A 53,607-nucleotide genomic window follows, 5' to 3' on the forward strand; every position below is an offset into this window, starting at 1 on the left:
GAGAGAACAATCTGAGGTGCAAATTCATAACGTTTGCCATATGATCTGGTCCTTCGTCAATAGCAAACGCATGAAGGAACCGCGCAGCCGCTTTCTCGCCACCTTAGTGATCACGTGAGAAGGGCCAAGCGGAAATTGCCCCTCCAGCCAAATAAGGCAGCAGCGGTAGTCACGTGACCAGGCACGTTTCGCTGCTTCGACCGCGAAGCGCTTTGCTGTAGGAAGCGCTGATGACTAAGCTGAAAGTCAGAGTGGTTTATAAATATTTCTCTAGAAGACGATCAAAAAGCATACATGCGGTCTGATTATTAAATTCAAGTGTACGTCTTAAGTTTTATTTCAGTGTTCAGCCACGAAATTAAGGTGTGGAGGCTGGAGGACCATGCCCCATGGCCCGCTGCATGGTGCTGTTTCAATTCCTGTTTCAGGTGGTGGATCATCTGGTCCTGAGTTTTTGTGGAGTCAGGGAGTTAGACAGTGAAGGTGGAAGGCAACGTACTGTTCAGAGCTGCTGCTGCCGCCTTTGGACTCAAAGGTCATAGGTTTGAAACCCACCTCCAGCTGTAGTGTGGATTCTTACACTAATATTAACCAGCTAATGGCTGATGGCTTAACATCCCAAGTTGCTTTGGAACCACCATGAAGTCTTCAGGCAACATCCTATGAGTAGAGAAGAGTTAAATGTGTAGGAGATAAAGAAGGTTTTTGTTTCACCATTTCAACCAAGGTTGCTTTCAGGCAGTTCAGTGTCATCAGAGGTATGAAGGACGAAAACAGGTGTGAGGAGGAAGTGAAAAGTGGGGAATATTTTTTGGATGCTGGAGATGAAAGAGGAAGAAGGATGGAAAGTGATCAGTAGTGAGTGAGGAGGAGGGGGAGCTGGTGGTTGGTAGCAGAGGCTTCAGTAAGAAAGTAATATCTTCGTTTCACACGCTACAAAGACGCCATGGACTTAGATTTAGTTTCAATTTCCATTGCATTTACATTTCAGAAAAGTCCACTAGGGAGCAGTGCTATGCTGCTTATCAAGGTACATTCACTGTTGTTAATTTCTCCCCTGAGTTCAATCTTAGACTCTTGTTTTTTGTATTTTAACTGTAGGGGTAAGTGTTGTCTCATTAATTAGTCAGTGACTTGCATGTCAACATACATTGTTTTGTCAGGACCTAAATAACCTGATTTATTATAGGAAAGTAAAAGTAGTGTCTCACCAGCAACGGCAGCAGTATCACTCTGGAGTCACACTTTTCTGAGTGATGTGAATCCCTATGGTATAATGCAGTTTTCGCAAAAGGTTCATAATCCGATTAAAGGTATTTAGTTCAAAGAAATGTGCTATAAATAAAAGCTGAAATAAGTTACTGGATATGCTGGCTTTGGAACTTAAAAAAGGTGAAGACACGATACAACTTTTTCCCCCTAAAAATGTTATATACAGCATATTCTATATATATTCTGAAATGCTGGTTTATAGTGGGGGTGTGGTGGCGCAGTGGGTTGGACCACAGTCCTGCTGTCCGGTGGGTCTGAGGTTCGAGTCCCGCTTGGGGTACCTTGCGATGGACTGGCATCCCGTCCTGGGTGTGTCCCCTCCCCCTCCGGCCTTACGTCCTGTGTTGCCGGGTAGGCTCCGGTTCCCCGCGACCCTGTATGGGACAAGCGGTTCTGAAAATGTGTGTGTGTGTGTGTGTGGTTTATAGTGCAGTGAATGCCAGCTGTGTTTGCTTACTGAGCCCATAGCTGGCAATGAAGCACACTACAACAGAATTTATCTGTGCAACAGCCTGCATTTAACTCTCTTCCATTGTCGTATTTACAGCTGATATCTAGTGTTCCTGAGTGCTGGTCAGTCGAATGGTACCGGTAACAGAGAAAAAACTAGAGAAATAGAAAGTTTGAAGGTGAAGATGATGAAACAGAAAGTTAAATATATGCTCACTGCAAATAAGTGGGAAAAGGTGCTACAGTGGGTACCGAAGCATCCAGGAAAAAACAGACATAAAATATAAAAAGGCCAGCACTCGTGATAATGGCTATATTTGTTTATTTATCGGGAACACAAAGGTTTTTCGGCCATAAGCACATTAATAGAACAGACAAATAACAAACATACTGAGTCATGTGACAATAGTTGCATACAGCAATGAAGATGGTCGGAAAAATGGCCAGTAATTAAGACAATTGTTTTGGCAGTGGTGTCCATTACATGGCTGAACACTTGCTTCTTTTTGATTCGTCCAAATGGATGCTGAGGTAGCCTTTACAGTACATATGAGCTACACAAAACGGACAATTAGAAAAAATGGCATAGCATAAAATTAACAATGGAAGTGCATATGAAAGTAAGCTGTGAACTGTGGAATGACACATCTTAAAGAAAAGACAAGAAACCATAAACCATACATCCCAGGTAGTGGAAGCGCAATGTTTATTTCAAAACACAAGTGAAGGGCACCTCCTTGTCCTCATGGGTACTGTGTTTGTGCATCGAGGCTGTGGCCAAACACACGAGAGAGGATGACACGGACGGACATCCTGCAACAGGGTGCTTGGTATATCACAATGCTGAATACAGTATACCCTCAGGGAATGGATAGGGATCACAGTCTGCTATAAATAGTTTACTGTGTTTGTAAGCTGGGGAGCCCTTGTACTAGTAAATTCTAATTTGCCATCATGGCTCTGTAGATGGTGATAACCTTGGCTAAGTGACCAGAAAACCCAGTTTTCACAGAACAATGATTTCTTCCTGCTAAGTAACTCCAAGTGAATAACACACTAGTAGATACCAGAGCTCAATTTTGCAATTATTCATGCAGCTGAAGCTTTTCTCCAAAGCAACTTACAACTATTTACCCATTGATACACACACACACACACATTATCTGAAACCACTTGTCCCATGCAGGGTTGCAGGGAGCCGGAGCCTAACCCGACAGCACAGGGCATAAGGCTGGAGGGGGAGGGGACACACCCAGGACAGGATGCCAGTCCATTGCAAGGCACCCAAAGCAGGGCTTGAAACCCAGGCCCACCAGAGAGCAGGACCCAGTCAAACCCACTGTGCCACCACACCCCACTTCCCAGCTAGGTAATTTTACTGAAGCAATTTAAAGCAAATAACTCACTCAAGGGTACTATAGCTAGGATTCAAACCCAGGACCTTTGGGTCCACAGGCAGCCGCTCTAACCATTATGCTACCCCACCATAGTCACCCATCACAGTCCCAAAAACACACTATATTATCACAGTTGCATGGGTCTGTAGTAGCAGGTGGTTTGGCTGAAAGATAGAAGTGTGACAAACCATGGCGCTTCAGTAATGCTGAAGTGTGAAATTACAACAAAGCAAAAGTGCTACAATCAAAACAAACCTAGAGCAACTGAAAGCAGTACAGACTTACTTTTCAGTGCTTTCTTGACTCACTGCTAAAATGCTGGGGGCGTTATGCAATTATTTACAATAAGTACAGTCTCCCTTCTATCTGACTAATTGTTTCTATGATTTCAAAATTTACTTAATTGAAATTGTTTTTAATGTTTTGGGATATGTATCAAAAATTGTTTCCTGAGTTCAAGGATCCATAAACAATGGACAAATATTGCTCAGCTCTGTAAATCAGTACTTCATTTTCATTTTGTTTACACACTGTTCTGAAAAAGTTTGTGAACCCCATACAATTATCTGTTTTTCTGTATGAATAATTTATAAACAGTGACCTGATCCAGAGAGTGGCATGATGGCACATTGAGTAGTGTGGTCACCTCATAGTGCTTAGGTGGTGCAAAATACGGTTGGTTTGATCCCCGCTCAGTCTGTGTAAAGTTTGCATGATCTCACTGTGTCTGTGTGGGCTTGTTCCCACAGTCCAAAGACATGCAGTTCAGATTGGTGATGCTAAATTGGCTGTTATGAGTGAGGGTGTGGCTATCCTACAATGGATGTTTGTCCCATCCAGGATTTACCCCCCAGCCTTGCACCTGATGCTTCTGGGATAGGTTTTGCTGGATGTGACAACAGAGGAAACAATTTTTCTCCAGAAAAACATTGCTGCCCATCTTAAGTTTGCTAAAGACCACCTGGATATTCCACAGAACTACTAGTAAAATGTTTTGTGGACAGATAAGACAAAACGTCAACTTTCTCATAAATGTGCACATCCTTGTGTTTGGAGAAAACAAAGCACCGTATGCCAGTACCAAAACCTCATTCCATCTATGAAGTGTGGTGGAAGGAGTATAATGTTGTGGGGCTATATTGCTGCCCAGGGTCTGGAATGCTTGTAATTGCTGAGTGCCAATAACTGGCATCTGTCAGTGATTTAAACTTCAATTTGGGTCAGGTGACATGACAATGATCCAAAACACAGGAGTAAATTCTGTATTTTAGAATGACCAAGTCAGAGTCCTGACCTCAAACCCAACTGAAATGCTGCGGTGTGATCTGAAGCAGGCCATTCATGCAAGACCTCCCAAAAATATACATGAACGAAAACAGTTTTGTGTAGTGCAATGGGTCATACTATCTCTTAACTACTGCATGGATCTGATCAGCACCTACAGAAAGTATTTCGTTGATGTTAGTATCAATAAAGGAGGTTCACTAGTTACTAAATATAAATGTTCACATACTTTTTCCATCAATGACCTTCATTGTTTAATCCATTTTTTAATAAAGACAAGAGAATGTAAAATGTTGAGTGTTTGGTTAAACAAGACTGTCTTTATTTATTATTATGACTTAGATTAAAAGCAGCTTACCTTTTAAGAGCTATTTGTGCAAAAATCCATAAAATTTCAAAGTTTCTCAAACTTTCTCTCACAGCTGTACATTATATAAATACATTTTAATATACACACAGCTTGTGTAATGGGATCAGTAGCAGGCAGTTCAGCATTAAGTTGCAGAAAGGACTTTGAGCAGCTTAGACAAATACAACTACTCATATGAACTCACAACAACCACACTCCTACATATTCAAACAACTGCCTTGCATTACTGACACAAAGTCCATTTTGTTGCAGCTATGGAGAGAATCCAATCTAGAAGGATCTCCCTGCACAGATAAATTATTAACTGTGACCTGTATAATTGCTTCTTGACCAGCTTTTCTTGACCACAGGTCACCTCTAGGTTCTTGCAGCTGTGGACTGTCAGCATGGAATCTACAGCAAAGTTCTTCATAGCTCTGACTGCATTGTGTTTAGGTTTCTCCAGTGCTGGTAAGAACATATCCGTGTTTCATTGATTGTTTTTTCTACGAATCAGTGTTTTCTTTAATTTCTCCCAGTCAGTTGTAGAACTCTGCATTCTTTATACATTTCACATTGCTGTTGCGGAAGAGTGAGTTCAACAGATTTTCATTTCGTCTTAGTGTCAAATCATCACATTTAACTGCCAGAAAGGTTTAATCTCAGTTTCTGAGTTCTTCTGTCTATGTAGTACCACCTTTTGCAAAAGGTCATGAGGGCCAGAAATGAATAGTAATACTGTATGTGATGTAATGCTAGGGAAGTGTTTGAAAATCTCATACATGTCTTTAAACTGGTTTTAATAGGGCTACCCATGAATATGGAACAATTCATCAGGACTGTGGAGCAGATAGAAGGTTCAAACCCCAGTTTAACTGCCCTGTCTGTTGTCAGAAGTCTGCTGCAGGTGGGTGGTTATGATAACCCCTTTTTCAAGCACTTCCTGGAGGCGTCCAGTGTCAGGAGTGAACACAAGCCAACCATACCAGATCCTGAGTACTCCAAATTCATTCGCCTTGCTGTTCACCACAAGGTGACGGACCAGGGCAGGGAAGAGGGTGTGGTCCTCTGTGGTGATGGTACCACAGTGGCGCTTGGCCCTGTCCTCTTGGGAATTGAAGCCGGGCTGTCGGCAGGGACAGGAAACCCTCCCAAGGGCCTGTGCATCCTCACTCTGGCTAGGACACTGGGCTTGTCTTTCCTGCATTATCATAACTCTTCTCTTTCTCAAAGTCTGGGCCCAGATGGATGTTGGGACAATGTTACCACCCCAAAAAATTTCACCCTCTCAGGAGCACCATCCCTGGCTACTGATGCTCTGATCAATGGAGGGATGGACGGAATGCTCCTGGGTGTGCATCTGTCCAGCCTGCCCTCTCATTCCCTGCGGTTGAGTGCAGTGCTGAAGGGGTACTATCGACAAGGCCTTGAGGGCCCAGATGCACCTCCGCTTCTCATTAGCGCTTTCCGTAGGGACAACTTTGGACAGCTGGTCAACATTTCTCTCCTGGAGGAGGAGGTCTTGAGTTCCCTGGCTGTTCACAGGAAGTTACATGAGGAGGTGGATCCAAGGACCCCAGTTGTACTGGAGGATGTGGTGAAGACAGGGGTACAAGAGTTTATTCGCAGGTATATTGGTGAGTGTAACTACATCAAAAACACAAAGGTAAAAGCCTAATGTATGTTACCTTCAAACCTGGAAACAAATTATGTAGCTGAAAAAATATTAAAGAACAAAGGTAAACTCAATTACAGTAGTCATTGAAAGCTTGGGGAGGCAATATGGAAGTACAGGGAAGCATATGATTCTGGGTGGACTTTTTCTGTCAATTCATCCTGCTACTTAGTGAAATCAGCCAAAAGCTGGGAATGATCTTATTGTGTTCATGCAACTCATCCATGACCTTCTCCTCTCGACTACCTGGCAGAGTGTCCGGCCATCATCCCCCGATGCCAGTGGGGTGCAAGGCCTTACCACGGCACCCCCGTGCAACTTAAGCTTCCTCTGTCTTTCGTGTACATCCACCATACCCTCAGTCCTAGGCAGCCCTGCCACTCCTTTCAAAAGTGTGCCACCAACATGAGGGCCATGCAGCGCTTCCACCAGGATGACCGTGGCTGGGACGACATTGGCTACAGGTAAAGATATCAGCCTGCCAACATAGGGGTTCAGCACAACAGTTATCTGATGAATACCATTCTTGTTGTGTTGAGAGATCAGCAATGCAAGATATTAGTTCATACCTTCTAGCATGGTTGAAAACAGAGATGTAATCTGAAGGTTGCCAGTGCAATCCTCATAAGGGACCATATTGTTGTACTGTTATTTACAAAGGTACTTGACCATATGACATGTAGTGCAAAATGTGGTTTCAGATTAAAGAGTACAAACTATAATAATATTCCAGAATAAATAATGATATGAATTCAGTAATTACATAAAGTTAAAATTCCTTGATAAATATGTTCCGTTAGTTCATTGGTGTACCATAATAAGCCTCTCTGATAGTGGGTGACAGTCTGAAAGGGTTTTTCCCACATTTGCACTTTGCCCTCAGCTTTGTGGTGGGCTCTGATGGGTACCTGTATGAGGGACGTGGCTGGCAGCGGCGGGGGGCCCACACACGAGGCCAGAACTCGCGAGGTTATGGGATCTCCTTCATCGGTGACTACAATGACATGCTTCCCTCTTTGCATTCCCTGAGGCTGGTTCGGGAGCGCATGGCAACCTGTGGGGTGGGTGGAGGCTGGCTGGTTTCCAACTTCAGCTGGCATGGCCATCGGCAACTAGTCAACACAAAATGCCCAGGCGAAGCCCTCTATGCAGAGATCCAGGGCTGGAAGGGCTTCCAGCTAAGGAACAGCTCAGATGGAGGTGCTAGTCAGTTGTAATTCCCTAAATGGCCTGACATAGTCTCAATAAATTGAACCAAATGTATTATAATTAATCAATCTGATTTTGTTGTCGTAATTAATATGTATAAATTTACAGTTTGTATTTTTGTTTAGAGCAGGTTGTGGAGTTGTTTTGAACATTTGTTTTGCACTGGGGCTACTGATAGTGTGGAGAACAGAGTTACCATCTTTAGCCTCGAGCAAATCACTTCCCCTGAATTGCTCCAGCTGTATAAATCATTGCAAGTTGCTCTGGAGAAAAGTGTCAGCTCACTTAATAAATGTGTTTGGCCTGTACTGTTTTAATCTTGAACAAGGTACTTACCATGAGTTGTTCTGTTAACAGCAACATACATGTGTAGAATTGTAAGTCTCTTTGGATAAGCAAATTACATTAAATTTCAACAAATGTAACTGAACAAGTGTATTTAAAATATAAATAAAGTTACATTTATGTTGATAAATTCTTCATAATCAAACTGATGGAAGTAGTACAAGACTACAGTTTAAAAAAAATTATCTCAAATTTCTTGAGCTAAATTCTTTTGAGGAGGGGTATTACTTTAAGAATTTGTGGCAAACACCTTTTGAGATAATATATAGTTACAACTGAGATATTTATTAAAAATAATATTACAGTGATAACATAAAATAGCGAAGAAACAAAGGGTAGTTGAAACAACTTCAGTGTGAGAATCCACAATTACATGCAGTCAACGGTTTAAAAACAGGTCTAAGTGAAGCACTTTTTTACAGGAAGTGGTTTTCTAAGATGGCCTGGGAGTTGGTAGACCTGGTTCACAGGAAGTGAAGCCACTTTGACAGAAACTGACATTACCGGCATCTGAAACAGCGCCTCAGTTAACGATTGTCGGCCAAATACTGTTTTACATATTTTTCACGAGTCACCGGGCAAAATCTAGATGAGCTTGTGCGATGGTGATTACCGCCGCGTATTACTTCATTGCATATTTTTACTTATAAACTTCAGGGGATGTAAACAACTCTTTACTTGGGGGGTTGAGAAAAGAATGGGAGATGTGAATAGCTGAAGAATTTAACCTTAGAAGATATCAACCAAAAAGATGAAAACTTGGTTTCTTGTCACAGTCAAAGGTAGAAACAACAGGTACTTCATCACTATGCAATGTGTATGCTTTATTCAAAAGCACTGAAGTGTTATTAATGTTGACAGCAGGGTAAGAATTATGAAATGAGAGTATATGCCAATCAACAAAAAAGGCTGTTATGATTTAAAATACCCCGTCTATTGGTTGTTGATGTTACCAGGAGCCAACAGATGTAAAAAAAAAAAAAAAAAAATTGCGGTTATAGGGTGTTTTTGCACTCTTTCCCCTCCTTCTCTGTTGCTCTCAGCCTGTCAAAGTTTAAACTGATTGGCTGACATGTTAGTCGTTACACCGAAGGAAATTTCCTGTGTCGTAGACAAAGAGATGCAGTGACTAAAATCTGAGAATACTTACATATACATTTCCATTTAACTGTAATCTGAGAACAAGTTCAAAGGGAAGGAAGAAGAAAAATGCAGAGGTAACTTTTTAGCACAAAGGAGGGAGGCAAAATTGAGTGAAGAGAGGAAGGCGATTGTTCGATGCAAGGAGATTAAGAGGAAGGGGAAAACTTTATCCAACACAACAGCCCAGATGTCAAGGGCTGCGTCATAACGGCAAAAAGGTATGTTTGGAAGGAGATGTTGCTTGACCACGATGTGTGACTACAGTGCCTGAGCCAGGTGAGGGTGTGCAACAGAACAAGACCTGGATTGACTGAAGAACATTAAAGAAGGTATTCTTCTCGACCATAAAACCAAACAGGACAGAAGAAGAATCAAGAAAAGACTTCCTACGAGTCACCATAAGAAACGTTTGCCAGTCTTAAGTCAAGTGTCTTGGATTTCACTGCAAGGTGTGAGAGGATACAACAAGAGGAAAAATACAAATACACAAAAACGTGGTTTATGGTAATAAGCCTGTTCAGGCGCCTTTTTTGTATGGAAAAGTGTGAGACAGAAAAGTTATAAATGGGCACCAACAGGGAATCAGATTTTGAGCAAGCAGAGCCAAAGATGCAAGAGGAGATGGGGTCTCCTGAGAGAGACCCGCCAGCAGACGTCCAGCCGGAGCCCATAGAGGACCCTGCTCTTCTCAACACGTACAAGTGGCACACGGGCGGCAAGCAGCACCCTGACGGGGGCAAGGGTGATGGCGGTGCCACGGGGAGCTCCGAGAGGCCAGAGAAAAGCACCCCCAGCAAGTGGAGCAAAATGCAGAACTGGCGTAAGGCCCTGAGTGAGGACACACCAGAGAGGCGGGAAGCTGCCGGACACACAGAGAACCCCAAGCCCAGTAAGGGTCCCACTGCTCGGAAAAACCCCTTCCGCAGAGCCCTCTCTGAACCCCCGGGATCTCTCCTCGCCGTAGCCCCGACCTCCCCGGCGGCACCACCATCACCGGGCCCCTCCTCCACAGAGACCCCTACATCTTCCCCACAAGATGCGCAGCAGAAAGGAGGGGGCGCAATCTTCAGGAAGTACCTCCGCACCGTCTCCCAGAAGTTTAAGAAGCCTCGGCTGCAGAGCCGGAACAGCACCCCCTTGTGCCAAGATGGTGAGAGTTCAAATTTGTGCTTTCCAAACAGCTTCCTTCCGGCTGCATTAACCCACCTTTATTCTTCTATAATTCTAAAATACAAAACTAAGGTGTTATAACATTATAATGTGAGACGTGTAGTTTGAATGACAAGCGCTCTGTAAAACACAGATGTCCGTTGGTTTTTGATGTAGCACAATTTCGGTAAACTTAATATATTAAGTTTATAATATTTCCAGACATTGTGAAAGCTTGACAATGCTATCAATGGAGCTAGTCTTCAAGAGTAAATATAGAAATGCCACATGATGAACCATATCTCAGAGTGAAAAGAATATTCTATAAAAGCAGACCATTTCCGCATTTTTTATGATGTAATTGATTTATTGGAGCTGCCGAGTGATTTCATAGGATGTTGAAGGCAGGAGCATGGTCTACATACAATGGCAGACATAACCAGAAGGAGCCTCACGGGAAATGCTGCACCTCCGCCTTCCTGGTCACTATTCTGTGCTTGTGATACCATCTGACAGTAACAGAACAAAGTTAGTACTTCTCAAAAAAGGGTTAAAGAACAAGGTTATGAATTAATATCAGAAATACTAGCTTTTCCAACTTTTGTCTGGATTACATTGTTCTGGACTTCTACACTACTGGTGCAACATTTGACATCGAAGTAATCCATGGCAATGCATTAATGCTCCTTTTAAATACTGTACTTTAAGAGAGCCATGTTAATTTTTATGACTGATTACAGCATGAGCAACAAGGCTAGGCAGGGTAAACTGTGGATGGGACAGCAGTCTATGGTAGGGAAGTTACAAACATTCTGACACACATCTGTATTCTTTCCATCCCTGGTTTATCCATTCTGAACATTTTGAGATGCAACAGTTTTTGCAGGAGACCAGTTACAAGCAAGTGCTATGCGTTGATTTATAGCTGTCACTAGTCCGACATTGCAACTCCAAACTTCTAGGACCATGTATTGTGCTGATTTTTGCTGTACATCAACGATCAATTTTTTATGAAATCATTAATTTGAACAGGAAGCCAGATCATCTCGTACTTAAGGAGTAAACTGGGTGCTTTTAAGTAAAATAAATACATTTAAAAATGTGTTCTGAAATGTGCTGTACCGCGACTCTTGGAGTTGCACACTCCTGCGCTAATGCTTAAAAAATGAATGCTGATCATGAAAATTTATTTTCTGCTCAGAAACATGGCAGCCAAGCACTGCATACGTTCATGGTCCAGCAATTAGGTCTGTTTTCAGTCTCACTTTCTACAGTATCCATGAAAGCTTGTTTCAGAACTATAAATGCAGTTTTCCAAATGCAAACTAAGTGAAAGGGCAGTGTTTTATGTGTGTATATGAGAACCTGAAGGGATCAAAAACCAAACCTAACTGAATCTCACCTCGGTTTGCCAAGACCTGAGACACGGTGAGAAGTAAGGAGAATGGAGAGGATGGAAACTGAGGTGTACATTGGTAGTAATTCCAAAAGTGTGATGGAGCTGAACAAGACAAGGGATCATGAAACGTGTAACGGCACAGGAAAAAAAAAACTGAAACAAATATTATATGGTAGAAGACATATAGAGAGTGAAAGACAGCCATAGAAAGGAAGGAGGGGGGGGAGATAACATGCCCTGAAACCTCAGAAAGGTGCAACTGGCAATTTGCCTAACTACACCAACCCTCTAACAAACTGTAAACTTCCAGCTGCTTCTGTTCCAGCATCTGCTTCCCCGCCCAACAGTTACGTATACTTCCCAGCTGCGTGCATATTCATCCATCTGTACATTCAAATAATTTGTGCAGGCTGATTAAGACTGATGGCTGAAATAAATGTGTTTTCCACCATAGACAATTTTATCATAATTATATATTATTATTATATTGTGGATTATATGATTTGATGATGTATGTTTATTTAAATCATATGTCGTTATGATGTCAGCTGTCATACAGTTATGATTGTAATACAACAGGTGCCATAGTGTTTAGAGCTAGAGCTTTGCACTTGAAGGGTCTAGGTTCAAATCCCACCTCCTGCTGTAGTACCCTTGATTAAGGTACTTATGCTGAACTGAGATGGTGAAAATTACCCAGCTGTATAGACGGGTAAGTAATTGCAAATAGCTTAACATTCTAAATTTCTTTGGTGAAGTTGTTTAACATTAATATTTCTCCTTAGTGTTGCGCATTTGCTCTGTTCGGGTTAGTTTCTATGTAGTCCAAAGGGACATGGTGGACATGGTGGACAAGGTGTCATACTGATGGTGTGCTGTGTGCTGACAGACACAGGAGGGAATGAGGCCCTAGGCTCAGTCCCGGCCCCGATCCCAGCCCCAGCTACACTTGCGGAGCCAGTGAGGCTGTCCTGGTCCCCACCCCAAGATGTACCTGTGTGGGATATTAACAACTGCCAACTACAAGATGGACAGATTTTCATCTCTCGAGAGGATGAGGTAAGACCCATGATGACAAGAAACATCTCCACACACCTGCCTGCAGCTCTAGTAATCAAACATATTAGTAATAACACAACTCCCTTGTTAACTGCCTCTGTCTGATATCTTTTTCATTCCTTCCTGTCCTAACTGACAACAAAGTTGGCCCAATTTACAACTAATCTGTGTGCTTCTTCTATCAGCCAATGACGATATGTCGGAAGCGAGCCAGCAGCTGCCTATCGAACCTGAGCCTGCAGAACCTCACGGACAGCCATACCAATCTGCGTTAGTATCACACAAGTTTCATGGGTTTTCCCAGCTTCACTCCTTTGCACTGCGTGTCGGTTTGATTTCCTGTTCGTAGAAAAAAGGTGCTGATCAGTCAATATAGTGCAGGAGGAATGAATAATGAGGAGAATTTAGATCGAGGAATACAATCCCTGTGTTACTTATTTGAAGCCTTCCAAAAAACTGAACTTTCATTTAGATTGTCATGGAGTGATGAAAGTTCTTATTCTAAAGCAATTGCCTCTGTAGACTCTGTTACTCATTCTCACTTTAATAGAGCCTTCTGGTTCTCCCTGAGTAGTGCATAGGGAAATTACCATGTGCCCAACAGTGAGAACCAAAGACTGAATTTTCCCCATTCCACGCAAGTCATCCCTGGTAAGGAAGCCCAAGAAATACAAACTAACCCATGTTCCAATGGGTTGGTGAGTTTCCAAGGGTTTATCTCCCTTGTGGTCCACAAAAACTACTGCTATTACCCTCCCCTTTCACTGGCACTTAGTATGATCGGTGGGGCATCTTCAGGGATGCAGGTGAAATCAAGTGCATAGCTCTGTCCTCCAACTGTTATATAACAGAGTGAAGTCTCTAGAGTGTAAGGAAGCAGGAAGCTTTCACCATGCCCATCGCAGGTGAGTGGCTATGATCCCCACACCCAAGCTGGAATTTCAATTGCAGACATAAGTACTGGACAACTGGTCAGTACTAAATTAGGTAAAATAGGTAAATTAGGTCCAGTGTGGACAGGAGATATCTGCCATGTACGTTTCATCCAGCTATTTGTGGAATATCTTCAAAATGACTGACATTGTGATACAGAGTACATCATATACCCTGACTTGGACAATTGGTTAATAAGTGAGTAAGGAATCGAGTACATCATATGCAACATTAGAGGACTGCTTGTGTGCTCTTACCCTGCTAATGAAGACACTGTGTCTAAAGGTTCTGAAATGACAAACTGAAGCCTTGTTCAGGTGCCTGAGGAAATTACAGCCATCTTGAAGAAAACCTCTTCGTATTGTATGTCTGACATGGTGTTTCCTCTACCAAACATTGCTGTCCCAAAAGCAAAAGAAGGAGATTATCTGCAACTTGTCTGAAGTGATGAAGGGTACAAAGTTGAACAGTCACTGGAAAGGATTGTAAGGAGAGTGAGAAGCAGTGGTCCTATGATTTTCACAGTTACCGATAGCCTGACTTAGCTGAAGTCTTACACACAGGAAGCTGCTGACGTGATTATGTGAGCGAGTAGCTTTTGAATTGCTTCCTCTCAATTTTTGGGAGAGATAGCATCGCACCCGGGTGTTCCAGTGCACTAGCCCAGCGGGCCAGAAGACTGCATTTTGTCTGAGCACTTGCTGATCTTACCTTCACCTTGCTTTCTAGCACACAACCACCCACAGTAAAAAGAAAAACAAGCAAAGAAACAAAGAGGAAAACATGAGAAGAAAATAGTCTAGCTTCTTTAACAAAAGGAGCAAAAAACAGTATTTATCTGTCTTTTCTGCTGAGGTGATATTGGAATTATGGGATTTAGACGATGGATTGTTTGTGGAGGCGGTCTGGGTAAGCAAGCGTTAAAGCACTACATGTTCTTTTTATGTCTAAATCTATGACTATGCATAGGATATCATGGAACTTGCATGCAGAAATATGTATTTTTCCTCATGTAAAACAAACGTAAGAGAACATATGTGAAACTGGAGACTAAAGCGATATTTTAATTGTGAATTTTAGTTTTGGTTGTTATACAAAGAGCAGTTCTCTTATGATCCCTTCATTTAAAGTGACATAATCCTTTGTCTTCATGAAAATCAAGCAATGAATGTAACATTGAAATTTGGATGGATGGGTCATCAGATGAAAGCCAAGCCTCTTAAAACATTTCTGCATGAGGCTTGCAATGGCTTGTCTGTCCCCATGCGACAGCGCTGTAGTTCAATACCACATCCTCTTCAATGGCAGTAAAAGGCTCAGCTTTGCTATATGACTGGTGGCATCACTTTCAGAAATGCTGGCTATGGTTGCTCTATGCACTTTGGGAAAGTACCATTATCAAACCAATGGCCAAAGAGGTGTGAAAAGGTGCTTCTGTTACAAGCGTCATTGGCTTTTGTAGGCCTGATAGCTCCTTGAAGCACTTTAAATGATGAAACTGTGCTGGGAAGACACCTAGAAATGCAACACTGCAACCTTTAAAAATGGAAAGCTTATCTGTAGTAAACTTCAGATCTAAGGCTCCATGGTTAAAACTGATTTGGCAAACAGCTTATCTTTGCTGTCTTGAAAATACAGCACTTGAGACTTAGTCTCGAGTGAAAACCATTGACATGTCCCTCCTACACTGAAATACTTTTAATGGGGTAAATTTAGTGGGTTCACAGCCAAATAACTAACTTTAACTGCTGCCATCCACCTCTTTAAATGTATTCTGGAAGTTGCTTTTAATGAAAGCACCCACTGAGCATGTTAAATATAATCAGTTTACCAATGTCAGCAGCACTTCTTTTTGTGCAACAAATTGCTGTTTGTTTTTTGTCTATCTGTGGCGGAAATTGCAGGGAGGAAATGACTCTACTTCCCGTGGTGGTTCAGAGGAGTGTGCAGTTGCACCCTTTGAGGAAAGATCAGTCCCCAGATAGAGACCAGACACACAAATACATATTCAAGTGCGTTTAAGCAAAGACCTGTATGCAACATGGGATACCTTCTATAAAAACGGCAGACAGTCACGCTGTATATGTGATATGATCCTGACTATAGTTCTCCATTGAATCACAAAAACACACTGTTAGCATCACACCCTTATATGACAATGTACTCCCTGCTGATTTCCAGAATTCAACCCAGACCTGGCTCCAAGATCAAAGGGGACGGACAGTGGGGTCAGGGTGAGTATGGGCCAACAGTCCTTGTGTTGCACCATGGTCCCGGAGAAACAACATCTCGTCCCACTGTATACAAGCTATATAGAGGAATGACAATAAATACTCGCTTGGTCCTACTTGGGACAGCTTGTCACAGTTTATAACAAAAACTTCTTAAGGTGTTCTCAAGCAGAGGCACGTGCCACAGACCATGGCTCATTAAGTGTGTGCTGGAGCTTGGATGTTCTCTCTCTCTCTCTCTCTGTCCTCCACTCTTAACTCAGGCCCTGATAAAGAGGCGCTTCCAAGGAGCAGCCCTGAGGAAAAGCAACACACAGATAAATGTCATTGGAAACAATGGGGGGAGGTACATTATGCCCTGCTGTTTGGCATCGATGCCCCTATGCCATATGGGTCCTGGTGACTAAGTACAACTTTATACACCCCTGCACTCCTTGACAGGCTACATGACTCCCGTGAATCACTGTCCATCCCAGTCAGTGCTGTGGAGAGCCTGGACCTGAGCTCAGACCAGACTACTGTCATCAGACCTGTGCACAGTTCCATTCTGGGGGAAAAGTACTGCTTTGAGGTATGCCCTGTATCACCAACCTGCACTGTTCCATGAAAATCTTCTGTGAGACATGTGGCCATTGGAACATGCCTCACAGAAGATTTTCACTTCCACTGCTCACATACCCCAGTCCTGGATAGATTGCTGAAGATAAGGGTGTGTGCTCAGAAAATAGGTGGTTACAAAGAATGATAACAACTATAATAACACTGTGCCTCTGTGATTGCTGTCCTCCAGGTGATTAACTCAGAGCACAATCACTGTTTCGGGTGCAGCTCTGCTGCAGAGAGAGACCGCTGGATTGAGAACTTGCGCCGTGCTGCTCAGCCCAATAAGGTACAGTTAGGATGCTCATGAAACGTTTCTGGTGAACCATGTGCAAGACCTTTGTAACATTAATGGTACATCGAGACTTAATGCATTCTAGAGTTATGAGGCTCTTAAGTAGGGCTCTTTATCGGCCAGTTTTCTGACTCTGAGAGCTTTATTTACTCTTTGAGAAGGATCTGTGCGTGCTTTGTTAAACCGTGGCTTTTGAAACTGCCCACTTTCCTTCCAGGACAACTGTGAGCGCACAGAGAACTCCCTTAGCGTGTGGGTAAATGAGGCCAAGGACCTCCCTCCCAAACGACGTTACTACTGCGAGCTGCACCTGGACAATACGCTGTTCGCACGTACCACCAGTCGTGCCGTTGAGAAGTCCACCAACCGTTCCAGCACGGCTACTGATGGGGGGGCAGCAGCTTCAGGCGGGGCACTGGGAGGGGCTGGCAGCTCATCTGGAGGGGGCTGTCAACTGTTCTGGGGGGAGTTTTTTGAGCTGGACAACTTGCCACCTGTTTCCCAGCTCACTCTGCACTTGTTCCGTGATGATGAACCCAAGAAGAAGCGTCATTCCAAAGATGACTCATCGCTGTACCCACTGGGCAGCGTGGCCATCTCCCTGGCAGACATCCGGGGAAGGGCCTTCCAGGAGAAGTGGTACCAAATTGTCCCCTACAAGTTACCAGGTTCGGGAGGGACCAAGGATCAGTTGGGATCCCAGGCCTTTCTTCGCGTGAAGGCCCGCTTTCAGAACCTGAAGGTGTTGCCTATTGAGCGGTACAAAGAGTTTGCTGAGTTTGTGACGATGAACTACGAAGTGATGTGCGTCAACTTGGAGCCCCTGCTGCCTGTCCGGGAGAAAGAGGAACTGGCCGGTGCACTGGTGCACGTCCTTCAGAGCATCGGGAAGGCCAAGGTGGGCACAGGAGAGAATGTACAGTAGGAGTAAGAAGGAGATAGACATGTTTTGAATTGAATTTAAGGGAATTAAAAACAATTTTAAGAGGTTTTTGTGGATTACAAAATGAAAAAATGAAAAGGGAGGTGGTTTGTACAACCTTTGTGTGCCTCTGTCTCTTTGTGTGTCTAGGAGTTCTTAATTACCCTGGGCAGTAGAGAGGTGCAGAGATGTGGGGAGAAGGAAGCCCTGATATTCAGGGAGAATACCCTGGCCACAAAAGCGATTGATGAGTACATGAAGCTCGTGGGCCAGAAATATCTCATTGACACCCTAGGTATGGTATTAATGGGGGGTCTGGCTGTTGGGGTGGTGAGTGGGCAATTCTCAGCTTGTTAAATCACCTTCATATCTCTCCTTTGGCCTCAGCTTTCACTGCTGTTAGGCTGTTATTCTGTCTTTCTTTCATTTCCATGAAGCGTTGCTGTAGTTCACATCATGACAGGCCATACTGTCCATTTTCCTTCTGCAGGAGATTTCATCACACGCCTGTATGCCTCAACAGAGAGCTGTGAAGTGGACCCTCGCAAGTGCACTGCCTCTGATCTCCAAAACAACCAGAGGCACCTCAGAGAGGGCTGTGAGGATGTGGCGAAAAGAATCACAGAGATGAATGAGTAATGATGTCACGTGGCTTATCAGCTGTTACACTATATATAATGACCATGGTGATCCTGACTCTAACGGCTTTTTGGGGACTGATTTTAGTTTACATGCTTGATGCAGCTACTGTAGTTTTTCATCTCTAGAATATTCTCTCCCTTTGTGGTCTAACCTCTCCTGAACCCCCTCTTCCTCCTGACTGCTTCTCTAATTCCAACCAGGTCCTTCCCAGTGGAGCTGAATGAAATTTTCTCCAGCTGGATGGAGGAATGCGAGGGGCGCGGCCGTGTGGAGATTGGCCAGCGCCTCATATCTGCCTCGCTCTTCCTGCGCTTCCTGTGTCCTGCCATCCTCAGCCCCTCTTTGTTTGGGCTGACACAGCCCTATCCTGACCCACCAACCCTCCGCGCCCTCACCCTCACTGCAAAGGTCATCCAGAACCTGGCCAACTTCACACTGTGAGTCAACCTTTCTTTCTCCCACTTCTCTCACAAAGAGGAGAAGAGCAGCACCAGAAAGCCTCAGAATGGAGTGGTACATCATTGGACTTCCCATTTTGGAGACAAGGACTCTTTATTTTAATGGAATGAAACACTTCTAGGGTAGTGTAATGCATTTTACAGCTGAGGTAATTCAGCTAAAGTGCCTTGCTCAAGGGCACAACAGCACAGCACAGTTCTGGACCCAGCCTCATGAGTGTCTCTTACCTCTCTAGGTTTGGTGAGAAGGAGGAGTACATGCTCTTCATGAATGACTTCCTGCAGCAGCACTGGGAGAACATGCGAGGCTTCCTGCAGAGGGTGTCCAACCCTGACAGTGAGCTGGCCATGTCGCGCTTTGATGGCTATGTGGATCTGCCGCTGCGGCTGGCTGTACTACACGGGCTACTTGTCGACATCATCTCCCCCATGGAGCAGGTACTGTGTCCCGATGCTCTCAGGATGCTGATCAATGTAGTTGACAATGATGGCTTGAGGGAACAATGACAGATGATGTTTTTTCTCCTGCAGGAGACCATAGACAAGTTGCATCCCTTGCCCTCTATCCTGAACCAGATCACAGACTCGCTAGGCCCCAATGCCCCCCGCATCACAGTCCGCAGGTATCACATGAAGAGGTGTATGTATGTATGTATGTATGTATGTATGTTACATTTACACTTAATCATTTAGCTGAGACTTTTCTCCAAAGCAACTGACAATGTTAAGCTGCTTACAATTATTTACCTTGGTAATTTTACTGGAGCAATTTTTGAGTAAGTATCTTGCTCATGGGCACTATAGCTGGAGGTGGGATTCGAATCTGTGATCTTTGGACCCAAAGGCAGCTGCTCTAACTACTTCTCTACCAGGTGCCAAAAGTGCAGGTCACCCCAGCCTTGTTTTAAAAAAAAACTCTGGAAAAAATATACTTAAAACACTGCCACTTGGCTTGCTCTTCTCTGTAGGACCGAACAGTCCAAGCCGGACTACGTACCCCCACGGGGGCTGGCCGAGTACAGTCCCCTGCACAACTCCGTGCAGCAGCTGACCACAGAGCCTGGAAGCAAAAGGAAGCGGGTGATGAGGACCCAGAGCGTGCCGGACCGTGTCAAGCCACACAAGCGCACACCCAAGCGACAGGCCAGCAGTGAGAACCTGACACTCCAGGACACGGAGCAGGACATACACATCACTTCCCCTCATCCTGTAAGTCCTGTTTTGCTTTGGTAGCTGCTGACAATTAAAACCAAAGTTCACTTTGCTGTTTCCTCTGTTTACTAGTAATCAGTATTTCTTATTCTGTCTCAGAGGACCAGTGCAAAACTTGCTGCTGTACCATGGTATAAAGACATTAACAACAGGGAATCTTATCAGATAAAGACTGAACAGGAGGAAATTAACATTCTGGAAAAGGTGAGTTTTGTCCAAAGTGCTTGTTCTTTGCAATCTGCATTTACCTGTCTGCTTCACTGGACTGAAAAATGTACAACCAATGTCACAAATATTAATAAGACCACAATGTTAATGCAAACAATACAGTGACATAAACTACCTGTCACATGCAGCATGAGCAAGAGCTATTGGAACTACGGACAGGTGTGGATCAGGTGACGGAGCGTGAACTGGAGATGGCCAAGAGGCTGGAGGACTTCATTGTCCAGAGCCAGGACCAGAATGCAATGCTAGAGGCAAAGGTGCAAGAATTACAAAACATGCTGGCCATGCGGGATGAACAACTTGCCAGTGCCATGTTTAGGTGAGGTGTTGGAGCAAGCTTTACGAGGGGCATCAGATGGGGACCCGACATGTCTGCAGGAAAGCCATGTACATTTGTGCGGTATGCTCAGACAGCATAATCCTCAACTCTACTTCTCTGCTTCCTTCAGACTGGGGGTAATAGAAGAGGAAAGAGAGGAAGATGAGAGGAAGCTAAATGTGGCCATGGCAGCAGCTGAGCGTATGAATGTTCTGGTAAGTCATGAGATCACAGGCATAGCTTGGAAAAGAACTTAATAACTCAGTGGTTACATATCCACCTGTCAAAATCCTACTGTACTGGCGTCTAAGATGTTCTCTTTTTTGGCCTCTGAAAACCAAATGGATCAGTTGTTCTGTTCAGTTCAACTGACAACATAATCCAGTGTTTCATTATTTATACACTTAAAATAAATCTGTTGGTGTAACGTACTTCCTGGAACAGATCTGCCATCCAGTATCTTAGAATTACTCCTTCATTTAATGGTGTACATGCAGGATATCCAGGTATCTATAAATTTAATTACTGCTTCAGTTTTGACATTTAAGTACATTGACAGTGCTATAATGATTTTTGGGCACTAGGGAGTGCATTGGTTAAATACTTATGTTGCGACTTGAAATGTGCTGGTTCGAGTCCCAGGAAAGTCCCTACGTTTATACCACTGATTTACCTGAAATTACTCCAGTATGCTGTACATACCCAAATGCATAAATGTTCATTCATGTGTTGCTTGGCTAATGCTTTTATCCAAAGTGACCAATTCATACAACTGCCTATTCCTATTCTTACCTGAGCAATTCAGGGTAAATATCTTGCTTATGAATAAGTGCATCAGTGCCATCAAGGAACTGGGGTTGAGCTGACAACCACTGGGTTACCAGTCAATGTCCTTTGCTTGTAAAAAATGAATGTCACTTCAAATAAAGGCAATAAAAAACAGGGAATAATAACTAATAATGGCTAAATTCTCAGGAGAAGCAGTTTGCGGACCTACTCAAGGACAAGTGCAGCGGTGGGAACCTGACTGACGGCGGGCAGAGAAACACACAGATCTCAGATACAGACACCTGTCTTCTGGGCAACAGCCAGTGAACATAGACAAACCTGTTCGTTTCCATAGTCATTCTACATCAACTTGATGTAGAGTCAATCCAAGGTTAAACTGTGATCACAGGAAACATACATCCCTTTTAAAACTATTCATTGTCTTTATATAACATATCAGTCTCCAACAAAATATTTACAGAAGGCAATTTTAATAGGTTCTCCGTTTTTTTACTTTGCATTTAAATGTATACACTCAGATCCTCTGGACCTGAAGATTTGTCATCTGTTTTCTAATTTTGTATCATAACTCTAATAAAAGATATCAAAACAATGATTTATACTTTTTTCATGTGGCAATAGCTAGAAAAATACCTGTATTACTACAGTATATTACCATTAAAACTGCATAAACAGGAAAAAGTTTAGGGTAAATATCATTGATGTCTTCTTGCTGAATTTCCAAATTTTGACATATAGGGGGTAGCCCTTGATCTGTAACTGCTTATCCTATCCAATGAAGCATATTTACATAAGCCTATATTTCATGTGGGGGTGCGGTGGTGCGGCGGGTATGACCGGGTCCTGCTCTCTGGTGGGTCTGGGGTTCAAGTCCTGCTTGGTGGGCCTTGTGATGGACTGGCATCCCATCCTGGGTGTGTCCTCTCTCCCTCTAGCCTCACGCCCTGTGTTACCAGGTTAGGCTCCGGTCCATCGCGACCCTGCTTGGGACAAGCAGTTTCATACTGTGTGTGTGTTTTACATCCATTCATTTAGCTGATGCTTTTCTGCAAAGCAACTTATAACATTACGGTATTTACAATTCTTGATCCATTTATACAGCTGGGTAATCTTACTGGAGCAATTTAGGATGAGTACCTTGCTTTAGGATAAGTACCTTGCTCAAGGGTTCTACAGCCAGAGGTGGGGATCAAATCTGCGACCTTTGGATCCACAGGCACTAGAGCTAACCGCTACACTACCAGCTGTCCCCATATGGCTTATGTCTACATGTGGTATGCAGAATGCCGAGTATTGGTCCTTTACAGGGTGTGTGCGCGCATACACACACACACACACACACATTTTCAGAACCTCTTGTCCCATACAGGCTCACAGGGAACCGGAGCCTACCCGGTAATACAGGGCGTAAGGCCGGAGGGGGAGGGGACACACCCAGGACGGGACGCCAGTCCGTCGCAAGGCACCCCAAGCGGGACTCAAACCCCAGACCCACCAGAGAGCAGGACTGGGGTTCAACCCACTGCGCCACCGCACCCCCTCTACAACTCAAGTCATTTTGCCAAAAATTTTGAAGGTAGGAAGAAGCTAGAGTATTTTGAGGAGACCAGCAAAACCATGTAGTTCCATACAAACACGTGCCGCTGGTCTCTGGGAGGTTTTCTATGTAAAGTAAGTCAGCGTATAACTCTTATGTATTTAATTGGAACAATGTGAAGAGAATTTGGGTTTTTAGCCGTCTCAGACCTCAGTGGGAAAACAAAAAAGTTCACAAGCGTAAAAAATAAAAAGTCTGTATAACTTTCGTGAAATATTTCACCTTATTTGACCCTTTAGAAGAAATATATATAAATATAATAATGTAAATATAACCTAATGTGGCCACTACGCATGGAGCTTCAGAACCATTTGTTGAGGATCGCGTCAGCGGGACGAAACGCAATCCGTTTCTGCGTCTCCTCAAAAAAAAATTGCCACACTCAATATGGCGGGATAACTGTGCCTCCCTCCCGCGCCTCCCTCGCGACCCACCGACGTCACGCAGCCGTGGCCCATCCAGCCCGCAGAGGAACGCAATGGAGTCGGGCGTCTCTGCACTGCGAAGAGTGTGTGAGAGCAGCAACGTACCCGGGTGTGACAGCTAAAAAAGCAACAGAATCAAAAGCGGCACACAGAGAGCCAAGTCAGCACACACGTACATGCGGTGAAACACATGACGCGTTGCTACAGACATACAGCGCGGCGCCTAGACGGGCTGATCAGCTAACGTGGAGCGGCAGGGGCGCCAGGCCAATCAATCCCTGTGAGTACGGCGGCGCGCGGTAAAGGAGCGCGTTGGCGAGGCGCGCTATTGCACGCAAACTGCACAAACGCGTCGTTCTGCGAGCGCAGTGTGTGTGTGTCGGGTGCCTTTTTGGACTGCTGGTTGCGCTTCGGCTGCTCACGCAAACGCCTCGCGCACCCAGCAGCAGCCTATCCGCTCTGTGTTCGTGAGCCGGGCGGTTACCTGCGCCGGGGAACTGATCAGTCTGATGCGCTGCTTCGAAGTCCTCCCACTTTTCTTGTTTCTGAAACGGTGTTGTTTCATTTCCACCAGTCCGGTGACATGGACTAAGTTACGTGACAAAAGCAGGTACAGAAGACGTGTAACTATGTGAGTGGCACCTCAGCGTGCATGTTGTTGGCCCGCTTGCCTTGCTTGCGGAAACTAGTATTATTAGACTAGTGCGCGCGGAACTGAGCGGTTATTAACATGTTGTCTGGATTCATATTGTGAAACGCCACTTTCCTGCCTTTCTGTGGCCTCCAGAGACATTATCCACAAATAAAGAGGCCATGACCTGATTTTCCTGCAGGGGACAGGCAGAGACACCCGATTTTGGTTTTGTGGAGTCCTGTTGCTTGACAACAGCCAATGGGTCGAGGGCTGCGGAGCTGTCTGTCAGACATCCCATAATATAAACCGGCGTGGAGGTGCGGGGTGGCAAAACAAGTCTCCTGTCACACAAGGCTCTGTGCAGTGGTCCGTACAGGGTGGCAGAGCATTTCCCGCAGTCGTGCATTGCTTTCAACGAGATCTGCTTGAGAAGGCCCAAATAGTACAACAATTGCGTGAAATGCACACGCTGTACTACAAGATGCTGGTTATCAAATAGAGTAAATTCCCCCCAGGGCCACATAAAGATGCTGAGGAATGAGTGAGCTTTGCATATTATTTTACAAATGACTTACACAACCCATTGACGATAAAAAATGGAATTAAAAAAGAAAGCAGAGCTTTCCAGGTAACTACCTGACCTTTGTATGTGTCTGTGTGTAGTGGCTGCAGGCCATTGTGTCATGTAGACCTCCAGCATCACAGCCGGTTGGCAGACTGTGCCCCTAGGGGACCATGGAGCCTGCAGGGCACCCGCCTTCCAGTACTGACTCTCCCACTGAGGTGGAGAACCCGCTCTCACCATCCGCACCCCTTGGCAGCACTTTACAGGTAGGGATGTGTCTGAGCGAAACGCTCTCATCCTCCAGCCTGGTTTTCAGGAGGCCACCGTGATGGTAAATAGGTTGCACTGACCTAGTTTCCTTTGTCATTCAGATGTTCTCAATCCTTCCAGGATAATATGCAGTGGGTTAAATAAGAAGCTTTTGGGCTGTTGGTTTGGACATGGGTTCAGATCTGATTCTGTATGTGTGGAGTTGACATAATCTTGTGTCTCGTGTTTGATTTCCTCCTGGTTCAGTCCCACCTTCCAAAGACATGCTCTTCAGGTTAATTGGACATGCTCAATTGCCCGTAATATGTATAGTAAGTGTGTGTGTGCGCGACTACCCTGTGACTTGCATCTTGTCTGGGGTGTATCCCCCTTGCCTTGTGCCCAGTGATTCCAGCATAGGGTTCGGACTGCTGTGACCCTCAGCAAGACAATCGGTTAACAAAAGTGAGCGCGAATCTGGAGACATGTTATAGGTGAATTGGTGACTCTAAATTGCCCGTAATATATTATGTGTGTGTGTGTGTGTGCACGAGTGAATGAGTGTATGCGATTGCTCAGTGATTGACTGGTGTCCTGTCGTAGATGTACCCTGCCCCATACCCTTTGTGTTAGACCACGGTGACCCTGCATTGGACAAGTGGCTATAAGGAATGGATTGAAGTGTAGATCATAGTTAAGAAATTCCAAAAGCTAAGTCCCAGAAAAGGCCCTGCATTACTACCAAAGCTCAAAGTTTTTAAACTTCTCCCGTTCATCTGCTCCATATTCATCAGAGCAAATAGTGTAAATTTGTAAGTCCCTGTAGAAAAACAAAAACTACCTAATAAGACAACTGTTCAAGAAACCAAATAGAGGTAATGAATGTATGTATCTTTGCCAGAGTTCCCATTGCTCTGCGGTGAGAGCGGAAGACATTGGCAGTGGGGGCCTCAGAGACATCTGTGGAGAAGGAAAAGGGGTCTCCTTTTTTGGGACTGGAGCGGAGGAGGTTACGCGGAGGAACCCACGGCCCTCTGCCTTTCCCTCCTCTCAGGCCTGGGACTCCGACTCGGAGAAAGAGACTCTAGATGGTAATTGCGCATTACTTTTTATTCTTGAGGAATAAAGAATAAAAAAAATCCTCAATTCATTGACCAAAACATTGTTGAACTTCAAAGGTGTAACAACCTCTAAATTCAGAGATTTATAATTGAGTGTAGGGTTGTGCCTGCTAGTGTTTACTTTGACTCCTGGTTGCAGTTAATGGTGTTGTTTGTACTGCAAAATTGTTATGCAGGTGTGGCTATACAAGCTCATCATTGTCATAATTCACGTATCTCAACCTGGTCCTAGTTAGTAAACCTGTGATTTTCCTGTAGTTTGTTGACTTCTGTCCATTTGGTTCATTTACCTGTCAGTAATTTGTGCCTAGTGTGTGTGGTTGATGGTATTGTTATTGTTGTGTATCAGAGGAGGAGCTACAGCACTTTTCTAACCCTCACGGTCTGGCAGCTCACAGCCCAGGACCACCCGTGAGATCCCCTTCTTCGGGACACAGGCAAGAAAGGTGAGACACAGGGACAGGGTGTAAGTGAGAGGGAAAGGCACAGGAGTAGGCCCTCTAGTCTTTTTTTGTAACTCACAGCAAGTGAAAGGCTTGTAGGATGTTGACATTTAAATTAAAAAATGCAGACTGGGCAACTTGGATCAGGTAAAGGGATGTGCAGGAGCAGAAACAGGCACTAATGTATTTCATGAATAGCAGCCTCTAGTGTCCACTGTACATAGACACTGTTGTAGAGCATGGACACAGAGGAACGATAAACATGGAAAACATTTAGGGTACACAAAATAATGGAAACACCTACATATTTAAAGGACCTAATAAGGAATTGGTCCACAGCTTGCCTTCAGAACAGCTTTAATCTTGTAATGTTGACATACAGGTCCTGAACTGTGTGCAGTGGGATATTGCACCATTGTTCAAGAAGAATAGTCTTCAGTTCTTTGAGGGAGGAAGGAGAGGGAAATCTACTTTGTACTCTTGGCACCAGAACATCCCATTATTGGTGTTAATGTTTAGATCTGGTGATCGGAAAAACCATGGAAGGCATTCGGCTTCATCCTGGTGTTGATGAAACAACCCTTGAATTTGGTTAGTGGTGTGTATGGGGGCATCGTCATCCTGGAATGTGGGAACATCATGAGGGAACTGTGTTTGCACCACAGGAAGCACCTGGTCTTGTAAAATTGCCCCATGTTGCTTGGCCATTACATGACAATACAGAGCATCTAATGACTCCCAAGAGATGTGTGCACATACCATTATGGATCCCAGCCATATTTAAGAGTTGGAGACAGACAGGCATCATTAACTTTCATCAAGCGTAAACCCATCTGGATGTAGGAAAAAGGGTTAAAGATGACTCATCAGACCATATTTTTTTCATTGCTCACGGGTCTGGGTTTTGTCCTCCTCACACCAGATTATGCTTCTTTGTGCGTTGGCCTTGGATACAAGCTGTTTCTGAATAGCAGCCCTGCCATAAATTCCAGCTTTCTGAAGCTCACAATGTACAGCTTTTGTTTAGACTGGGTCACAGAGGTCTTGACTCAGTTCTTTGGTTAACTTTGGGGCTGTTTTTTTGTGATTTTTTTTTTTCCCCTTTTTTTTTTTTTGAAGCTCATTGACAAGCATAGATGGACACATTACCAAAGTGTTTTAGCAACTGTACGGTGATGTCCATCTGGGCTTGTCAGTGAGATTCTACTTGGAATCACTGTTCCTCTTTGCCAATGCAGTTTCTTCATGTCTGTCATATACTGTCATTATTTTTGAGGTGGTTCCCTTTGAAACATTAAATAATTTTGGCATTTTTGTGACTGCAATCTGGGCACTGACTATTTGGCCTCTTTGAAACTTAGTTGCCTCATGTTGATTTGAGAAAACACATGAATTTTTTTTTACTAATTGGCCATCAATCTCATATGACTCTCATTCGCAATTGTTTGTAATTGTCATTTTGTTACTTCACAGTTAGTCCTTTTTCATGTGGTGTTTCTGTAATTTTGTCCATCCCCTGTATTTGGTCTGCTTAATAAACAAAGGCAGCGGAAGGTCGGGCAGGAGAACAGATGGGCAGAGATGGCGTAAGAAAAGTGGATGGTCAGATTGATAAAGTGCGCAACAGACAAAGGTGTTGTGGGACACAATGACGAGAATTTGAGAGAAAGCCAGTTGGAGAAACAGAGAGAGCAGAAAGAAACAATAAATCAGTCAGATGAGACATATGAAACAACAGTTACAATGTGTATAGTCTCCTTGTTCCAATCATATTGGTCAGTGTGGGTAGTGTGACTCATTTTGTCTTCCTGTATTAGTCTTCCTCAGTTCATGACATCTGTTTTATTCTTCTAGATCTGAGAGTGAGGTTGACCAAGCACCTGAAAGAACACAGCACTTAATGCCAGAGGATGACACACCCTGTGCTTTGGGTGTGTGGGACCAAGGTGGAGCCAGCACGCAGCATGATGAGCCAAAAATGGTACAGCTCAGCTCACCAGACTGTGAGTATATAGGGTCTGCCGAGACACTATGGTTTGATTGACTAGCAGTTTTAAATTATACTTGATTGTAATCAGGTTATGTCTTTGCTTTAGAGGTCATGGATGTCACTATGGATAGGAGTATCTGCCTACAGTTCTTGGTGATGTCAATTTTTCCTGTTCTTATCCAGCTGAAGGAAACTGTAACAGGGAGAGGGCTTCCACAGTGTCTGCTGAGCTGTCGCTGCCTGAAAATAAACCAAAGGAGGGGCGACGCAAAAGGGTAGGATCTAAGGAGAAGCCAAAGCGGAAGGAGGAAGGGGCAGGATTGGACGTGTACACCTTCCCCGGGGACTCGGATCCTGAGAGTCCCCCACTAGCCCCCTGGGCCCACTGCACCTTCACCCAGCGTAGGAGGAGGAAGCGGGCCCTCCTGAGGCCCTTCTCGGGCCTGGGATCCCAGCAGCGCACTGTTCTGGGGCCAGGGAGACGGCACAATCGCAAGGAGGGGCTGGGGCCCGGACTGCGGAGAGGGGCTTTCAAGGCCAAAGAAGAACAACGGGATGATGATGATGATGATGATAATGTTGGGGAGCTCATGAGAGAGGAGGTGGTGGAGAAGAAGGTAGAAAGTGGAGACGCTCTATGTCAGGAGGTTTTCACATGTGTGGAGTGTAGCATTTACTTCAAGAAGCAGGTCCACCTGCAGGAGCACATGCAACAGCACTGCCAAAGTGGGAGACTAAAGGAGCGAGGAGGGGACGTTGAAGATGGAGGCTTTGTGTGCTCAGAGTGTGGATGGGAGCTGGAGGACAGCAGCACCCTGGCGGAGCACATCCGGCAGCACCAGGAGTCAAGGCAGAAAATCTTGTTGGAAATCAGCAAATTGAACAAAGACAGTAGGGGTGTGGGAGAGCAGACAGGACTGGATGTGGCTCACAAGCGTGCAGGTGGTTCTGGTGGTGCTCTTCACTCCTCCCATGGCTCCAAGGATTTGGCATCTCCTCTTCCTGGTGATTCTTGTGGTTTCCAGGAAACGAGTCAAGCGCACCCCAATCAGCCTGCGGTTTGGGATGAAGGTCAGCAGGAGGAGCACTGCCCAGGAACAAGCCAGGACTTCCTCAGGCTTGTCCACCCTGAGGAAGTCTCTGGGCACCAGTCGCTCCCTCAGGCTGCAGCCACCTCACTCGTGGCCATGGCCAGTGCAAAAGCAGGATTTTCTCCCAAAAGGGGACCCCACCCATGTCTGCTGCAAATGTCCCAGGCACTGCCTTCGAGCACCGCTACCAGAACACGCCGCAGGGACGTGGCGTTCAAGAGCCTCGGCAGTCGGAGGAGGGGAAGGAGAAGTGTTGACTTGGCTGGCCTGGGTGTACTTTCAGCAGGGCGTGATGCGCTCCCTCTAGAGTCTGGAGAAGCACAGAAGCAGAACAAAATCTTGGATTTGGGTGACCAGTCCATGTGTCACAGAACATCCCATCCTGGGGGCTTCTGGCCTCGAATCAGCACAGTCCAGCTCCCAGGTGAGGCAAACATTGCTAATGTATTGCTGTTTCTTTATAACTGGATTTTCTGCAAAATAGAGACGACTGATCCGTAGCACTGACCCTTTCAGCTGTGGTCATGAACTGCTGAGTCCTCTGGAGTTAACATTGAAATAACATTATGCGCTCTTCCTGTTTTACGAAGGTAATGTGTTAATGAGAAACCCTTAGTCACACAATTTCTAATAACTCTAAGCCATAAAGTAAATACTGTTAGTTTCAATGGTAAAAGTTTTTAGGGGTTTGTGGGCCCTAAGTGCCATCCATTTATGCTAAAAGCTCACAACATCCAGTTAAAATGGACGCAGTTACTTTGATAGTTAGCATTAGTTATCCAAACTAGGGCTGAATCGATTCCTCAAGTAACCCTCGATCCATTTTTGTGCCTTAAGGACTTGTTCCACTTGTATACAGTCATGTGAAAAATTAAGTACACCCTTACTGCTTCTATAGGAATTAAGAGGGAAAGTAGCAGCCAGGTGCTGCTAGTCAAATGCCCTTGATTAATTGATCAAGTGTGACCACATCTATAAAAGCAGAAGTTTTAGCAGTTTGCTGGTCTGGAGCATTCAGGTGTGTGGTAACAATGCCAAGGAGGAAAGACATCAGCAATGATCTCAGAGAAGCAATTGTTGCTGCCCATCAATCTGGGAAGGGTTATAAGGCCATTTCCAAACAATTTAAAATCCATTATTCTGCAGTGAGGAAGATTATTCACAAGTGGAAAACATTCAAGACAGTTGCCAATTTTCCCAGGAGTGGACGTCCCAGCAAATTCACCCCAAGGTCAGACTGTGCAATGCTCAGAGAAATTGCAAAAAAACCCAAGAATTACATCTCAGACTCTACAGGCCTCAGTTATCATGTTAAAGTTCATGACAGTACAATTAGAAAAAGATTCAAGTATGGTTTGTTCGAAGAGTTGCCAGGAGGAAGCCTCTTCTCTCTCAAAAGAACGTGGCAGCATGGCTTAGGTTTGCAAAGTTGCATCTGAACAAACCACAAGATTTCTGGAACAATGTCCTTTGGACAGATGAGACCAAAGTGGAGATGTTTGGCCATAATGCACAGCACCAAATTTGGTGAAAACCAACACAGCATATTAGCACAAACACCTCATACCAACTGTCAAGCACCGTGGTGGAAAAGTGATGATTTGGGCTTGTTTTGCAGCCCCAGGACCTGGGCATCTTGGAGTCATTGAGTCGACCATAAACTCCTCTGTACCAAAGTATTCTGGAGTCAAATGTGAGGCCCTCTGTCCGAAAGCTAAAGCTTGGCCGAAATTGGGTTATGCAACAGGACAATGATCCCAAGCACACCAGCAGATCTACAACAGAATGGCTGAAAAAGAAAAGAATCAGGGTGTTGCAATGGCTCAAAGTCCAGACCTCAACCCGATTGAAATGCTGTGGTGGGACCTTAAGAGAGCTGTGCATAAACAAATGCCCACAAATCTAAATGAACTGAAGCAACTTTGTAAAGAAGAGTGGGCCAAAATTCCTCCACAGCGATGTGAGAGACTGATAAAGTCATACAGAAAACGATTACTTGAAGTTATTGCTGCTAAAGGTGGTTCTATAAGCTATTGAATCATAAGGTGTACTTAGTTTTTCCACACATGGCTTCTCCATTTTGGCTTTATTTTTGTTAAATAAATCATGACATGGTGTAATATGTCATGTGCTGTTGTTCATCTGAGGTTGTATTTACCTAATTTTAAGACCTGCTAAGGACCAGATGATTCTTTGTCCTGATACGTAAAACCATAGAATTCAAAGAGGGTGTACTTTCTTTTTCACATGACTGTACATGTACAAATGTGGAACAGCAGAGTGCACAGATAATATTTCCAGTTGTGCCAAGAGCTGATATGACTGCACGGCTTGAGAGATGGCATTTTTTGTGTGTTTTTTTTTTTTGTGTGGAGAGGTTTGCATTTCCAGTACCTCCACTGCACATTGCAGCACAGTTGGTTGCGGTAATGCACCTTTCGTTGGTCTGCCAACAACCTTTACACACACACAAGTTGTAAAGGTTGTTGGCAGACCTTTACCTTTTCCTCCTTACTCATAATGCCAAAAAGCCATCCAAGAAAATATACTTTTTTTAAAAATGAAACCACATGCTCCCGTAATTCTTATATTATTCCTAGAATGTACTTAAATTATTTGTTCGTTTTAAATTTAAGCTGCACTACTTTGAACTCTAAGTATAACTTGGAATGATGTACAGGTTTTGTTTGCAATTTAGATTATATTGTTTCAAGTATGTCACAGCATAAATGTTGATTTTTATTAAATGAAACAAAGTAATTGTGTATGTTGAGGTTTGGCATAATTTTTCCTCTCCTGTATATTTTTCATTGATGTTTGATAAAAACTAAAGTGTTTTTCTTATTCAATTACTTGAGGATAATTGATAGAGGACTTGATTATAACTAATTGATATTGCAGCCCAAATCCTAAAACAAAAGACAGTTTCCCTTCATTAATTGCAGTACTTTGTTACACTGTAATGGTTCTATACCTGTGCTCATTCTTTTGTAGACATTATGTACCACACAGCTAAAGCACGTGTTTTCCCCATCAATCCAAACACATGTGGATTGGTGCCTCTAAATTGTCCTGTGTTTGTGTGTTGATGTTGCTGCCAACACCACGCATAAGCTCCCAAACCATGTTTAACCCTATCAATACATAAACCTTATGGTGCAGGTTTTTTGAAGAAATTATACCCTCTTTCAATTCTATGGCTTTACATATCCGGACATTAGAAAACAATCTATTCCTCACTTGATCCAAAAATTAGGTAAATCTAACCTCAGGTGACAAACATGTAACAGAATCCACTGTCATTTATTTAACAAAATATAAAACAATGTGCAGAAGCAAAAAGTAAGGACACCCTATGATTCAGTATGTCTTTAGCTGCAATAACTTGAATTTTTTTGGTATTAGTTTATCAGGCTCACATTGTTTTGGAGGAATTTCAACCGACTCCTTCACAACAGGGCTTCAGTTCATCGACATCTGAGGGCATTTAGTTAAGCACAACTCTTTCAAGGTCCTGCTGCAGCATCTCAGTGGGGTTGAAGTCTGGGCTTTGACTTGGCTATTCCAACACCTTGATTTTCTTTTCTTTTTCAGCCATTCATTTCTGGATCTACTGGTGTGCTTAGGTACATTATCCTGTTACGTGACCCAATTTCGGCCAAGCTTTAGCTGTCGGACACATGCCTCACATTTGTCGCTAGGATACTTGGGTATAAAGAGGAATTCATGGTCAACTAGATGACTGTAAGGTGCTCAGATCTTGTAGCTGCAAAATATGCCCAAATCACCCCTCCACTACTGTGCTTCACAGCATTTGTGGTGAAAATGCTGTTTAGTTTTCACCAGACGTGGTGCTGTACATAGTGACCACACATCTCTAATTTGGTTCCATCTGGCCAAAGTATGTTGCTCCAGAAATCTTGTCTCATCCAGAGGTGACTTTGCAAATCTAGGCCATGCAACAATGTCCTTTCTGGAGAGGAGCAGCTTTCTCCTGGCTGCCCTTCTATGAAAGCCATACGTTTTCACTCTTTTTCTGACTATACGGTCATTAACTTTAGCATTTAACATGCCAACTTGGGACTCTGTGTCTTGGTTTTCTGTGATTTCTCTGAGCGCTATACAGTCCAAGCTTGGGGGGAATTTGCTGAGACACCTACTTCTAGGAAGACTAGCAACTGCTCTGAATGTTCAGTTTGTACACTGTAAAATGATACATTTGAAATTGTTTGGAAATGACGTTATAACACTTCCCAAACTGATAAGCAGCACCAGTTGCTTCTCTGAGTTCACTGCTGATGGGTCCCCCAGCCAGATGTAAACACACACCTGAATGCTCCAGATCACCACACTGCCAAAAGTTCTTCTTTTATAGAGATGATCACACTTCCTGATGATCAGCTAATCAAGTGCATTTGATTAGCAGCGCCTGGCTACTAATTACCTTCTTAAATTCAATGGAATCAGTAAGGGCAAACAATTTTTCCACATGGTTTGTTAAATTTGGCTTTTTGTTGAATAAATAATGACATAGTGGAATGTTCTATGTGTTACCTAATGGTAGATTTGTCTAATTACAGAAGTTGGTGAGGGCCAGATTGTTTTTTTTTTTTTTTTATGCCATAATATGTAAAACAATTAAATTGAAAAAAAAATTGTAGTTTTCTTTTTCACATGACTCTATATGTGGCCATTCCTGTGCTTTCACAAAATTAAAATCATAGTGCTAAACATGTTTATGGAAATATATTGTAATTCTACAAAAACATGAAAACAGCAGTATACACAGAATAAATTTACATATAAATGCCCTCCAGGAATAAATCCCTTTGACTGTCATCACGTTGGCATGGATTTCCTCCTACAAGTCAAAGATGTGTTTCAGGAGAACTGATGACTCTCAATTGCCCAGAGTTTGTGTGTACATTCTTCACTGTCTATAATATTCTAAACACAATCTAAATAATACTAAATGTGTCAGATGTGCCTGTTAAATTGAAAGCTAAAAAAGGTTCATTAGTATTTTTCTGCTTATCTCAGTGCTTAGGTAATGTTACTAATAAAATTAAATGACTTGTAATGACTGAAAATTAAAATTAACTTCTGATTGAATACACAACTTATCAACTTTAATTTGACATCTGTCAGGGATCTGAAACTGTACTTCATGTGTGGTCACTCATTTGAGTAATCTTTTTTTTTTTTTTTTTTTTTTTTTTTTATTAACTGGAAGTGGTTACACCTTCTGGTTGGGCTGTGTGTGTGTGTGGTTGGTCTGGGTTCCACAGCATCCCTTCCTGCCACTGACCTGAGTCACACTTGCCTCCCCTGCAGACTCCATGGAGGTGCCTGCCTCAGCTATCCACCTCAAGCGCACTTTCTCTACCAGCCTCCGGGGGGCAGCAGAGACCCTGGGGCTCACAGACTGTCAGCGGGACCAGCTCAGGCATATGGTACCCCTGGTCCTAGTTGAGCCATTACACTCCAGGTCCCGAACTCGCTCCTCTGGACCCAGCTGTTCTGAGAATGACAGGGCACCTGGTGAGTGACAACTAAGGCAAACGTGTTTGTGTGCATAGGGTAATGACACATTCCACATTGTTGCATTTTGACCAGCTCGTCTCATTTGAAAACCCATATTTCATATGCCTTCATTGTTCCAGGCTCCTGTTAAGCTATAATCAAAGGTGATCTTTGTGTTGGTACATCATTGTATCCTGTTTCTCGTCACTATTTTCTGATCTGTTTGCACAAATGTCTGCCTAAAAACTGTCACCAGAATAAACACATTACAGGGTCTGAGTTCAGCCGCTGTCTTAAATTCCCCCTCAGGTAAACCATCTCCAGCAGAGAGCCCGTTTATCCATTCTCTGAAATATAAGGATGGTGAAGGAGAGGAGGACGATGAGTGCTATGAGGATGATGAAAATATATTTCTGTCCAATGAAGCACTGGAGGAGGATGCAGGGATCTTGAAGAACGTAGAGAGAAAGTGCCCTTATTGTCCTGACCGGTTCCACAATGGCATTGGCCTCGCAAATCACATAAGGGGGCACCTCAACCGGGTGGGTGTCAGCTACAATGTTCGCCACTTCATCTCCCCAGAAGAGGTCAACGCCATTGAAAGAAAGTTCTCCTACCAGAAGAAGAGGAAGAAAGGTGAGGATGGAACGGCAGAGAATATAGATAAGGATTCAATTTAAAAAAAAAAAAAAAGTTCCTAATGAAGCGGTAACAATTCTGTAAGGTTTCATTCTGTATTGTTGTGCTTAAGATTTCCTTCCCTTCTTGCAGTGGCTAATTTTGACCCAGACACCTTCAGCCTGATGCGCTGTGAGTTCTGCAGCGCGGGTTTTGACACCCGTGCTGGCCTGTCCAGCCACGCCCGTGCGCACCTGCGCGACTTTGGCATCACCAACTGGGAGGTCACTGTCTCGCCCATCAACATTCTGCGGGAGCTCTTCTCCAGCCGACCGGATCTGGCCTTGCCCACTGGTCCTCCGATCAGCTCCCCTGTGCACGGCTTAGACACGGAGGATGAGTGGGAGGTAGCTGGGGCCAGTGGCCTTGGGGCTGCAGAGGTTGCATCACCTGTCCGCTCTTTGTCGCCACCCACCCTGCCTTCCCCCTCCCCGATGGCTGCCCATGTTGAGGGTGAGTAGTGACATGATGAAATAGCTTCAGAACTTTGATACTTTATAGAGGGCAGGTGTTTGGAGATTCTGAAAATCCTTCTTTCAACTTTGGTCTGTTTCATATGAAAAAGATCAGTGGGAACAGTAATGCTTAAAAAAAAAAAAATGCTTTGGTTGCTATACATGAGGGTGCAGGGTCATAGTGGTATGGACAGGAGACTCTAATTTATGTGTATTTACTACTTATTATAATAGCTCTTCTCTAAATATGGCATTGAAAAATACTATCTCAGTGTCTTCAAATCTCAAGTGTTTTCAAATCAGGGAACCTCTGGTAGCGTATTGGTTAGAGCTGCTACCTTTGGACCCACAGGTTTAATCCCCTCCTCCTCCTCCAGCTGTAGTACTCTTGAGAAAGGTACTTACCCTAAATTGTTCCAGTAAAATTACCCAGCTGTAGAAATGGGTAATTGGCATCCTGTCCTGGGTGTTTCCCCTCCCCCTTCGGCCTTGCGCCCTGTGTTGCCAGGTTGGGCTCCAGCTCGCCGCAACCCTGCTCAGGACAAGTGGTTGTTGACGATGGATGGACACACACACACACAGTGTCTGAAACCGCTTATCCCAAGCGGGGTCGCAGCGAAATGGAGCCTAACCCGGCAACACAGGGCGCAAGGCTGGAGGAGGAGAGGACACACCCAGGACGGGACGCCAGTCCGTCTCAAGGCAGCCCAAGCAGGATTCGAACCCATGACCTGCCAGAAAGTGGGCACAGGTGAAACCCACCGCACCCCACTGGATGGATGGATAGAAAGAAATGGGTAAATAAGTCTAAATCACTTTGGAGAAAAGCACCAGCTAAATGAATAAATGTAAATGTGCATGTGATCTGGATTTGTTCTTGGCTCTGAGTAACAGTGCATATTGTTGTGGTTGAAGACAGGAATAGGTACACCCATAAACCCTTACTGACTTACTGTGGTAAAACACCCACCCGCTCCTATGAACTGGGGGCACTGTCATTGTAAAAGGAATGCTAATGAAATTTAAAAAAAAAAAAAAAAAAAAAACCCTACTAGTATTGCTATTAATAGCAGTAATACATTTACATTTATTTATTTAGCAGGCACTTTTCTCCAAAGCAACTTCCAATGAACTCTATGTAGTGTTATCAGCCCACACACCTTATTCACCAAGGTGACTTACACTGCTAGATACACTACTTACACCGGGTCAGTCATCCATACATCAGTGGAACACTCACACACTACGGGGGAACCTGAGCAGCATATCTTTGGATTGTGGGAGGAAACCAGAGCACCCACAGGAAACCCACAGAGACAGGGGGAGAACAACATGCAAACTCCACACACGGGCTGAGTGGGGATCGAACCCATGTCCTTTCGCACCACCCAGGCGCTGTGCCACCGTACCGCCTACTAGATTAGATATTGCGATCATACATTAAGGGTCATTCCTAGTTATTAAATCAAATGTTTTTATGTACGCATTATATAGCTGCAAGCCGAGACCTTACAACACGGATCAAACGTATAATCATTATTCCAAATCATTTCCTGGCAGGAAATTCACAACAATACATTCAGACCCCCCCCCCCGGCAGGTCACAAGCTGCAACGCTTACGGGGATGTAAATGTTCCTCCTTTCAACGAGGTTCAATTGAGAACTTGTGGAACGCGTCTCCTCGCGTCGATTAGCACCGTCTGGTCCGGCGCGTCCCGCCCTCGGCACGATTGGTCGCGCCTGCCGCGCGGCTGATGCACGCGGAAGCGCCGCAATGGCCGCCTGCGCGTCGTCGAGCGCACTAGCAACGGCGCAACGATCTGGCTCCGGCGGCCCGGACTCCGGAGCTGAGCTGCACTGCTGCGGTTAGCGACAACGCCGGCGCTCTTTTTTTTTTTTTTTTTTTTATTTAAAACCAGCCCGTACGTCGAAAGAAACGGATGCCGGTTATCTAACGCCGCAGTGTGGCGAGTAGATGATGAGATATCTCTGTGTGAGCGGGTCCGGGACGGAGCGGCTCAGCTCCGCAGTGCATCATTGCCACAAAACAGGAGTGGCAAAGGCCCTTCGGCTTCGGTCGCGATTCTTCCCGCATCTATATCTGTGTGAAGTCGCGCCTGCTGCTGAGCGCGCGTTTGGTCCAAGGCGGACGGACGTGCCGAGCGCGGAGAGCCGTGTAGCCGAGTGCCAGCGGCGCCAGAGAGAGAGAGGCTCCGCCATACGCACAGCCAGGGACTGACTGGTCGCTCCTGTGTTTTTCCTCCGACGACAGCACAGCGGGGGGCTTAAATAAACATTCTGCGCAGCTTCTACAATCAGACTTCGCGAAGCGGACATAATAAGACTCCTTTACTGATTTCAGGAAACGTTTCCTCTTTCTGTACCGCGCAGAGCTTGTTTGGATCATATAGCTAAAGGCTAGGCAGTCCCCGGGTTACGACGAGTTCCGTGTCCCCAGTCTGTCTTTAAGTCGGATTTTGACGTAAGTCGGAAGTTAGGTGTGGTGGATATTTGAGAAACTGACGTTAATGTCTTAGTATATTATGCATAGTATACCTTTCTATGCATAAAAAACAGTAAAGAAACACTTTGAATACACTACAACATCTTTAATATAAGTAAGAATGTAATAATAATACAATGTAATGATAATGATAGTAATAATAATAAAAAATGTAACTACAATATTTATAACAGAAAGAGATAATGTTACTACTGTGATGATGAACAGAGGATAGAGAGGAGGCTGGACCTAAGTGCAGGATCCTTTATTCAGAATCAAAGGACTAGACAGGTTCTCATGGTCAAGGTCGGGCGAATGGTTGGTCGGTCGATCAGCATACTGAACAGGGGGAGGATCCAAAATTGTGGTTGAGGGACAGGGCGGGCAGTGGTTATCAAAGAGACATGGAAGGGGACTTGAGCAAAGTGAGGTAGGTTTGAGAACGCGGGGGATGGGGTTGTCTGGAGCGAGATTATGCAATTGGGAAAAAGTTTCTTTTGCAGCCGAGTGCTCTCAGAGAGAGAGAGAGAGAGACTGTGTGTGCAAAACATTAAATAAACTTAATGTTCCCTTTTCCAGTGTTTGTTGGCGTTTCACCTGTCGATTTATTGTTTCCTCTTTAGTTTCAGTTGTGATTGTTTCCCTTGGATGCATAACCATCGCTTGCATCACATTTGCGCTTTGGTGTCATGGTTAAGAGGGTAAAAACAAAAAAAAATAAAGCCGAATGCAGTAACACACAAGACACTATTAACGGGAAATGAAGGAAGTCTGTCCTACCTGGGGCTCATGCGCCCCGCCCACCAGCCGGCAAACCTCTGTAGACGCGCAGTGTTTTGATGCGCGTTGGAGAGTTGCGCCCATTTGTTGTTACGAACCATTGTTTATACAGTAACTCAGATTTTTTATATAATAGGCTTAATTGTGAAGTTTTTGTTACTTAAGGGTGACAAAAATCAACTTCTGGTCAGTAAGTGGGTGGTTCGTAAGGATGGGTTGAATGTAAATCGGCCGTTTGTAACTCGGGGACTGCCTGTGCTTGGAATGTCAGCAGTCACATGTTTTTTGCTTCATCAGTGAAGGGTTATGAAAAATGATAGAGGTAGAAGGTAAAATAAGCACATGTAGTTATGAGCAATGTTTTAACTGCCAGGTAAAGAGAGACCAATTTTAATGTTGATTCTTCTGATGTTTTGGATTCAGGTGTTGTATGTACTGTGTGTAGGACCGTAAAAGTGGTTCAGTCAGAAAAGTGACACATGGGATTTCTGTGTTTCCAGGTACAGAGGAGGACCCTGAGGCAGACATGGGGGATACACCCCCACGGCCAGGGGGCAGCAGCGTGATCCCCGCAGACCCTGGGTCCGCAGACAGTCCTACCCACGAGAGTTCGGACTCTAAAGGTGCGAGGAAGCGCTTTGGAACACAGTGACAGTGGCATAGTGCTTAGAGCTGTCAAGTTCCTTAGTATGCAAACCCAACATTGTAAGTCGCTTTGGAGAAGCATAGCCAAGTGAATAAATAGTAACTACAGTGCTGCTTGAAAATGTGAGAACCCCTTACATCCCTTAGTTGTACCACAAAATTGTTAAGTTAGAACCAGTCTTTCTCATCTGATATAATAGGTGTGTAATGACCAATTCAGTGAGTTGGTTTAGAGGATATAATGTTTAGTAGAAAAATGTTATTGCAGGTGCAAAAAATAAGTGAACCCCAAGTTTCATTGGTTGAACCAAGTAGGTATAGTATTTATTCGTTTTATAATTTTAAGATTTAGATGTAGTAGGTTTAATATTTTATACAAGAGTAGTTGTTATCCCTCTAGGGTTCACATACTTTGAAGCAGCACTGTACACTGAAAACATAACAGGGCAAGATATAGAGAAGGAAACAATGGTAGTGATTATACACATGTTATGAAAGTTCCATAAACTTTGACATAAATGTGCCTGTTCATTTACAGCCCCCAGTTTGTTGAAATGTGAGGTATGTGCAGCGCCCTTTGAAACGAGGAGGGGCTTATCCAGCCACGCCCGCTCACACCTCCGACAACTGGGTATTAGTGTGTCAGAGAGCAGCGGGGCACCCATTGACCTGCTATACCAGCTCATCAAGGAGAGGGATGGCCCCTTTTCCCCAACACAACCGCCGCCACCTCCCCCAGTTAAGAAGACACAGCACGGAACTCCTACAGCCCGAAAGGAGGTGCCAGGGGCTAGAGTGGGGACGAAGGTGGCGGCTTTGGAGAATAAGCCTGCTGCCCCGCTGTCTCCACTGAGCACTGCTAGCAAAGCACCACCCTCCACCAGCCGTTCATCTTCACCATCTGTGTTTGTCAAGTCACGCTCAGCATCGCCATCTCTGAAGAAAGCGCCTATTTCCTCTCTCTTGCCAACCTCTTCTCCTCGACACACCATGGAGTCCAAACTCGGCTCTGGGAAGACCCCGTCAGCCTCTGTGGCCTCTGCTGTTTCTGCCAAGCCGTTCTGGGCTCCTCAGGAGACCGATGCCCCTCTAAACTTGTGTAAGGGATGGTTATGTATGCCCTCAGTTTCTGGTAGAAAGCCATACAGAATTAGTCTCTTAATATATAAATTGCAAGTATTCTGATTTTTAAGAGGAGTATGGAATTTTCAAAGGTATATTGAATATCAGAACTTATTTCCCTCAGTTTTGCCCTTTTCCAGAACTACAGTACTGTGTGTACTGCTGGCTCCTTAAATCTAGGGTTGACAACACATTTGCCAGTTGTCATGGGGCAATTGTCAGTAAAAGTGATACATTACAAATTTTATTTGGAAATGTACCAAATGAAAATTTTAATTGTTACAGTGCTGTGTTCAGTGTTTTCAAATTGCTCTGTTATAAAGAGAAAATAAGTAGACTTAATTATACAGACCTGTGGAAATCAGTCATTTTCAAATTTAATTTATGCCACTGTGTGTTTGGTTTGACATTTGAGCAAACAAAGTTAAACACTGGCTTGTCGAGCAAGTAAAAACCATTTTGAGTTCTGGATGTGGAGGCAGAGCTGAGATCTGGATTGAATTCACATACTTGCCAAGATTTGTGATTATCTGGCTGAGCAAAATTGCTGGTGTTGCACTTGTTTGATCACTGAAAATCCTTAATTCATTTATATTTGACGTTGACACTTTATTTGAAAGACCTGTTGCTGGATTTAAAATTTTGATGCTGATCCAGGCCCTAAATCATGTATCAGTCAGACTATGATCACATGTGTTTTTCGTTTTCTTGTGTTTTCTCTGTAGACTAACTTGAATGTGTTCCCTGTTTTTTAAAACTCAGGTTCTTTTTGGTTTTTTTTTTGCCCTTTCTTCTTTAGCTGCAGAGGTTGACGCCGGCAAAGAAATTGTGTGCCAGTTGTGTGGTGCCTGGTTTGAGACACGCAAAGGGCTGTCTAGCCATGCCCGGGCTCACCTCCGCCACTTTGGGGTGGTCGATGCTGAAACCAAAGGATCACCCATCGACCTGCTGAATCAGCTCATCCATACTGATGACTTCAAGCATCGGGCCAACACCCTGCTACCAGAGTTATCAGAGGGGGGAAGCATCAGGGCTAGCCTGCCTCCTGCCTCCACCTTATCCTCTGGCAAACGACCTGTCCTGCCTTTGTCCCCAACTGGCTTACACAAGGGTGCCTCAGCAGGAGGTTGTGGGTCTGGGATGAAAAGCACTGCCCGCTCAGTGTTGTTGTCCCCCCCTGTGAAACGGTTCAAGCCCTCATCTGCTGAGAAAGCAGCTCTGCAGGCCTTCCGCCTGAGCAGTGGGGAGCTGGCACCTCTCACCCATGGTGAGGCCCTTGACACGGATTGCGTTACCCTGGTGATAAGGATGAAGGAACAACAGCACTCTGAGTCTGATAGTATGTGTATGAGGCAGAATGTGGCTCTTTAACCTAGCAGCACTTTTGGAGATTTTAGTTTGTGTCTGTGTGTGTTTTATTTCAAAATAACAATTTAGTTACATTTTGTGATCTGTCTGTCCTCTCCAACTTCAGGTGAGCCTCTGAAGGAGATAGCCTGCGAGTTTTGCGGGGAGTATTTTGAGAATCGCAAGGGCCTTTCCAGCCATGCTCGCTCACATCTGCGGCAACTGGGAGTTACAGAGTGGTCAGTCAATGGCTCGCCTATTGATACTCTGCGAGAGCTGATAACTCGCCGTGGCCTGCCCTGCGCTATGCCCATCAGGCCCCTGAAGTCGCCACCATCTTCCCCGGGGGCACCTCGCTCACCTCCAGTCTCCCCATCTTCTCCTGCCCTCATCAAGCGGTTGCCTGTTGCCCTCTCCCATGGGCACCAGCCCACTGCACGCAAAGCAGGCGCTGTGATTGGACCTGCCATCGCAGTGAAGCCGAAGGTTGAACCTGTGCAGCTGGAGCTGGCTATGCCGAATGCCACTTTAGGCGGGGGCAGCAGTGGGGGTGGAGCCCCCATTGGGTCTGTTGGCTCTTATGTCCCAGATGCTCTGCCACAAAATTGGGCTGCACAAGACAGTGTCCTGCCTCTTAACTTTGGTGCGTTTTTTTGCCCTTTGGCACTGCCTCCTCTATCTCTGTGGCTCAGTGTTTCAAATGGTTTCCTCATACAGAAATATTTGCTCAGAATAACCCAGGCTTTGCATCTTTTTCAGCCACATGTGTGATTGTGTTTCTCAGTAAAGACTTGTGAGCTCCCATTAATGTGTCAGTGTGTGTTCTAGTTTTTCTCTGCAGGGAAAAGTCCATCAGTCATCGTAATTCATAAACTGTGTACTGCATGAAGGAAAAAGAAAATAAACCATGACAAAATGAGGTTTAAAAAGTAACTTTTTTGTGTTCTGTTGTAATCTTAATTCTGTTTCTTCTTTTTTCTTCTCCACCATTCCGTCTCTCCCAGCCCCAGCTGCTGAGCCAGAACCTGCTCGGGATATCCGCTGTGAGTTCTGTGGAGAGTATTTTGAGAACCGTAAGGGTCTGTCCAGCCACGCCCGCTCACACCTGCGTCAGCTGGGCATCACAGAGTGGTCAGTTAATGGCTCGCCCATTGACACCCTGCGGGAGCTCATGCTCAAGAATGGCACAACCCCTGCTGGCCAGGTGAAGAAGGAACCAGGGCTTAGCGGGGGTGGTGCTGTCTGGGATGAATCGGGCTACCTGTCTCCTAAGTTCTCTCGCAAGTCCCCTCTCAGCATGGTCCACACAGGGTCCCGCCTTCTCAAGCAAGGTATGGGCAGGGTCTCCCTCCATGCGCCACCTTTAAATGGAAAGGGTGTTGGTTTTGTGGGTGTCTCCCCTTTGGGCAAGCGAGCTCTGCCAGAGGAAGGACATCATCTGGAGAAACCTTCACCCAAAACATTCTCACCTCCACCACTGGATTTTTCCTTCAAGGGGAAATCCTCTCCTGACAAGTATGCAGCATCTCACTCAGGTAGATCTGGGGCACAAAGGGTTTGGGTTCTGATATGTTTCAACTGCCTTGCTGTTCTCTAGTGTGCAGACTAATACATGACCTTTCACCTTTGGTTGAGTATAATCTTAACTCATGCCTGGAAGACTCAAACATTTTGGCGTTTATTCTAGCTCCTGTGGTTTGAAGCAGCACAATGTGCAATCATGTTATTTGGGTAGGAATCTAGTCTGCTCCTGGCTATGTCATAACCCCCAGGCTCTCGATCTGTCTAATATTTATTGGCAAACGAAAGAGGCAGTGAATTTGCAATTTTTGGGCTTTCGTATACCTTGGAAGAGATTCAATCCCGCAAGCTCCAGAGTGTAACAGCGTACACTGTAAATGCAGTGCCACTGGAATGACCTCCTCGCTCTTGATAACTGCTGGCTCCTTGTCTGGTTTCATCCGCAATGGTCCAATGCTTCATGTTCTCTCTGTCTCTCCAACCCCAGCCCCCACTACTGACGCCAGCTGTGAGTTGTGCGGCTTCTATTTTGAGAACCGCAAGGCCCTAGCCAGCCATGCCCGTGCACATCTGCGGCAGTTTGGGGTGACGGAGTGGTGCGTCAATGGCTCCCCCATTGAGACCCTAAGCGCCTGGATGCGCAGCAGGCCACAGAAGGTTGCTGAAATCCATAAGCGCTACCTACAGGGTGATAGGCCCTTCCCCAAGAAGGTAAAGATTGCAGATGACCCATGTGTGCTGTTTGCTGAGGAGGCCAGTACTGGTGCCAAACTCTAGACCCTGCTCTGTTTCGTTCAACTTCTTGTAACCACTCGGTTTAATTGCAGTTGCTGTCCTCCCGTTTTTCCTCTCATTCCCTCAGTTCTGTTTCTTAAGCTTCTTGTCTTGTGTCCTTTGTGGTTTGCCCACTCATTTATTCAGTGTAGCTTAACATTATTGTTATTCTGATGTTAACTTCAGTGTGCAATTAACGTTGTAAGTTGCCTTGTTAAAAAATGTGACCTAAGTGAGGGGGTAAAAAGCAGTGGTGCAGACTGATGTAGATCAAGACTGACACACATTACCTTGTCTTCTCTCGTCTTCCATATTAACCTGGCCTGCCTCTCTGTCTGCCTTTGTAATGAAGAAGTACAGCTTGCCGTCTTCTCTGATGAATGACTTCAGAGACGCTTCAGCATCTGGTACCCACAGGCCTTTGTCCTCTCAGCGGCCCTCCTTGGGGTCAACCCTCGGTCGGCGGGCAGGCCGTGAGATCACAGGGGGCGGGTGGGTGTCTTCTCGGCCAGGACATGGAGGCACCCCCTCGCCGCAGGCCCTTCACGGCCTGTCCCGCCAAACACTGCCCCATGCACAAGTGGCGCGCAGCGAGCTCAACGTCCGCACACTTCGAGGTTAGCGATATTACCTCATGCAACACTATAGACACTCTTCTTAAAAGCAGAGAACACACATTTGATGTGATGACCCAAAAGTAGTTGAAAAATGTTGATTTGGAGAAATGATTGTTTTGTTGTATGAAATAAATCCTACTGTAAAAAATTGTTGCATGCTACATGCTGTTGTCCCATATCCAAGTGAATGTTAGTGTCTTTCTGTTGGCAGTTTAACTTGCTGTAGTTGTCCCCTTGATAATATCTTGCTGTGTCTTCTGCTCCTCTGTCCTAGGCTTTGAGCGTCGTCCACCAAAGCACCTGTCCCACTCTGAAAGTGGAGAGAGGGACAGAACTCCCCCCCAGCCTCCTCGGACTGGCACCATTCCCGCTCTCGTGCCAAAGCCCCCATCCACTCCCCTTGTGAAACTAGTGGGCAAGATCTACTCTCTTAAGTGCAGGTGGGTCTAAATGGGGGAATTTCTGTGAAGCTTGTCTGTGTTCAGTTAGCTGTGCAGTTCTTTCTTTCGCAGTGTGTTTGAGGTGAGGCTGTTATAGAAATGTGTAAAATTGTATGAAGTTGTATCTGTCAAATTAAGAAAGTAGAGTATTCATTTACTTTGTGAATGTTTATTATTTGTTAGTCTTGAAGTGTGGAGTTCTTCTTAATCTGAACTGCCTAGGTGGAATGTTGAAGTGAGTAAATAAAGTCAATATTAGCTAATTATTAATCTAATAAATTAATTTTTTTATTTACCTATTGGCTTCTTGATCCCTATTCTCAGGTTCTGTGAGGTGGAGTTTCATGGACCCCTCTCTGTACAAGAGGACTGGGTCCGACACCTGCAACAGCACATCCTGGACCTCAATTTCAACAAGGCTGATCCACCCTCTACCCCGTCCTCAGCCAATGCCCCTGTCCCTGCTGCTGTTTCTCCCCCAGCTGCCACCCAAGAAAGCATTCCAGCGGCTACTGCCACTCCCTTGACCTCTGCACCCACCCCAACAGCAACTCCAACCTCTACCCCCAGTCCCAGCCCTGTTGTCGCCCTGACTCCGACGCCTGTGTCCACATCTAGACCTCCATCTGCTTCGGGAATTTCTCCCTAAACCCCCATCATCAATCACTTTCAATTTCTTGTACCATTTTTGTTGTCAGCTGTGTATATGATATGAGCTATTTTAAAATAATTTTTAAAGAGACTTTTGCAAAGAAGTTACTAAGCCCAGCGTGAGCCTCTTCATGGATGTGGGGAGAGACATACATGTATATGGTGAACAGGGGTCTTCCTCCGGATGCCGTGAAGGATAAATCTGCAAGAAAGTTATGGAACCCTCATTATCCCCCTTTGTGTTGAAGGGTTTTAGGTCAAATTTTCTATTTAAGTATATTTATTTGGTCTAGAAACTGCGTGCACACGCAGATTTGGTATGTTCCTAGAATGATACCCCAACAGACATCACTTACTAAAAAGAATAAGAAAAAGGAAATGCCAGGCAGAGTTTTGCCTGGTCATTAGAGTTATAGCCCCACAGGTACAGGCTGCAACTTTTAAAACCCCTAGTCCACTGTATCTATAAGAAAACTGATTGGATCAGTTGTTGGCTTGAGTTCCTTTGGGCTGTGGTCTATGGACTGTGCTCCTCCAGGATTCTGATTGATTTCCCCAGCTTCAGCTAACACACTTAAGCCCCAAAAGGTAGTGTTTTCACTGAGTTCATGTGCACAGAGTGACTAGGTGACCTTAAAGGTCAGAGAACCAGATGGCATGGAGAAGATAGAACTTTCTTGTTTGAAAAGCTGTAGATGTAGAAATGGCTGGATTTTTATTGATAGTGGCTCACTCCATATAGTCTAGCTGAGCTACAGGTTCTCTCTTGTGGATTCATTGGACTTTTGAATGTGTTAAACTTTATTTCAGCATATGAAGCTCATCTGAATGTATGGCTACTGTGGAAAACCAAGAGAAAGTCGGTTGCCCTTGTAAACACTATGACCAAAGACGCGTTGGCAGCTTTGTGGGGTTTTTTTTTGTACACACTGATGCAAGGCACTAGTTCAGACACAATTGGGTAGAAGTGTCTTCTTGATTCCAGGACCTGTACTAAATCAAAATGTGTCAAAAAAGAGTGGGTTTTGATTGGTGGATGTGGCTGTGAAACAGGTTGGCTTTAATGGTATTCTTGTGTCCATAGTAGCACGAGGACACAGGTCTTACAAAGCACAGAGATTGATATAAAAGCATTACCTGCACTAGAGCATTGGAGCTTGAGATTCAAGTATTGGCTTGCAGTTGTCACTCACTCAGAATGTGCCAAAGAGAAGTTGGTTTACTCCTCTCTTGCCTTGGAATTTTCTACATAAGTGGATCCCTGCAACCTTTGAAAGGAAGCTGCCAAGGCATGGAACTTCAGTAAAAGTAAAAAGATTCAGATGAGAAAGTACGTACTTTCCACCCCCAATTTCCACCATTTCATGTGAGTTCTGTGTCAGATACAGGACAGTTTGGATTGTATAGTTTGGACTGCATGTTTGCTTTGCAAGGACACATTTAGTGTGTGTAGTCATGATATGAGGGTTTGACGTCATCAGTAAAGCAATAACTAGAGGGTGCATGTCCAAGCTGTGAAAGACTGTTCCAGCATTAACCACATTCCCACCCTAACTCTCACCCTTCATGTCTGCCTATCCCATCGAGGGAATATATAACTACATGTACTTATAATATGACTATTATTTACCTCTTAATGGCTAGCTACACAATGTGATCTTACTGTCTTTTAATTTGAATTGAAACTTTTTTAATACTTTGTTTTTCAGTGCAGTGTGCGCTTGTTTTCTCAGTAAAGGGAGATACAGATAAGTACTTTTTAAACTGTTAGCATTATTTTCATAAAGCTGAAATATTGGTGCTCGAGAGAATTGTTTTTAAAGAGGGGATAATGTAGAATGAGAAAAAAAATGTCTTCTAGGAACAAAGAGGACTCTAAACTAAAGGGAGCACTTCTGAACCGGCCGGGCCCTTCCTGTAAGGCTTATAGCCGGGTGTGTTGGCAGTTTTGACTTCTGTCGGTGTGTGTCTCTCGAGGTCTCTTGTCTGAGTGAAGGACAGTACGGGTCGGTAAGGAAGCTCCTTTCAGGGTTGCCTTTTATCGTAACCTCCCAGGCTGGTGTGACTGGCCTCAGTGGAGGAGAATGAGAGAATGAGCCCAGGGGCTTGTGGGTAGTATCTGCAGCCAGTGGGTGGGCGGGGGGGGTTGGGAGGGTTAGGGTGTAAAGAGCAATGTGTGATAAGTGCAATGTGTGATAACATGGGGAGAGGGATGGAGGGATGCAGGAAGCACTACTGCTGAAAAGCTTTGAAAGCGATTATGTATGGTTCTGGTGATCAATAAATGACTGATTTTCAGCCCCTGACAAATTGCAGTTTTTCTCTTTGCTCTTTGAATTTGGACATGTAGTGCTGAGTACTGAGCCCACATTGGACCACACTGCATTTCGCCCTTTTTCTCTCCAATCATGGCCCAGTGCTGTCTCCGTCTTACTGGGTGAGTTCAAACAGGTTTTGAAGACGTTTTTTGTGACTTAGTAATAAAGAGTAAAAATTCAAAATGAGAGGAAAATACACATTGTGAGAGGCGATGAGTCCAGCGTGGGCTGCGCTACAGGTGTCCATCAGCGGTGAAGATCCATCTCTCTCGGCAGATGCCTTCTGCGCTTGGCGGAAATTACTCCTTGAGATTCTGAGCTTCACATTTGGTTTGTGGACTTGAAGGAAGATGAGAAAGTAATTTAGGAAAGAATCAAAAGGTTTCAGTATGAGCACATTGCCACGGGGGGCAGCTGTACACAGCGCAGAGCATCACAGTAAATGAATGAATTAGACAATGCGTACAGTACGTCTGAAGAAACGAGTCAGTCGAAGCCGCGTTGCCAAAAAGTCAAGTCGAGTGGATGGACCGTTTTACCTCACCGCCCTGAAAATGGCCGTTTCTGCGTCGAGTGAAGAGGGGCGCGAGACCGGACCGCTGGCGCGTGGCTGCGAGCTCGCGCTTCACTTGATTATTGGCCTTCACTGTTTTTTTTTTTTTTTTATATTTTTTTTTAAATGTGCCGTCGGTTTTTTTTTTTTTTTTTAAAAAAAAAAGGTTTAGAAAAAGCACTCTGTCAACACGAGGGCTGTATTTTACATAATAAAGAGGTGGAACATTTTACTCTGGGAGATAGAAGAGCCGTTATTATTTACGGTTGGACCTCGAAGTACTTGAGTTGAGCGGTGGCTGTGTCCTAACATCATCATGTGGCTCCGCCGGTACAGCGAACAGCACAACGGGACACTTTTCTCTCGAAAAACAATTTATGCCCATGTGGACACCTGCCTCGGTGCCCGGTTTTCCCCCATCTTCTCTCAACGTCGCACGTCAGCTAATAGTTTACCCCAAACGTCCATGATATGACACCGTCAGTGGCACCGCCAACGAGGAGAAAGAACTCTTATTCTTACAAACCAAAGTCAATGGAGGAAAAAAATACATGAATCAAGTAGGCAGGTAAGAAAATAGTTTTTTTTTTTAATTTATTTACACGTGAACTGTGGTCCTTAAAATGTAGTCCCGGCTAATGAGGTGCGGGAAGACCTCGGAAACACATTATCACGATGGAAAAGTAGCTGAAAAACCACTTATTCGCTCTCGCCTTCGAACTCCGTGCATTTCCAGCGATGGCCGCTAGAGGGCAGTCAATTGATTGGGCCGTACAGCAGCGTCCCTTCTGTTTACCTTATGCAGCACGCGCTCTAATCACGGGCGCTTTTTTTTTTTTATAACCTCTATTAAACATAACGGTGAAGTATTTGCTTTTTTTGTTACAACCAAGATCTATACACATTTCGCGGTTTACATTAAAGATGTCCAGAAAAGCATTTTACTAGTCCTTTGCAAACTCCCTGCCTGTAGTGATTGTTTAAAAAATGAAATGCAATCAACATAATAATAATCCTTTTTAAACAATAACTTTTGTTATGAGTGTGAAGAATGTTACAATTTATACAGTTATGGCGGTTTTGCCTTCATTTACTGTATTGTCATTTATGAGTTACGTAACATTTTCATAAAAATTTTTTAAAATGTGAAATGTTGTGGTATAAAACAGACCTGTGTTGTGCAGATGTGCCTTATCGCATACATTTATTTACATCACATAGCAGAATAAGCGTAAAGCACATTGCACATGACTTATTAAGATAAACTGCTCTTTTTAGGCTTTTGTCTCCAGATGTAACTTTTGTCTTTGTCCACTTTTTCTTGCAGTAGGAAGAACAGAGTTTGAGTTCAAAAACAACCCATCTGCAGCTTAGAAGTCGCTGCTCATCCTTGTCCTAAAAGAAATAAGTGACTCCCCTGTCACTATGTTGTTTCGCTTTCAAAACCACCTCTTTTCTACCTTTGCTGCATCTAGGCACTAATGAGTTAGGTTTTACCTGGTGGGCTTTGGCTGTTTCTAACTATAGTTCACTTCATTTGGCTTTTCTCATTTTTTTCTGTTGGTCCTACAAAACGATGCCTTTACTCTGCATGTAGGGCTGGGGAGTATGCAGTGTGTAGCTGCAATACAGGAGCAGGAGGGATGATCGCTCCGCAGAATCCCACACGTAAACCAACTCGGAGCACTTTGGCTGTTTTTGAGAACCATGATGTCTCATTATGAGCCTTCTCAGGTGGTCCATGGTATGGATTTTCTACTTGATAGTCATTGTTAAGAAGATATCGTGCTGCTTAGTTAAGATGTTTAGTTTTAATTTCTGTTTTTCATTGTCAAAAATATGGACAGGAATGTTTCATGTAAGCACACAATTCTCAGGAATACCTTCCCAGCTAATATGGAAATGTTTTTTTTTTCCTTTTTTTAAATAAAAAAAAAGTGACATTTGTCTGTGTTTAGTCTAAGATTATACGTGCAATCGGGAGCGTTAAAAGAAACGTGGAACCCTTGATGGGAAATGTTTTGAAAGAATCAATTGTTGACTGAAGACCTAATCGGGAATTGAGACTGGCAGTGTGTTTAAGGCCCTGGTATGTGATTTACTTATACAAAAATGATGAATGTTTCTAACCCCCCCCAGCATGCTAGTTCAACTTGGGACTCTTTAACACTTGTTTGCTGAAACCCTTAATGAAAAAATCCGTATAGCGCCTAGAGAAGCAATTGGTTGTGACCTGGTTCTAAATATCTTCAGAAGTTATATCTCTGGAGTGCTGCTTCTGTATCCTTAGTTAAGATCATTCAGAATGATTTTCCAGCTTACATTTATTCATGTAGGAAAAGCTTTTATTCAAAGCCACTCTAAATGCCTGTAACTTGAAGCTGTTGGGTGAAATGCTTTCAACTCATTTTTTTTTTCTCTCCACAAAGCTTCAATAGCATATGTGATAGCCTAATGTTTATTTATTCAGCTTATACTTTTTTCCAAAGCAACTTAACCTACTTTGAGTGATTTACCCATTTGCACATTTACCGTATCAGAAAAAAGGATGCAAACCCGGGTTCTTTGACTGCAAAGCCTCGGTTGTAATGACTATTCCATATGCTGCCCCTACATGCTTTATGTAATTGTCTATGAATATACATGCATATAGGTGTGCATAGATTAAAAAAAGCAACACTTAGAGAGTAAGTGAATTTAGAAGCTCTTAGCTCTGTTTGAAGCTTTAAATTAAATAGTGTTTTTTAAAATCGTTTAGAGCAAGCGTTTGTGTTTTTACTCAGGAATTCATAATTGAAGGAATGGCCGGTTTCAGCTTTTTGAAATGGTAAAACTCAGCTGCTCATCTTTCAATTAAGTTATATGCTAATAAATACCCCTAAAGATGCTCATGGTGATGCTCATTTAGAGGACATCTTCCTCATAAGGATGGGCTCATTTTTTAGGTTACAAAAAGAAAACCAGCAAATACATAACAATTGTAATGCAAACAAGCATATATTTGTATTTGTTCTGCCTTGTAGATCTCAAATTTTTACTTATCTCATATTGGGAGACTGCTTTTGAAATCTTCTGTGCAGCAATGTAACTACCATTTATAAAACGTGATGTCCTGAGACATGTAAAGATGATGGAGGTTTGTGTGGCTTCTCTGGACACCACAGAGCTATGGTAGACAGACACTTTAGTGTAAGAGTATCACCACACAGAGAGTCAGGGCCTGGGAACTGATCCTGCATCCGCCTTTGCTCCATCCATTCTCTCGGACAGACTGGCCACTCACTTTTAACAGCAGACCTTGATTTTACAGCATGCAAATGCCACATCGCTCGATCAATTCTACCTTTTTGCTGAAATGTAAATGGCTCTTAACAACGGCCGAGCCCACGTGTTTGCCGACCTGAAAAGCTTGATTAAAGGGCTGATGGAGAAAACTGAGTTTGATGGCTCAATATTGTGAAAAGGGCCTGTTAAAATAAGAGCTGGCTGGCTCTTTTTCACTAGCAGTCTAAAGAAAATATTTTACTAAAAATGCACTGTAAATGTTTTACCAGATATGTCTTGAAATAGAATTGACTGATGTACTTTTCAGCTACTGTTATTAATATTTCATACATGCATTCAATGTACTTTGAATTGCATATCCACCTGGATTCTGTCTGTCTGCATTCAAAACGATTCACAACAGATTCAAGTCCGACTTGCGGTGTTGCTCAGTGTACGAAGATCACTCTTGATCAAATGTCGCGTATATGTGAGTTAAAGACTGACATTTTATTTATATGAGTCCAGTTCAATACAATGAATTGATAGCAGATCTATTAACATACTGTATGCTCTAGGCCAGTTTTGACAGAAATCAGTGAAATATTTCTCTTGAGCCTTTTCAGCTGTTAGCAGTCATGCTGCCTTTGTGACACTGCAAGGCCGAATCAGGAATACGTTAATGTGATCTCAACTAATGTTGCTGTTGGTTCTAATGTCAAAACACCAGAGATTCAATTGACCAACAGAAATCCTCCTTCCTTGCCTGCTCTGCATGTCATTATTTTAGAGTGGGGGGCTGTCTAACATCAGACCATGGAAACAACAGTTTCAAAGTGTGTCTCTGGGGGCGACTGCCACAGTTGGGTAGATTTCTTCTTTCCATCTGTTTGTTTTCCTCAACACCCATAAACTTGAGTCTGCTCACAAAACTGGTATT

At 44.2% G+C, this 53,607-nt stretch overlaps 3 protein-coding genes across 9 annotated transcripts; all 3 read left to right on the forward strand.

The window, feature by feature from the left end:
* The first annotated feature begins 5,037 nt into the window (after window positions 1-5,037).
* On the forward strand, window positions 5,038-7,909 carry pglyrp2 (peptidoglycan recognition protein 2). The gene is made up of 4 exons (XM_018761663.2): window positions 5,038-5,223; window positions 5,559-6,389; window positions 6,681-6,891; window positions 7,311-7,909. Exons 1-4 carry the CDS (start codon window positions 5,160-5,162, stop codon window positions 7,642-7,644), a joined length of 1,440 nt encoding a protein of 479 aa, XP_018617179.2. The 5' UTR covers window positions 5,038-5,159; the 3' UTR covers window positions 7,645-7,909.
* A 1,131-nt stretch (window positions 7,910-9,040) lies between these two features.
* Window positions 9,041-21,878, forward strand: rasal3 (RAS protein activator like 3). Of its 2 annotated transcripts, XM_018762125.2 has the most exons (18): window positions 9,041-10,274; window positions 12,562-12,731; window positions 12,917-13,001; window positions 15,846-15,898; window positions 16,159-16,241; window positions 16,337-16,466; window positions 16,686-16,784; window positions 17,008-17,688; window positions 17,863-18,007; window positions 18,203-18,347; window positions 18,555-18,791; window positions 19,049-19,250; window positions 19,344-19,435; window positions 19,781-20,021; window positions 20,124-20,228; window positions 20,381-20,571; window positions 20,702-20,786; window positions 21,547-21,878. In XM_018762125.2, the coding sequence occupies exons 1-18, from the start codon at window positions 9,689-9,691 to the stop codon at window positions 21,664-21,666; spliced, it is 3,450 nt and encodes a 1,149-aa protein (XP_018617641.1). In that variant the 5' UTR covers window positions 9,041-9,688; the 3' UTR covers window positions 21,667-21,878. The 2 variants fall into 2 exon arrangements, with proteins under 2 accessions (XP_018617641.1, XP_018617642.1); XM_018762126.2 differs by lacking the exons at window positions 9,041-10,274; window positions 12,562-12,731; window positions 12,917-13,001 and adding an exon at window positions 13,126-14,573.
* A 1,530-nt stretch (window positions 21,879-23,408) lies between these two features.
* Window positions 23,409-48,881, forward strand: LOC108940091 (protein Wiz-like). Of its 6 annotated transcripts, none has more exons than XM_018761963.2 (18): window positions 23,409-23,662; window positions 24,680-24,847; window positions 25,732-25,921; window positions 26,301-26,397; window positions 28,249-28,397; window positions 28,568-29,899; window positions 34,810-35,016; window positions 35,308-35,634; window positions 35,770-36,129; window positions 39,916-40,038; window positions 40,599-41,159; window positions 41,982-42,449; window positions 42,657-43,172; window positions 43,534-44,064; window positions 44,538-44,761; window positions 45,177-45,441; window positions 45,716-45,881; window positions 46,206-48,881. In XM_018761963.2, the coding sequence occupies exons 2-18, from the start codon at window positions 24,752-24,754 to the stop codon at window positions 46,528-46,530; spliced, it is 5,937 nt and encodes a 1,978-aa protein (XP_018617479.2). In that variant the 5' UTR covers window positions 23,409-23,662; window positions 24,680-24,751; the 3' UTR covers window positions 46,531-48,881. The 6 variants fall into 6 exon arrangements, with proteins under 6 accessions (XP_018617479.2, XP_018617483.2, XP_018617484.2 ...); XM_018761965.2 differs by lacking the exon at window positions 23,409-23,662 and adding an exon at window positions 23,734-24,013; XM_018761964.2 differs by lacking the exon at window positions 23,409-23,662 and adding an exon at window positions 23,734-23,992.
* The last annotated feature ends 4,726 nt before the right edge of the window (window positions 48,882-53,607 follow it).

Source organism: Scleropages formosus, chromosome 20 (genome assembly GCF_900964775.1).
Source record: "Scleropages formosus chromosome 20, fSclFor1.1, whole genome shotgun sequence".
NCBI classification, from domain to species: Eukaryota; Metazoa; Chordata; class Actinopteri; order Osteoglossiformes; family Osteoglossidae; genus Scleropages; species Scleropages formosus.

What these genes read in the sequence shown, in the direction of transcription:
- LOC108940091 (XM_018761963.2), top strand. Translation starts at nt 24,752, where the DNA reads ATGGAGCCTGCAGGGCACCCGCCTTCCAGTACTGACTCTCCCACTGAG. An exon ending in GCTGGCACCTCTCACCCATG is followed by an intron (nt 42,450 to 42,656) that starts GTGAGGCCCTTG and finishes CTCCAACTTCAG; the next exon opens with GTGAGCCTCTGAAGGAGATA. An exon ending in TGTCCTGCCTCTTAACTTTG is followed by an intron (nt 43,173 to 43,533) that starts GTGCGTTTTTTT and finishes CGTCTCTCCCAG; the next exon opens with CCCCAGCTGCTGAGCCAGAA.
- pglyrp2 (XM_018761663.2), top strand. Translation starts at nt 5,160, where the DNA reads ATGGAATCTACAGCAAAGTTCTTCATAGCTCTGACTGCATTGTGTTTA. An exon ending in GTTTATTCGCAGGTATATTG is followed by an intron (nt 6,390 to 6,680) that starts GTGAGTGTAACT and finishes ACTACCTGGCAG; the next exon opens with AGTGTCCGGCCATCATCCCC. An exon ending in TGGGACGACATTGGCTACAG is followed by an intron (nt 6,892 to 7,310) that starts GTAAAGATATCA and finishes CTTTGCCCTCAG; the next exon opens with CTTTGTGGTGGGCTCTGATG.
- rasal3 (XM_018762125.2), top strand. Translation starts at nt 9,689, where the DNA reads ATGGGCACCAACAGGGAATCAGATTTTGAGCAAGCAGAGCCAAAGATG. An exon ending in TCATCTCTCGAGAGGATGAG is followed by an intron (nt 12,732 to 12,916) that starts GTAAGACCCATG and finishes TTCTTCTATCAG; the next exon opens with CCAATGACGATATGTCGGAA. An exon ending in ATTGGAAACAATGGGGGGAG is followed by an intron (nt 16,242 to 16,336) that starts GTACATTATGCC and finishes ACTCCTTGACAG; the next exon opens with GCTACATGACTCCCGTGAAT.